The 72,089-nt window shown below is 36.1% G+C and overlaps 1 protein-coding gene across 1 annotated transcript; it reads right to left on the bottom strand.

The window, feature by feature from the left end:
- Positions 1–30,432: 30,432 nt before the first annotated feature.
- Positions 30,433–69,995, bottom strand: mdfic (MyoD family inhibitor domain containing). Its single transcript, XM_088923596.1, has 5 exons — positions 69,701–69,995; positions 69,270–69,427; positions 62,498–62,629; positions 41,130–41,393; positions 30,433–32,940 (listed from the first exon to the last, which is right to left on the bottom strand). The coding sequence occupies exons 2-5, from the start codon at positions 69,364–69,366 to the stop codon at positions 32,693–32,695; spliced, it is 741 nt and encodes a 246-aa protein (XP_088779722.1). The 5' UTR covers positions 69,367–69,427; positions 69,701–69,995; the 3' UTR covers positions 30,433–32,692.
- Positions 69,996–72,089: the final 2,094 nt, after the last annotated feature.

Raw genomic sequence — 72,089 nt, 5'->3', positions numbered from 1 at the left:
GTACAATTCCTTACCTGAGTGGGAGTGTAGAGGGATACAATAGAGAATGTAGAGCAAACTCCAGAATGTAAATTTTAATGAACAACAGAAGGTTAGGAGGAAGGCTAGGTCCTAATCTTGCACACTTCCACTCGCCTAAGTTTATAAATCTCGCACCTACTGTAGGATTTCCCTTCACGTATCTCTCTCGTGCCTCCCATCATGCCATCTAGACCCTTGTAGCAGCTCCCTAGCTCATTCCTCATAATCGTGGGGAAATTTTGGTAGCCTCACGCTCATGGCTAGGCTGCTATTCCCTCAGCTAGGCAAGTCAAGCCAAATACTCTCTAAAAATTTTGGCTGGCTATCACATTCATGAGGACCGAACCAAACTACTGAAATGGAGATTAGGTGGATCTTGGTTTTGTGGCAGGCAATAAAGTGATACAGTAATATTGTGTGTGTTTGTGCAGGACTCCATAGTGTCAATAACACTGTGGCTACCTCTGGTTCTGGCTTTAGCAGTACTGTCTTTGTTTTGAAATTGCAGTGTATAAGACAATTCTCTGTTTTACCATAGTCTGCCATTGATTTTTCAAAGTCTGTGTTTACCATTTTGAGTTGGAATGGACAGCAATTTTAAATTTCAAATGGAGCCATAAAAGTGAAAAATGATAAGCTTCTTCTGTTTCTTTTAAGGGAAAGGGTAATGTAACACAATGCTCAAGTGCACAGCACTGTAGTCTTGTGAACTCAGGTGTGCCATAGATCTTGGTCACTTACCTTGTTTTAATTCTTAATGGAATGGAGCTTTGTCTGATGCCCATATTAATATTTTACCTTTGCAAATATATGATGATCACATTAATATATTTCAGGGCAGCTTCGCTTAATCCATCCCATAAGAGGTGAGCTTCACCAGACTGCCTTCACTCATTCTGTTCATTTGATAATTTTGACTTCTAAATCATTCATCATTAAATCAAACATTTTTCTTTGTTTTTGACCCTAGTGCTGAAGATGAAAGACCTAGCTTCCAGTGTTACTGTATATTATCAAAGAACAGGGGGGAAAAATTATGTGCCAACTTTAAATTTATCCTTAAAACAGACGGTTTTAAGTCCAGAGAAAGAGAAACAACATTTCTGATGATTTTACATAAGTCCTTGTGTTCATAGCCTTTCCAGATCAGTATATTTAAAGATTTGCTTAGACGTTTGTGTTTTAAAGTAAACTAATATGAGGTTATGAATTGGCCTTTATATAAATAAGTCGGTACCTTTTTTTCACAAGGGTTCAAATTCAGACTTAAACAACACCCTTTTATTGTTGAATCTGTTTCAGTGAAAGAGTGGAAATAGTAAACCTAAAGAAATACTTTTCTTCCCTCTTTCCAGAAAAAATACAAGAAAAGACTGATCTTTTTATTTATTTTTTCATATTCACAGTGGTGCTGTAATAAGATCTAGTGGTGCTACTGGAACAGTAAACATTAATATTTTTTCACCTTGCCCATATCCATATGTTTGACTTTTGGAATTCACATATTAAAGATTGTGTGTTTCCAGAACATTATATCAGTGCTTTTGTTATAGATGTTTTGGGGCACTTTTCTCCAAATCTGGGTTCATATGCTTTTTTTTGTGACAAATGAAGGTCAGAAGTGTGAAATAACTATAGTCATTAAGCATTAGAGACATGAGGCATTAAGGCAGAGTTTTTTTGGTTTTAAAGATACAGGATATAAAAAAATAGTTTATATAATATAATAGGTTCAGCGTTATTTCTGTTAAAAAATATTTTTGTCTATAACATTCTTTAGTAGAAACTGTACAGTATATACTGTATACAGTACATTGTATACATTGAGGAGCACTATACTGTCACTCCTAATAACAATGGTAAATTGGAATGTGTCCATTTTAAAGCAATGTCATGCTGGAATGGATACTAAGGAGCGAATCAGGTCTCCTTGTGCCCAGAAACATGGCATCTAGCACCTACATGCAGCTATGGGCCAGCACAGGGAAGAATGAACATCAGACCTTTTACATGTAATATCCCTATTGACTATACTCAATTGTATAAATCCCTGCATTCCCTTCATTGTACAAACAACAATTCCCTCTTATTCTTTTTCAGCTGTGTATATGGAAGAGTTTTTTCTTTAGTCAAGAATTGTATAAAAGAATCTACCCATACAAGAACCAAGTAAAATAAGAGGTTTTATTCTTCTTGTAATCTGTGCAGATTTGAAGATTGAATCTGTACAGATCTTGAAACAAATCTTTTTTTTTTTTGTTTGAGGAGATCATGGCTAGCCTTTTCTAGAAAATAATAGTGTCAACGGCATTGCTGCAATTAAGCTTAATCATCAAATGATCCCTCCTCCCATTCTTCTGTTTGAATTTATACTTTGCCATATAAACAGTTAAGGTAATTTTCTGCTCTCCCATTTGGTGATTAAGTGTAAGACTTTAAATGTGCAAACAAGGCATCATTTTTCCTACAGAACAGTGAGACACAAACCAGAGGGTACGAGTTATGGTAGTATGAAACAAGCTACTCAGCTATATTGCTGAAGCCATTACCCTGGCATCTTTGAAGAAATGGCTGGATGAGATCCTTTTGATCAGTTAACTACTACTGTAACTACCAAATCTAGCTTAGTGGAGCATGGGGAAAAAAATTGTAATGATTTTTTTTATCCAAGAAGATTTTTGAATGAGATTACTGTAAACTATTTGCAAAAATCTTGGATAATGAATGATCAGATACTGTATAGCTTGTTGATTAGATAAATTAAGTCCCTAATGGCCTCTAATGACTCTGGTCATAGTGTCACATATAATTTCCATATTAAATTATTTCATTTTTCTTGAATGAAAATGTTATTATGCTTATGAACATGCTAATTTATTCTGGTTTATGTTATGTTTATTACATTACTGGTAAATTATTGTTTAATAATTTCTCTGACATTTTTTAAATATAATTTTTTTTAAAGTCAATTTTATTACTGTTAGATGTTTAATTGTAATTTTCCCCCTTCTTTATTGATATTGGATCTATATATATGTGTTACTGACACAAAAAGAGAGTACTTCCCCACACAATTGAAAACTAGTGACTGACAGCAGAATAAATGCTGATGGATCAATGAAACAGCTGGGGAAAGACTTGACAGCAAGAACCTCCTGCAGCTGTCAGTCTGAAGCACCATGTTTTTTAGGCCTCTGTTCAGCTTGCCTGCTGCAGCCAGAGAAACCAAGTGTTTGCTGACAGGTCCTCATCTGGGCAAGCTGAATTACTGTGTATGAAATCTAAGAGCCCAGAGCTAAAAATGGTCTAAAACTAAGGGTCCAGTTGTGAGATCAAGAGACCTCAAAAACCCGAGGTCCTTTTTATCTTGGTCCCTGCAAAGAACCACCCTTAATCCTTTAAGGAGAAATAACAACTACTAAATCGCATATACTGTATATATAGTCATTGCTGGGTGTTAACATTTCCAGCTGAAAGGTAATTTTAGTGTTATTCTTTATCGACAGTGCTTTGACTTGTAATTTAAAAATGGAATCCGATTCCTTTTTGAATTACGAGAGAATGAAAAAAGGTTGAGAGAATATTGCCAGGATTTTACAGAGTTAATGTAATTGACACAGGACAAAAATCAGCATCTCTCAGGGGTGTAGAGCAGTCTTATTTTCCTGCATTTGTACAGGTTTCTATATAGACTTCTACTGCAAATTAATCCTGAACTTCTAATTACCATCGGCGGCTTTCAGACGGTGCGGGCGGACAGAAACACCGAGAGCGGTAAGAGGAAAGGAGGGGGGCTCGCGGTGCTTGTAAACAACAGATGGTGTAATCCTGGACATACTCATGTTAAGGAGCGAGTCTGCAACCCGGACATCGAACTGGTAGCCGTAGGACTGCGTCCGTACTATCTGCCGCGGGAGTTTACATGCGCCATCTTTGTTGTTGTTTACATCCCACCTACGGCAAATGCAGAGGTAGCGTGTGACGTCATAAACACAGTCACAGCCAGGCTACAAACAAAGCACCCAAGCGCTTTTATAGCTATTTCAGGGGACTTTAACCACGTATCCATTTCCACCACTCTGCCTACTTTCCACCAGTTTGTTAAGTGCCCGACCAGAGAAAACAAAACACTGGACTTATTATATGCCAATGCTAAGGATGCATATAGTTCCACAGCCCTTCCCCCCCTTGGCAGATCAGATCACAACCTTGTCTTGCTCACACCAATATACACGCCTATTGTCCAGCGCCAACCTGCGACCATGAGGACTGTGAGGAGATGGTCTCTGGAGGCTATGGAGGATCTTCGTGGTGCTTTGGAGGCCACCGACTGGGATGTGCTGTGCGAACCACATGGGGACGACATAGACAGCATGGTGGACTGTGTCACTGACTATATTAACTTCTGCGTAGACAACACCATCCCCACCAAAGACGTACACTGCTTTTCCAATAACAAACCCTGGATTACCAGCGACCTGAAGGCTCTTCTGAATGACAAGAAGAGAGCCTTTAGGAGAGGAGATAAGGAAGAGGTCAAGCGTGTACAGAGGGAGCTAAAGCAGAAGTTAAGAGAGAGCAAGGACGCCTACAGGAGGAGGGTAGAGGATAAGCTGCAAAGGAATAGGGTGAGAGATGTATGGAGCAGTATGAGAGAGATCACTGGCTTCAAACAGGCTGGGGGTGCAACAGAGGGGAACCTGGAGATGGCCAACGAGTTGAACCAGTTCTTTAACAGGTTTGATTCTGGGTCCTCTGTGGCGCAACACCCATCCCCCCACAGCCACACGCTCCCTAACCCTTCACAGCTGCGACTGCCCAATACCTCCTCCATCCCCCCACAAACATGGCCGCCTACAGCCACAACCCCCGACGGCTACTCACCCACCCATCCCCCACAGCTGCCACTCTCCAACACCTCCGCCATTAACACCTGCAGCACTAAAAGCACTATGAGCACCAACCCCCAGGCCAGGCTGACCATCACAACTGACCAGGTGAAGAAGGAGCTGAAGAGGCTGCACGAGGGTAAGGCCGCAGGACCAGATAACATCTGTCCCAGAGTTCTGAGGGCCTGTGCTGATCAGCTGAGCGGAGTGCTCCAGCAACTGTTCAACCTGAGCCTGCGCTTGGAAAGAGTCCCGGTGCTCTGGAAGACATCATGCCTGGTCCCGGTACCAAAGAAAGGGCGCCCCTCTGTCCTCAACGACTACAGACCAGTTGCACTGACTTCTCACATCATGAAGACACTGGAAAGGCTGGTCTTATCCCACCTGAGACCCCTGGTCAGCTCATCACTGGACACCCTACAGTTTGCCTACCAGCCCAGTGTTGGTGTGGAGGATGCGATCATCTACATGCTGCAAAGGGCCTACTCACACCTGGACAGGGCTGGCAACACTGTAAGGATCATGTTTTTCGACTTCTCCAGTGCCTTCAATACCATCCAGCCCTTACTTCTAAGGAGGAAGCTGGAAGAGATGCAAGTCGATGCCTCCACGACCTCGTGGATCACTGACTACCTGACAGGCAGACCACAGTCTGTGAGACTTCAGAACTGTGTGTCTGAACAGGTAGTGAGTAACACAGGGGCACCTCAAGGGACAGTTCTTTCTCCATTCCTCTTCACCCTCTATACTTCGGACTTTAAGTACAACTCAGAGTCATGCCACCTGCAGAAGTTCTCAGATGACTCTGCAATTGTGGGATGTATCAAGGGTGAGCAGGAGGAGGAGTACAGAGGACTGGTCAGCAGCTTTGTGGAGTGGTGTGGGGTAAACCACTTGGAACTGAATGTTACAAAGACAAAGGAACTGGTGGTAGATTTCAGGAGGAAAAAGGTCAAACCTACTCCTGTCTACATCCATGGGAGTGGCGTGGAGATGGTGGACTCGTACAAGTACCTGGGAGTGCACATCGACGATAGACTGGAATGGTCTAAGAACACCGAGGCCATCTATAAGAAGGGACAGAGCCGACTCTACTTCTTGAGGAGGCTCAGGTCCTTCAATGTGTGTAGTAAGATGCTACACATGTTCTATCAGTCGGTGGTAGCGAGTGCCATTTTCTACGCAGTGGTGTGCTGGGGCTCGGGGATTAGAGCAGTAGATTCCAAAAGGCTGAACAAGCTCATCAGGAGAGCAAGCTCTGTCATTGGGTCTGACCTGGACTCCTTGGAGGTAGTGGCTGAGAGGAGAATGATGTCCAAACTAGAGGCCATCATGGACAACTTCTCCCATCCCCTCTATGACAGGCTTGCAGGAATGAAGAGCACGTACAGCAATAGACTGATTCATCCACGGTGCAACAGGGAGCGCTACAGGAGGTCATTCTTGCCGTCTGCCATAAGACTGTACAACGCATCCACCTTGCGTCTTGGCAGAGGCAACATCGACAGTGACCTGTATCTGGATTAAACGCATCTACACATCTACTGCTACATCTGTTCTCTTCTTCTTCTTTTTCTTTTTCTTTTTCCCGTTTACAACCACTTTCTGTGCAATATATGCCAGGGACCTGTGCAATACATTTATATTTATATCTACAGTTACATCTATATTTATATCCATATGTGTGATATGAGTGTGATATGATTTTCTGTGTACTGTTCTGTTCTAGTTTGTTCTTGTGCGTCTGGACTGTGAGTAACTCTTGTATTGTATTGTATGTATTGTACTATTATTATATAATTCGTTACATTGTGGCTGTGTTGTGTGTGTTAAGCTGCTGTTGCACTGCAATTTCCCTCACGGGATCAATAAAGTATCTATCTATCTATCTAATTGGATGATGACAATACTTATGGCACCACAAAGCTGTTTTATGACATCAAGTAAATGGACTTTCTATAGTAAATGCTTTGCAATGTTACACATTATAGGTTCATATCCTGGTGTTGACCTATATTTGAATACATTTGATAGCTTTAACAGGTGCGCTTCTCTTTTGACAGTGCTCACGTGAATTGTACTTGGAATGAAAACCTGTGAGAATTGCCCAAATGTGCCTGTTCCCCTGGAGAAGACCACAGTAGTTTCTGCCCTGAAGTGTTGTTTGCCCATGAATATTATAGATTTCCCCTGGCAGTCTCCAGATTTGTATAATATTTTCTGTTTATAAAAGTATTTTGTTTTATGGTAGGTGTGGGATTTACAGTGTATAGAATTTGGTATCAATTTCTGAAGCACCAGCCTCTTCAAAAGTTCAGTGTAAAACCCTACACCTGTGCCCTCTGGAGGAGATGGAGAAGGCGGCAAACTTCATCCTGATCTTTGACATTCTCTGAAGCTGCTGGACATTTTACTTAATTCTAAGAGCTGTCGCACAGAAAGAGCAAATAGGAGCAAAAAAATTAATATCTTGTAGAAACTGGAAGCCTCTCTCACCAAATTACTTTTTAGTTGATGTTGTGTTTTTCATATCTGGTAATGTTTAGCAAACAGCTCTCAAAACGATTCGAATAATTTTGCAAATATAACCAGAATCTCCTCCAATTTCAATGAATGTTTCAGTGTTTTTATATGAAATGTGTAATATCTTGATTTACTTCCATTAATATAGTTTTCTAAACTTCATTATCCACCTCATCATCCTAAAACAGAACACAGTGATGCCCTAATTTTTTCTCATGAAGAAATTGTGAGGGACCTTGTTTTTTAAGCAATTAGGAGGTTAAGGTTTCTGTTAAAGGCTGGTTTTGGGACCCAGAGGAATCAATCTTTTATACATAGCCTATATATAGACTTTTAGATTTCTGTGTGAAGATGAGAGCTTACACTGAGCACCAGCAGAAGAACAATAGCTCTGTGTCATTTGAAATGTGGTCAGGTAGATTTCTTTTCTAGTGCCTATCGTACAGACTGCTTTCCAATGTCTTTCAAAGTGACGGTTACAGATCTAGAATCAGCAGGGTACACAATTCAAACCTCAGAAAGTAAGTGACATACCGTATGCAGTCATATAATCAACTAGAGAAAGGGCATTTGTTATTTCAGAAAGTTGAAAATGCTGTGTTCAATCATAACACACTTAAGAATACAGGAACTTCTAATAATCATTAAGAATGACATTTTATAGAATTCACCCTTGGGACTACTGAGACACAGAGCTTTTGTAGTGACATTTTCTGATCTCGGTAGAAAGACCATTGTGCATCTTCCTCCAGCTCCTCACTGACATGCAATAGTATTCATCCTGATCATATGTATTTTCAGCCACAGCAAGAAACTGTTTACCATGTAGGGAGACAGAGCAGCTCAATGATGTTTCTGCTATCAAACTTTCCAAAGATAGTATTTACAGCTCATTGCCTGAAATACAGGAAAATAATGAAGCCATTGTAGACTGTCCAAATTCTTTACTTTACAACCTTCTGGAAGAAATGTCTATTCTTAACATGGCATTTGGACTTGAAGTTGAGATTTACTGTACATGCACCATTAAACAAAGTTTTGTTGTTATTTTTATGAAGACATTAATCTTTATTGTCTTCTGCAATGATTGTGGTATAGCTGTGAGACATTTTTAAGTTCAATTTTTAACTTTAATGATTTCATGATTTTGAAGATTGGCGGGCATGGTAGCAGAGTGCAGTTAGCATTGTTGCCTCACAATGCTGAGGCCCTGGGTTCAGTTCTCGACCTGGGGTGCTGCAGGATCTGCATGGAGTTTTCATGTTCTCCCCATGTTCACATAGGTTTCCCCAGGTTCCTGTTTCCCCGCAAAACATTGCAAAAACATACTGGCACGGTATGTTCATTTGCTTCTTGGGAAATTGGCCATGGTGTGAATGTGTTTCTTGTCTGCCCTGCGATGGACTGGTGTCCTGTCCAGGGTGTATCCTGCTTTGCTCCAATTGTTTACTGAGATAGACTCTGGCTTCCCCCATAACCCTGAAATGGATAAAGTGGTTAGAAAATGATTTTAAAGAACATCATTAAAAACCTTGCCTTCCATTTTCAAGCCAAACCCAATTTAGAAAAGCTTTAAAGTCTTGTCCATTACCTTTTCCTTGCATTTTCTAATAGTATGAAACAACACCTTTCTTTACTTATAGAAATGAAGCCATTTTAATACCACAAAGCACTTTTTCCTGCTTAATAAAATCTTTATCCTGTTGTTATTATGGCAAACGTGAGACCATGGTATAATAATAATAGAATAAAAAATGTACAAAAACTTTCTACACTGCTATACCTGTTGAAACTCTCTTTGTCCCTATTTTTAATCCATTCAATGGACTTTGTCTGTTTCAGAATTTTACTTAAAATCCTTTGTATTATCTTTATTTGGGGGGGTGGGTAGATGTTTTGTACCTTATTCACTCAACTGAATCTCAGTTCATGTTAGAAATCTAGCTGTATCTTATAATTCTAACGGGACCGCACACCTCTGAAAATTTTCTGAATTGCAACTGATAGTGTTGGTTGATAAAAGAAGTGTGTTTAAAGTAAAGAGCTCCTGTGTCTTTTGAATGAAGACTGCTGTGGAAAAGAAAACAGTCTCCTATCATACTTTATCTTATTTTATTCAGCAATTTTGTACGTGTACACACTTGGTATAGATTTTCACTCAAGCTATCACTCAGGCTAAAGATCAAGTCAAATCATGTGCTCCCAGGATCATGAAGATATGTGATGCCAGAGATGTGTATATTTGGGATAAACCTTGCAAGGCAACGTCTGAATGATGATACAGATTTTTAACTTTATCTACACATTATTAAATAACAGAAGTTATTTTCAGTTGGAGATTCTCTTGAACGCTGTTATGATGATGGAAATTCATTATTTAAGAAATCGCCTTCCTTGTGCTCAGGATTGTTATGTGTTCTTTGTTCTTGTCATGCATATTGCATAGCTTCTTTGTCATTCAGCTAGGAAAGTGTGTAGTTAAGGCCATTTTTGTAAGCTTGCCGCAATTCTTAATAGCCTTGTCTCTAAAAGTAGTGATGTACTCGGAAAATCTGTTCCTCATTTTTGTACATACTGTATACTGTATGAGAGAAAGAAAGTCAAAATCATTGTGAATTTAGGGTTTTTGTTTGAGACACAGATGTAATATCATTCTCTGAAGTCATGCAGGACAGCAGGAAAAACATAAATTTTTGCTTTATTTGTTAACATCTACTAGCTGTGGGTGATCTATGATCTACTTATGTATAAGTACTGTATTTGACACATTATGCAATGTACTATTCATGTATAATGATATTGTATCAATTTGATTAAGGCCTATTTTATTTTCTGTCAATGTAACTTCATTAAAAGTGTGTGCTGCAAAGAATTGCCAGAATTTATGACATGCAGCATTTCTAAGTAATTTTCTTATGGGTGAGCACTATACAGTATTTTAAAATATTAACATATAAAAGCAGTAAACACAACTTAAGAAAATACATTTCTTTTTCAATATTTCACTCCTGCCTGGGATAGGCATTGACATTGCCAAGGAGCTGGGGTAGTTTTGTAAAGAGAACAATATACAGTACCATGCTTTACAGTAGAGTAAAAACATGCCAAAGGACACATGTCAGTGTGTTAAAAAGGGGTAGAAATGTATTCACTTTGATCAATTTCAGTATTCAGTATACTCAGATCAGAAAATTTCAGAAGATTCTATAAAGCCTGTTCTCATTGTTAGAACACAATATTAGTACAACAGTAAGATATATGAGGAATAATATATAAAGCAGAAAACAATTCAATGTTCCATCAATAAAAATAATGAAATATGTTTGTGATCTAATACATGTGTACTGTATAATTCAATGTGTAGCATATTATAATCTTGTAAAATCATTTAAGTGGATGGAAATTTTGAAGGTCTTAACACAAGCAAGAATTGGAATTCTTGATGTAAATGGAAGTCTGTAGTACTATCAGTAGTACTATACTGTATTTTAAAAGACTTCTTAACTTACAGTACACACGTGTGACAACCACAAAATAATAATATTTTATTAATATTAATATCAGAGTGACTGGGTGCATCTGTGTGCGGTGTGTTTTGTGTGTTCTCCCTGGTTTGGACCAGTTTTTGCTGGGTGCTCTAATGTTTTCATACAGGTTAAAAGACATACTGTACTAGTAGGTTAATTAAGTGCTGGGAGAATGGCCCTGGTGTGAGTGTTTGTCTGTCTATGCCCTGTGAAGAGCTGCTGTCCCATCCAGAAAGTATCTGGCCTTGAGCCTATTGCTTGCCAGGATAGCTCTGGCTGCTCCCCTGCAAAACTAAATTGGATAAAGCAGTTAGAAAATGGATAGATATTAATATCAAGAAAAATATCCTGACATGATGGTCAGACAATTCTAACCTCAGCCACTTCTGCTCACTACATATTAAGTATCAGGATTCTGGTGTACTTGACTATTGTTTTGTCTATAAATTATAGACATACTGTTGCACCTGAAACTTAAGACATTTTTGGATGCAAAACAAATATGAAAGAAATAAATTGCAGAGAGAATGTGCCTACATTCACATATATCATTGAGTCCCGTTTAAAAATGAAAAGGTAATGTTTTAAAGATTAAGCATACTTTATGGACTTGTTTAAGTGCTTCATTGAACTTATTATGAATATTTACAGTAGAAAACACACACAGACATGTTTGGAAGCTTATTAAAAAAAACATGATGCACAGTTTATTCAGTTCCACAAGCAAATTTGGCCAGAGACATTACTGATTTTTTTTTCTTTATTTGATATACTGTATAAGCATGTTAATTTGTTCATATTGGAAAATTTGGAACTCCTGTGCTGTGTTTTCCCATTAAGTAGTAGTAGATTGTTCTAGATGGATCCGGATTTAACAAAACACCCTGCCCCCCTAACTTAAGCATTTGAATTAAACTTTATTTAATAGACAAGACAGTTTTATGAGGGGGAAAGTGATTCTCATACGCACATGCTTGTTGTGTAGCATTCTCTCATGATTTCATGCTTTACTGATGGAAAATTAGACCCTGGCGTATTAGTAAACGAACAGGGAATTGCAGCAGAATCAGGCTGTTATTGCCTCAGGACATTTCACTGACAACAAGAAAAAATATTCCGACAAAGCAATGTCACTGGTTGCTAATGCACTCTAAACAAAATGATAAGAACTCCAAATCCCAAGCGTTGTCAAGGAACTTCAGAAATGTCTTTTTTTTAAATGCTAAACTTTATTCAAAGCACATTTTTAAGATGAAATAATGGATTACTGCTACCAAGTGACATAGTGGGTTATCTAAAAGCTTATTTCCCATTTTTTTTCTGGTCTATATACTGTATACAGTATACGATCAGACTAGTAGATGTTACTTTGTGGCACATTTTCATTTAAAAAAATGTTACCATCTGCATGCTTTATATGTGCATTTTAAGAAACAAATGCACTAACTGTATCTTATTAAGTTAATTTTTTTTGGCATATCGGCTTGAAAAAAACATTGATTTCCGTGATGGCATAATCATTAGCACCAGCAATTGTGACCACAAATCCTAATTTGCACTGCATATGTTTTTTAAGTTTGTTCTTCAGTTTAGAAGACAAGGATGCAGCTGCCAGTTCGTTAAATAACATTTCTTCCTAATGCATCCAAAATTTAAGGATGGGGGCTAAACTAATGATTCATATGACACAATCTGTTCTCATGGGGAATACTTAAGAAAGGCCATCCATAATGGAAATAAGTGTTCAAAATGTACAGTTTTTACTTTTGGTGATTAAACACTTGCATCTCTTTTGTACATCAAATTTAAATGAAGATGATTTAGAGGTGGACCGTTCAGTGACATTATGCTTAGCACTGCTACCTCACAGCTTTTAGTCCCTGAATATAATTCCAGATTAGGGTGCTTTCTGTGAGGAGCTGTCAAGTGTTCACATGGGTTTTCACTGGGTGCTCCAGTTTCTTCCCACTTAATAATGGCATGGCTGGATACAGTAGGTTAATTGGCATGTCTAAATTGTCCATACAATGGATCAGCATGCTTAAGTGTAAGAAAAAAATTGCCACAGAAAATGAGGTTCAGGAGAATAAGAAAAAAAATTTCCCTGAATGAAGAATCAAATTTTTGCAGAATCAAAATGTTTTTTTCTTTAAATACCCAATGAGTGTGACGATAAAGATTCATCAATCTGATTTTAATCAACCAATAAACCAATTAATAAAAATGTGCAAAAGATTTTTGCTATAGACAAAGAACAGTAGTTAACATTTTTAAAATAATTACCCAGTAACAATCAAATATTAAGTAATATCAAAATATATTTGTTAAAGGAGTTTCATTTAAACATACTGTATGAGGTAATAATAATTATCATTTTTAAAATGGAATTTTAACAGTTCTGCTCAAACTACAAAATAAATTATTAATATAAGTACTTTCTTTCTTAAAACATGTACTGATGCTTTGTAAAACAAAAAAAAGATCATTATATGCAATTTAAAAAAAATCTTTAACAGACTGAGGGGAAAAATATGCTACATCCATCAACAGAAGAAATGAAAAAGGAAACAATTACTCATAACAGCCACGTTAAAGAATTTGTTCAATCATGCATTTTCATTGTATAAACACTGTACATAGTAGTACTCATGATAAAGGAAAAAAGGGCAAAAAGAATCGACATTTTGGCATTTCATCAAGGAATTCTTGTCTTAAGATCAAAAAGGAACACAGTCATTCCCTCGACACTGCCAGTGTGTCTCCCTTAAGATCCTCTTTGAACAGCAGAATACTTCAAGATCTTCCACCTTATAGTGTATTCAAGAAATAGCTTCCTCATTTTCTCCCCTCAGCAGCTGTCTTTCTATAAAATGCCCCATGGTGACAGTACAATACATACAGAACACAAAGATGCCGTTACTGCCCTCCAATAAAACAATACGCTAAGAGATGGGGAACATGAAATAAAAGTTGTCTATAATAGTGGTTTTCAGTCCTGGAGAGTTCTGTCTGCCAGTTTGGGTTCCAACTGGGCGTTTAATCACCAGTGCTAATTGCTGCCAGTAATTGATCTGCTTGCTTGTTTAAGCGTTTTTCTGCAATCAGGCCTTTGTTTCAAAAACACCCCAGTACAATGGTTCAGAGGTTGAACAAGACTCAAAATTTGTCTATAATATTGGTTATCAGTCCTGGTCCTGGGTATCTCCTGTGTCTGCTAGTTTTTGCTCCAGTCAAAACAGACTCATTTATCCTGTGTTTTAAAGCCATTTCTACATTTTATTTTAGCTATTTAGCTATTTATATGAAAAGCTGAATGTTTTTTGTAATTGGTATGAGTCCTGCGCTAATTAGTGTGTTTCAGGACTATCCACATGCAGTTGTGCAGGCTCAAATACAACCAATCGGACTTAAGCAGATGGAAAACACTGACTCAGTGGTAGTGTCTGATACAGTGTCATTCCCACCTGTGTCTGCTCTTCATCAGTTGATCGCCCATTTCAAGCTGTTTAGTCAGAAATAAGGAGGAAACTTCTTACTTAGCAAGTTGAGGACAGACTGTATAAAGCTTTTTGTGTTGACATTTCTGGTAATTCTGCATTTTAACTGAGGTATTGAAGCAAAGGACTGAGTGCAGAAAAGCATCACCCCAAGCCAGTAAACAGGTCAGTTGTAGGCACCAACTAGCACTGGAGATTTAAGGGTCTAGTTTGCACAATGCCTTTTCCTTAAGATGTTTAGTGTTGTTGTAGGAGCCATTTAAGCTATTTTACTTTACAAAAAAAAACTTTCTCTAAATGTTCTTTCTCAGCATGAAACAAAGTGTCCATTTGAGTGAGAAGTTGGTTACAGATAAGTGGCTGTCACCTGCTTAACTGTTACCTACAGGTACACCAACATGACAGCTTATCCCATCACTAGCCACAAACACCTTTATTAAAACATGCACTCCAAGGCTTCTCTAGTTGTTGGGACTGTGCTAGTACAGAGAGCCAGAGACATGCTACTGATGTCACATGCATGGAACAGTGTTATACTCTGCATACTGTATGCCTACTAAACATAAACCTTGATTGTCCTTTGGAGCTAGTTTTTGTTTGTTTTTTTCTCTGATTGCCTTTCAGTTTATTCACCTTTTCTTAGCATTAGTTTAGGAACACAAGTGCAATGTACTGTATATTAAAGCATTTCCATTGATTGATTTATTGATCTACGGGAATACAGTATTTAGGAATTAAGTGTGGCTACTGCAGATCTGTTTTTAATTATTTGAGGCTTTCTCCAATATAAACCAACACTGACAATAGTGATGTACAGTCTCCTTAAAATTATTTATTGAAACGAAGATTTTTGTTTGCTGTAACTCGCATGAGCCAAACCACCTCCTTATAATATCATTATTTTATGGCAAACAAAATTTAACATGCACAAAACATTCTTCCAGGACTTATCAACACAACCACTAGTGCTAAAACAATAAATAAACCACTAGTGCTAAAACAATAAATCGGACACGCATTTCACAGAATTTCTGAAGTGCCTAAAGACAAAAGATTTTTGATGCTTCTCAATTCCTATTAATGTAAAAACAAAATACAAACTTAGTTTGCATTTATTTTGTAACATGGATCACCAAATGTTTTATCTACAGACTTACTTTTTAAACTGTAAAATCTGAGAGTGTGTTCTTAAAATTCATACTCCACCAACATCCATGATTTCAGTAACTGCTTCAGGGTGGACCACTGATGCTTGCTCCTGACCGGTTTTAAATTATACAAATAAGTTAAAATATACAACACTGTTGAATTTGAAAGAGTGTAAAATTCAATGTATGCTTTAAAAAATAAACCTTAGCTTTTCATTTACAACAAGGATTTGTAAAATGCACATAAAAGATGTAATTGTAATTACAGTAAGTGTACTGTATCTAGTATAAAACTTTATTTACAGAAGTGATCACAGGCAGTTAATTGTTGGAAACACAAGACTGCATATTAAAAAAACAATCTCAGGTTTAATTGAGATGCAGGAGTGATTAAAGAGGCACCAGCTGAATTCTTTTATTATTTTTTGTTCTGGTAAGTTAATGGTTCTTGACACAGCATTCCATTGTAACGTGTGATTAAGCAGCTCCAACAAACTTTTTCACCGCTACTGAGATATTAGTTTTGGAATTTGCACAAAGGATGTGATTAATGATCCAAAATCTTTACACCATTTTTTTTCTGTGAAGATGTGTTTAAATTGTAATATTGAAACCAACATACCAGCCAGCTAGCTCCAAATACCCTCAGTCATACAGTTCTTCAATCCCAAACATGATTCAGACACGTTGCCATCCTAAACTTCATGCCTCAGGCCATTAGACCAGGTTCAGCTTCCAGTGGAAAGTTGACCTGTACTGTAACTGCCTTATAATCTAAAATATTAAGAGGAAACTAGGTAAAATAATATCCTTCTTTAAACTCTTCACCTGAATCTTCAGTGGATTGACAGATTTGTAAGAATTAAAATCAGATTTTGTTATTGTTTTGCACAACTATCAGGATCCTGGAATGGAACTTGAATTGTTTGTGAGGAGAATGAATCGAACCTGCTTTACTTTACAAGAATTCAGAGTAGCTGTTGTGCTGCTAAGAAGTGTTTTGAATTCAAATAAACTAATCTTCACGTGCAGTGTACCTATACGTAAATGACCAAGATGTCAGATGAATTTGTAGATTAATGCATTAAATTCCTGCACTCCTAAAGAATATCATCCTGGTGTCAGCTAGACAAACTGCACTACACAGGCCTTTCTGCAGGCCCCAGATTTATGCCTTGTGTTATTCCAAAGCAAGTTGTCTTGAGAACAGGTATTGAACGATTTTATCTGACACATTTCAACGTCTAAATCATGAGGTATCATCATACTATGTTTCACTGAAAATCACTTGCAAAGCCTTTGACTTCACTGTTTGTTGCTATTATTCATAACAATTGGTGTGCTGGATTCCAAACAGTGTTTCTTTTCACAAAATGTACTACTGCATTCACAATTTCTAAAGAATTTGACTATAATTCAAAAATAAAATGGTAGCAGTACATCAAAAAGTATTCCTAAAATACATTAGATTTCCAGAATAAAAACAAATCAAATAAGTGATTTGCATTGTTTTGGCCATTTTTCCGGTTTTAATTCTATTTTGAAAGAAATTATTTATCAAAGTGTAAGTCAGGGAGCAAGGGAAGAAGAGAATACCTACATGTCAGCATTCTTCAATACAGTTAGATAATCCCTTATAAAGAAGCAAAGCAACGGCATTTTGTGAGCCTTCTTTCAAGAATGGCAGACAGATCAGACAATCAAATCTTTTAACTTACCTGTTACAGCTGGCTTTACTGTGCAATGGAGGGTAACTGTGAGGATGTCAACCAAAACCTTATTTCAGCTGCTTCATAATGCAAAGTAATTACTGTTGTATTTATAAACACCCTTGACTGATTCTCGGCAATAGAAAAGTGGTCTTTCTCTGTGTGAGTGAGGCCCATTTGAGGGACCAAAGGCTAGTTACTGAACTCCCTGGAGGGAAGACAAGGAACTTCAGGCAAACAAAAAGAGAAAGAGCTATGGGGAACAGGTTCTGTACCTTTATGGCCTGACATTATGTTGTTTAAATAAGACAAAATTCTTCTAATAAGTTAAATAACTCCCTCTTGAGCAATTTCCTGAATGCTGATTTATAGCCAGACAAAACAAATGAAGCCCAGTACAACCATATTACATCATGTTAACAAAACAATGATTGTCTATTGCTGTAATTTGCCTGTTGAATGTAATTACAACCAAAGGTCCAGTAACAATATTGTTAAACTCAAACTATCTAGGAGTAATCAAATTCTGGGCAGAATGCCCAGGTGTATGGTGTTGCTCACTCCAGAAAACAAATGGAAATAGACACTTGTCTATTACTAACTGGCAAAGGAAATATATTCTAATAGCTCTGAATTAAGAATAACTGTGACTAAATTGGCCCAATTACCATGACATAAATTTACTAATACACAATGAATTGAAATGAAAACACTGCAATGAACCCAAATGAAACGTGAAGCAAAATAAAGTTGCTCGAAGAGTCTTTTTGAATCTTTAGTGTTGTTGCATTATAATGGATTATTATTGCTTTTGGAATCAAACATTGTGCTGTATTTAATGGATCTTGTTCCAGAAATTAATCTCTTATAGATGTTTGTTGTTTCAACGAGAATGGTTAATCCATAAGTGAAATGCTGTTTTCCACCACAACATCCTTTTGTTTTTCTTGGTGTGTATGTGAATTGGATTCTGACACTATGTAGAGAAATAAATAAAATAACAGAACATACAAATAACTATTATATGACATTTTAAGACATTTAGTTTTTGACTGATCCTTGTTATTTATTTAAATCATTTCTGTTCACTGGAGACTTAGTACCAGAACTAGCAATGTTTTGTAGTGGAACATCATACTTACATACTGACGTTTGCAGCCACACAAATATGGAATATGCTGTACATTCAAGCCACACAAACATTGTAATGTTATATTCCAAACCGTGAGACACTTAATGTCTAATAGCAGTGTCACAGTCAAAACATCAGTGAAGTGACCAGCTGTAGTTCCAGAATTTTATATGCTGTATGCAGGGTGTAGGGAAGTTAAAGTACATATTAATACAGTACAAACATGATGTAAGTCTGGATTCAGAATAGAAGTAGTAAGGTATTTTGTTAAGTTCCAATAAATAATTGAAAAATAATGATCCTCTATTGTGTCTTTCTGCTTGTCCATTAGTCTCCAAAGTATGACCGATCCACCTACAATGAAAACAGAAGTAAATTAATTTAAGAAAGGGACTGACAAATCCAAGGCATTTAGCTGAATTATTCTAAGTATGCAACTAAACATTATGATTATGATCTTCAAATGAAAAACTGCTGTACATTTATGAATGGAACACATTGCACAAGACACTGTATAAGCTTATTAAGTTGTTACTCATGTGTGCTCTTTTTAAGATAAGTCTTGCTGTTTTACTGTGGCTGTAAGAATGAGTGATTAATCAGTGATCTTAAACAATGTCCGCGTCTTAAGTTTTACCTTTAGCAATTTAAGTACCTTTTAATAAAACAGATGGCAATATGGACTTTAAAATAAAGTATAATAAGTATTCTAAGGCCAAGGTGGCTCCCAAAGCCTTTGAAAGTGTGTTTTAAGACTTGGCCAATATTTGTCACAGTAGCTGTTTATATTTTCATGTGCATTTAAGTTGAAGCATTTGCTTCTTCAATATGATCGAAAATCTGGTGTGCTGCAACAAAGGGTTTCACTAACAATGCTTTCCAGAGAAAGCTGACACTGGTGTTACTGCTATTTACATACTGGTAACACATTGGCAGGAATTTGCATAATGTTTTGTAGCTGTGTGCTCAGGGGAGCTGCATTGTAACATATTGGTGCTTAATGAACTCTGAAAAAATTGATTTTCCACAGAGTAAATTAAGAAATGCATTATAGCTGTTAAACCAATCTTGAGGGAAATCGGAAGCTTCCACTGCTAAACTATGCTTGGTAAGTAATAAATTACATGTTATACTTATTTGGCTTAATTCATGCTAATTTTGCCCAATTAATGTATCACAGTAATTCCAAAGCCTGTCACAGGAGAGCTAATTATTTATTGGATTTTTGTGTTCAACTCCCTGGGAGTCTACCAGCAAACAAACTTGTGATTGTTTTTCGATTTCAGTCCCAGTGACACTCCTGCGTGGGGGTGAACAGCAGCTCTCCCTTCTTCTACACAGCGAGAATGAATCATTGTTTACAAGACCTTGCTGTTGGTGACAACCTGCTCTCCTATCAAAGTTATGTGATACATTTTTTCCATTGTTTCACTACCTTCAGATGTCGTAATTTGGCCCTTTTGGGTTGAGAATTCCCACTGAGGAAGACATTTTCTTTTCTGTAAATGTTTTGTAATTTTCCAATGTAAGCAGGGCAGCAGTCATTATGGCAAATTTGGATGAAGCAACCAACCTGAACAGACAGAAAAAAGACAATTAAAGTTTGAAAAGAGAGATAAACGCTGTGGTGATTTTTGTTTTCAATTAGTCAGCTTGTCACAACACTATTTCTTAAGGATCCTGATTGTGATTCTCAGTGAATGGTTCCTTATCACTTTAGCTTTTATTTGTTTCCTCAAAAAGAAGCATTTTTATGATAATTAAACAATTAAGATACAGTATAAATACTGTGATACTGATCTTTGAAATGAGACCTGATTTATATCAGAAAGGTTATATGAAGGTGTACTTGCAATTCTAAAATCAGAGTTGGAACTTTAAAAAAAATGAAACAGGTGATAAATGGCTTGTTGCCTTATGCTCTTTGTTGCATGAAAGACACAAGTGCATTATTAATTATAGCTATATATAAATCCACAGTTTGTTGCAATAAAATGCATTAAACTTTGATAAATCCGACAGAATTCAGGAAAAAATATAAACTCACACCCTAATGGAACATTGAATGGAATGACAAGGCCTAATTGTTCTTAGAAAATCTGGCAGTGTTCCTGGAAAATGTTACATTCAGGCAAGCTTTTTTAAACAAGTTGGAAGAAATAACATTTCTACTATTTTAACTTAAAGTTCAAAGAATAGCTTCATCAAAGGAACGTTTATTAAAAATAAATCTAGGAAGAAAATATACTGTCAATTTGAGAACTGGATTTTATTTCGAATTTGTAAAATAGATCAGATGAATGGCATGCATATTTAAGGTGGGTGATTGGTTTGTAATAAAGTTAATACGTGTTTTTGCTCAAGCTTGACGTCTTAAGAAAAACCTTGAAATATCTGTGATAATAAAAAGTAGCTAAAATAGCTATTGAAATCAACATATATTGATTAGTCAATTAAGAGCCATACTGTATTAACCAAGGAATTAATTAAAAATTACAGAATACATTTTAAGAATTGCTAAGGGGAAGTGTTTAAAGAGCAGATTGAACAAATGTTGCTCACTAAAACTTACTGACAGTCACTTGACATCTAACATCTATGCAACTAACATTAGATAAACAGTGTCAAGCTGTGCAAATCCCAGGATTCTCCTTCATAACGGTTAGTGAATGAATAAGAAGTAGGGAAAGCAAAACATGACTAGTTACTACTGTTTCAGAATCACACAGTTCATTTTAAATACTGACATTCACATCCACACAAATGTGGAATATAGTTCTGTCCACTTATTTTCCCTTTCAAAGCCAAAATTAATACAAGTCAATTGTCTCTTACTTTTTCTAGTTTGTAGGTAAAAAGAATTCATACCCTAAGGTCCTACGTGTGCCTTTGCACTTCAGTATAAACTGAGTACATTTTGTATTGACGTGTTATAACAGCACATGTTATTATGACATTTACGTAAAATAAAATTCCAGGACTTGTTTCATCTCTAACAAAGTGATAGTACTGCAGATTTTTAATGACAGACATGCCATAATGGGTTTCTAAGTCATTGTTAATAAGTTTGAAGATTTACAGATACGATGGAAACAGAATTTTTAGCTGTGTTTTACTGTTTCAAAGTCCTTGGTAGGCGTACCTAGACATAGCAGTTCGAAGTGTATATTGCCTTCTCAAAGTCACAGTTTGCCAGTACAATGCAACACTTGACAGGTCTTACAGAAATTCATCACGCTAAGCTGAATTATTTCTGCCATGTGTTAATTTATTAACAACCAGTGCATGCTCTAATGTACGAAATTAGCATATACATTTTTAACCTGGAAACAGAATCATGAATATTCGTCAGGCTTGTGATTCTTCTTTTTAATATTTTTGGGGGATTGAGAAATGGGGGATAAGGGTGACAAAAGAAAATGATTTATATTCAAGACAACTTTGATCAGGGTGTCGCATAATGAATGTGTATAATTACAGACTATTGATGCAAAAAGGGGCAAGATGTAACCCAATGAAATGTCTCAATTTGTTTTTAGCACATTTTCCAGGGTCCAGGAGACTCCCTATTTTTATAACCTTAGCCCTTGATTACTGTTAATTCTTTTGTGAAACTTTGATAAATCAGTACTGTACAGTACATAACCAATATCAAAACTAAAATACAATATGAATCTGAGATACTTACGTTATTTGCTCTCTATGTACCAAACACTCACACAAAGTCTTGGACTACAAATAACTAGTACCCTAATCCACTGTGTTTTATCTTAATCCATCAAAGAGATACAGTAGGTCCAGCATTCAGGCTTCCATATACTGTACTTTACCAAGACGTTTCTATATTTACCTTAGGAAGAAGACATATCACCCAGGAATGGTGCAGATCATTCACTATGCTTGCAGGATATCTCCTTTACCATTTATTTTGGTAAAAATAACCAAAATAAATGGTTATTTTTACATCCTGCTAAACACAGAAAAGAATGCAGTTCCAGAAGATCATGAATACAAATAAAGCCTGATCTGGTCTATGGAAAGGCCTTGCCAAGCATCCTTGACACTTTTTCGCTAATTTTCCAGCTCCAGTTCCCGCATGGACAATGGCAATTCAGCTGACCTACAGTATTTAGAGATCAATTTCACAACAATAACAATGATTAGAAGCATTTTGAAGTGCAAGGAGCATTAAAACAAACAGCTGAAGGCTGCTGCAGCATGGATCACAGAGAAGCTAAGCAAATAAAGAACAGCAGATCTCCAAAATATTAAATAATTTTAGAGTGATTATCTACAAGGCTGCACTGCTACCTACTCTCCACATTTGAAGATTCTTGTGGTTGCAGACCTGCTCTGCACTACTTTAAACATGAACAGAAATTAAAGAAAGCAGTCTATAGCAAATGTTTGCAACTTATGTCTTCTAGCATTCTTTACTAGCTATGTTTTTTTTTAATGTGAAATTTAGATCACACCTAAAATTGGTATGTAAGACTAAACTGTTGACAGATTTCACTCAATTACTGGGCTATAGAATAATCTTCACATATTATCCATTTAAGAATTATTGGTGATGATGGGAGTGTGAATTCTCTCCTCTTAAATACACTTTCTTAAAGGTCTAAGAAAGCGGCAATTTAAAATAATGATAATAATAATAGTGAACTGTGCAGTATACTGAAATGAAATTTGGGGTTATAATAATTGTCATGCAGTTGCAAAGGACCCTGTCAAATAAAAAGGCATAGTTGTGATCTAACTCTCCATCTCCTGTATGCTTTAGAAGAAATAAAGGTGTAAAATGCATGTTTAAAAGATGCACCGATTAACTTGGCATATAAAAGAGATGCTATTAAAATGATTGAAATACTCCTGCTTGTATTCGCTGTTGTTCTGGCAATGACAGATCCTGATTGCTTGTTTCAGCTTTGCAGTATCCAAACATAAGGCTCAATATATACTGTACTGCCATCATCTAAAAGGATAATTCTTTACCCTGGCATGCATGGGAAAAATGCAAATTGTCATCATTTTTAAAAAAGATGCCTCACAGTCAAGCTTAGAAGTGCTCACACATGTGTCAGTCTAAGGCAACAGTAAAAACTGACAATGGCTACCTTCTTACTTCTTACAGCTTCTTACAACAAAGCAATTACAGTTTGCATGTGCTGTTTTATATGCTAGTATCTTTTGAAGTCCTGTTTTGTTTAATGGATACCTCAAGATATATAACTCCCTTGAGGATATGATGTGCCTTGATACTGTTTACCGCTTTTTTTTCCAGTAATGGAGAATGTACTGTACCACGAGTGGGGAATAAAAATACAAGTTTGGCACTTTGTGAATATTTTAATAATGAAAAGTTCTAATACGTTTAAAAAAAATTGACAGTGCAAATCAATAGGACACCTGCCAAAAGAAATCAAAACACTTACTTATTTATGAACACTTTTGTGTTGGATCCGCCCTGCTTTTAAGTATTGAACTCAGATGTGTTCTAGCGATTAAATGGCTAGAAAGTATTGGGTGCAAGTCTGGCATCCTTTCTTCTTTCAGGCTACAACAGATACCATAATGGCAGATATACTGTACATTCTGATCCAAATGGTGAAGGAAATCTCAGCTCATGTTTAGTTCTCATTCTCATTATCTTATGATGTAAATATTAGAGTATGTTTAATTTGATTCAGCCTCTACTATGTTTGTTCTCCAAACAAACATAATATCTGAAATTTTACAGTCTAAAGGTTTGACCTTGGGTGGGATCCATAACCTTTGAAAGATAGTGAAAAAATATCAATGTACAACAACAGAATAATAGTCTTTTGTTGATTAAAAAAAGCAAGCTTCAAGTTTCAACTATAAATTGTGTTTCTTTATAACAAACATTTATTCTGTTAGGGATGCTATAAAAGTTTTTTTGCGAGAATAAAAGTAAAAGTTACAGGATTTCGTAAAGCACACAAATTAATCATCTGACTTATTTTGTTCACTCCTCTCACCTTGCACATAATTATAAACTGTAGGTGCTAGAATAGCTGAAAAACATATAATTAGGAACAGAATTGTAACTGTAAAGTTTTTACAGTTTATCAAATGCATTTAGCAAAAACATCATCCAGGAAAGAGATTACAAAGAAAACGAAGAATACAAATCTCTTATTACAGTAACAGGAAGATCACCAATAAACTACTTTTTTGATTCTGGAAAAAGGGAGGGATGAGAGACTAAAATTTGGCAGGAGCAGAGTGACTGAGAAGATGGCAGATAAGAACCAGAGTTTTGAATTATGATGCAAAAGGGAGCCGGCAGAGAGACTGGAGTCAAGGAGTTGCATGAGGGAAACAATGACAGATGGTCAGAAAGATTAAGGTGGGATAATGTAGGCAGGAGAGTATCAAGGCCTACACCAGAAGCTGTGTAGACCAGCTGATAAGGAAGGGGGACATTAGCGCTTTTTAGATGATAAGAATAGGACTATGTGTTGGGAATAGGGCAGAGAGGGATCAAGAGAGACAGCAGAATTTTTAGCAGAGGAGGAGATGGAGAGGGTTGTGGCAGAGCCAAAAAGGCGGGAAAGAGAGGGAGAGGCCCACAGAGGAAGAGGAAGGAGAAGGAAAAAAAGATTCAGAAGGAAATGGCAGATATTGGATGAGGTGACATGAGAGAGGTTTGTCTTCCATTAAGATCTGTTGTTGTTGAAATAAATTGACTTCAGAACTGTACAGCAGGGATAAAACATAAGTTTTGATTTGGAGAAAAGGTTTGTTTTATCACTGCTGCTGTGAAAAAAGACTGAACTAAACGTAAACATACTCTAGACCATAAGAGACCAGACAATCTGAATGAGTCACATTTGAGGTATACTGCCAGTATGTTTGGATTTGTAAACCATTTTTGAAGAAGAACTTTGTGTTTTTTTTAATTTCCAAAGTGAATTAACAACATCAGCCAGACCTGGTTTGCCTGAAGAGTCCGACCTTTCGTCAGACAATTGAATTGTATAAATATACTTTGCACTTTTATACAATTTCTAGGACTTAAAGGTCTAGGGGTTTTTTTATCACATACCCTCTTTACCAGCATTATCTGTATTCTGTCATGAGGAACAATAGATTACCATCATGGCTTGGGATTTCTTTTTGTAATGATGGCACTCGAATCCTCTTGTCCCTTCTTTCTCCTACTTCAAGAGCAGCAGGAATGTGGCAGGCTTCAGACTGCTCCTACAGAGAAAAATCCAAGGTCGGACACATGTTGTCTGCAGGACATCTAACCGATTGGCTGATCCGCCAGAAAATTTGAGGAATGCTTTTCCTGATTGGTTAGTTTATCAGTTGGCAGCCTCAGACCTTGGGCATTAGAGCCTTGTAGAAGTATGGATTTAATAAGTCAAGAGTGAACTCAAGAGTGTTGATACAAATGCCTTCTTTTTAGCTAATAAAAGATTTGGCAGGGCTGTCCTTTTTCACTCTATTTCTGTCCATTCTTCCTGTTTATTCTTTAAAAATAAAACTGATTGATTCATTTTCACTTTAAGAATAATGTATTATTAGACAATGCACTGTTTAAGAAAATATTCTGTCTGAACATACTGTATATTATTTGTCAAACTTGGTGCAACAAATCTCAAGTTATAGTATGTGATATCACTCCTCTAGGTCATTCACTTAAGAGTGTTTAAACTTGCCACTGCCTGAAACTGGGCTTTTGACTGAGACTGAGAAACCTGGTGCTTAGACAGACAAGGAACTGTTCCAGAGATAGAATTATCTGAATGTACCTGTCACAGAGAGACTTGCAGTTATGCTTGATTTCACAAAACTGAATCCTTCCCAGATCACCAAGGTTAACAACTGTTCACTTTAACTGTTACGGATAAAAAACAGAATACACTTATTTAAATAAAAAATTTGTGAGCAACCTTGTCCTGAACTTTGCAACATGTCCAGGATCAGTTAATTTACAGTACCATATTTACGATTCCCTCCAGAAATCCCTAATAATCTAACTCTTCTGTTGAGGCACAGACTATGTTAACACCGGTTCTTCTCCCCTTCAGGGAGATTCAATCACAGGCATGTTTAAATTATGATGAAGTGACAAGTTTTATGATTGATTCCAAAAAAAATAAGTTCCTTAACAGGCCTGGATTCTTAGAAATCCAGGTGAGATATACAAAGCAATTTATGTGTACTATGATTAATGTCTAGCATTTTTCACTATTCAGTTTAAAAATTAGGGGGAAATGATCGGAAACGATTTTGTATTCTCAACAATACAGAACATCTTCAAGCAAAACATTTAACATACAGGATGAACAATCCGTCATCAATCCATGTCAGTACTGTATTTAAATTCAATATTTTATATTTCTTTCCAACACTCATTTTTAAATAAAAACATGTTTACACAACAACACAGGGACAGACCTTCCTTTATCTAAAAACAATAGTTACATAATGCTGCAACCCACACCTAATGTTAGAACAATAAATACACCTAAGATAAAGTACAAAACAGTGTGTTATAAAATAAAATTTTAGGTCAAAAACATTTATTTCTAATTTAAATGCCAGATTTAATATTATATAATAATTCAAAAAGGCATTACAAATATTTCAGTGTGCATACAGTATGGCGTATGAATAATGAATTCAAAAGAGAAGGGTTTTTATTTGAACTGTTTCTTGAAAACTTGAAAAGTCAATGTGTATTTCATTAAGTTTACTGTGTGAAACATGACAGCGTTATGTCACTGTACTGTATATACCAATATATACAAGAATATACAAGAAAGCACTGTGAATAACAAAATTGTCAAACTGTCAGGATAACTTCACGCCAGTCAACTTGCTCATTTAAGTAATTTTAAAAAGAAAAATCAAATCATAGCTTTGTTAGCTACAACACATTCCCGTTATCAATTGACAAATAATGATGGTGACATCTAATTTATAGTTCAAGGACCATGTACAAGCAAATAAACAGGAAATTTTCTACCCACATGTCCTCCTCAATTTGCTTCTACCACGGTCCATTAAATTTTGAAAAAAGTTTAGAAGTGCATCACTTTATTTTGATGTCTTACTCGTAGCAGCCATTTCCCCCTCTAACCTAAACAAGCAAGCACACAAACCTAGACACAGCCATGACATTTGCATCCTACTTGATGTTTAAAAATACTACACACAGATAAAATTCTGTTTCAGGCAGCACGAGCAGGGGAAAAAAAAGCAGAAGCATTAAAGCACCCTGATATAAAGTCTTTTTCTTTCATTTTCAAGTCATTCATTGTCAGTACAAAACTTCAAACCTGAGTGGCAGGAACTTTGAACTTCCTCAGTACTTTAAACTAAGGAACTGATTTCTTTGCTCTTTCCAAGATCTCTCAAAATGCTGCCTGCTGGTTTTTACAACATCATGGTAGCACCTTAAGGTAACAGAGAGATTAAACACGGTAAGGTGAACTTGTAAAGTGGCAAAGGTTTCAGGAAAGGGATTTTAAATATTTAAGTATTACCACTGAAGATAATGAGACATGCTTAAAAACAACAAATCTGAAATAGGGCATGTAGGTAAGATTAAAGACTAGCAAATCATTTACTTTTCTCATGTCATATTCAAAAATCTTTTTGTATGCAACTACAAAATCTTGAAGACAGAACATCTGAGAGAAAGGAAGACTATATTTATGTGCACTATATTTTTTGTTTCATATTTTCAGACCAATTCAATATTTTTATATATTCAGGAGCACAGTCCACTTTGATCCTTTTGTTTAAAGAAACAAAATGCTAAAGAGGTATTTGACTGATAACTTTCTCCAGAAATAAGTAAATAAAAAGCTGAACACATAATAATAATGACACATTATCAGCAGAATAGAAATTTGCATTTGGGATTGATGCAGCAGAAAGCACGATTGTCTCTAAATAAGCTCAAAGCTTGTCTTCATGATATCCAGGACCCACTGGGACTCTCTATTATGATGACATGTACAACCACAAATTATAATAGTGAGACCTTATTCAATTTGAGCATTCAAGATAATAAGTAAGAGCAAGCTACACTGACAACAATATGCTGAGTTCCCAATCAAAGATTTTTTCCAAAATGACCTTCCTTAAAATAGGGGTAATATATGAAGAAAGTATATAATAATGTGACTTATATTTGAAAAAAGTGTACATGCAAATAAATATAAGGAGGAAACATTCTGCTCCCCATGTCATACCCAATTAAAATCTCCAGGTAATGACCCCATTTGCATAGTAAGCTGTACCCACAAGTGGGAATTTTAATGGGGGCACCACCTGAGTACATTAATTGAGTGTGACATTACTCCAACTAGTTTTGTGCTTACCCCACTGAAAGATCTATTCATATTATTTTTTATGTCATGCTGCAAGTCAGATTTCAAGAAGATACCAACAGTCCTTCAAACTTTGATGTGAATGAGAAGAAAGGATATTATTACATTATGCATCACATGCAAAGTATAGGCCCTTAAATTGGTAGTACCTAATGAACCTCTAGAATGCATAGTTGCTCAGCTCTTATGCATGTTACATCTGAATGTTAATTTGCAGAGAATGAATAAAAAAAGCTGGTTTTGCTCCCATTTTCAAACTGGCACTGTAAAACTGTTTGGTCTAAATCAATGCCAAAACTGAATTAGTTCCACTTGATATTTGCTCTGCTGGAATTTTTTTTTTTGTTCTGTGTTTCGTTAACCAACAGTTATTTTCCAATATGATCTGTGCATAACCACTCTGTGAATCATTCAATCACATCTGGTTCAGTAATGTAAATTGTTATTAAGCCATTCAGGGCTGGGGAATCAATAACCATGTGCATATACAGTATACAGTATTTAAGTAAACAGTAACAAAAAGCTTTGAAGCAAATGCACAAAAGGAAAAAACACAGTATTAAAACAAATTTCCTTATTAAATAATAAAGACGAGAATTCAAAAGCTATAATGTGTATATTTCTATAGCTAAGGGCACCAGACGTTCATTTTGTGGACCTGAGTAACATCCGACTGAGAAGTGAAAAAAATGCTCCTCTAATGACTTATTTAATATTGTAAGAGAAATGACCTCAGGTCCAAGCAGCACTAAATTTCTTGAGACTGAAAACAGAAACAATGGAATTTTCTTAATCAGGAAATTACAAGCACTTGTGCTGAAATGAACTGAGGGAAATTGATTAAAAGGATAAAGGTGGGTGACTTTGCAAAAGGTCACAGCACACTTACCTGGAGATGTTTTTTCCCCCCCTTGCGATTAAAAAAGAGTGATAGCCATTGGGAATATTTTCAAATGCCATTAGTGAAATAAGATGGTAATTTCTGAGCAGAATTTATCAAGGCAGAAAATATAAAAGGAATGGAAATGTCTTGCTGGGACTTGCAGGGGGTATGCCAAATAGGACAGTGTTGGGGTTAATTGAAAGGTTAATAGGGGGTTGTTCTTGCCAAAGGTCAGAATACAGCATTACCCAGCAGGGGAGCTGTTTTGGTTCTTGAGAACAGGTAGCATATGTCCTCCTGAGTGATCACGGGTGTCTCTGTGTAGCACTGTCTACGTGAAAGCATTTTAAACGGATCTCGGAGCTAACCTTGGATACACAGGGATCCCTCTCTTTTTTGTATTGCGTTAGAAATTCACACACCTTTACAGTATGTAAAGACAGCCTTGATGACCAATGCTGTACTTACTGCCTTACAAGTTCCTACTTTACAGGAAGCCGTAGCGCAATTAGAGGCTGGCTCTCCAAATCAAGAGTTTCAGTTTTGCACGCACTTAGCTATGATGAGTCACCACCACAAAAGGAATCAGCTCCGATTTTCAAAGACAAGGGCATAACAGGAAGTCAAGCACAAAAGAATGTCTGCATTTAAGCGGCAGTAATAACTGAATGCAAGTTCGACATAAAGACACTGAAGATAGATAAATAAAATGCAAAACGCTGAATATAAGTCTTTATGCATTTTATTTTCAACAGTATTCAGTTTTACAGTTTACACCTGAAAGTTATACACACAGTAAAGTTTGGCATATGCTGGGGGGGGTGGAGTGAGACAAACAAAATAGGAAAAGAAAACGCTGAAGTCTAATAGGGTATAAAACTAAAACTGTACTTTTACAGAAGATAAATAATATGCTATCAATGGAAATAGTACTTTCACATTATCTACATTTAAGTTTGAGAGTTTCTACTATAAATGGTACTTAAATGTTAATTCTACCAGTAGAAAAATAAGACTATATAATGGCTACAAATGACAGAATAGATTAAGTAGAAAATACTTTTAGCATCTATACAGTATGCATTACTAAACATTCTCTGCTTCAGAGACAAATACTTGGAATGTGCTAATATATTATGTAGGAAAACAAAAGAAACTGACAACAGAAGACAATGTAAAGCAGTCATTAAAAATATCAAGCACCATGTTAAATGTCCTCTTAAGATTTTCCTAAAATTTGGTGACATTTTCTGAGTGAGATCACAGAAGTACATTTTTTTGGTCCTTTATATAGTCTTTTCATCAAATACAATAATGGACATGCCTAACAAGGTGGTAATGAAGGTAGGATGTACAGTAATACCATAGTGCTTTAATGATCACTTTTCAGTCCCTAACCCTAAACAGCAGTCAAAGGGGAAAAGTTTAAATCAATATGACCTGAAATAATTATATTTATAAGGAAATAAATCCAAACAACAAAAAAGTGATATTCAGTGAAAAAGTGAAATCCTCTGAATAGAAAGACCAAGTTCCTCTAGTATTTAACTAGAAGTTCTAATAATAGGGCTGCATGTTAGCTGCACTGACAAATGCTGCTGAGTTTACAGAAAACTCCCCAACAGCAAACAAAAACGCAGCGTGGGACAAAAGTGTAAAAAAAACCTCACTTCACTCTGTATAGCAAAGAGTATACAGTACATCATACATCCACAACTTTGTGTAATCCACAAACAGTGATTCAAATCCAATATCAATCCCAGGAAACCAGTATCCCTGCTTTTTGTAAATAGTTGAGCATGATTATTCACATATTTAACACGCGTGAAATGCTCCTAACTGTAAACTACTTAAGAAACCTTTAGAAAAGTTTCATGAACACACCAGACTTAGCATTTTTTCAAACATCCAAGGTTCTGTATGTGTATGTTTATAAAGATAAACAATTGATCAAATTTAAATTGCGTTGAGATGCTGTTACTTAGACAATGTTTGTGGCAACTAAAAAGAAAATGATTAAGATTGTACTATATCAATTACCATCCCTTACACATAAGGGTGAATATTTACGTTTATAGAATTTACACACTCAAAAACATGTTAAAGTTTTAGAAGAAGCATGGAAGAACACACAAAAATTCTAAGAATTTTTTAATAAATTTACTGTATTTTCTATTTTTCTTAGTTTTACAGTTTTCATTCATAAAAAATAATATAAAAACATAAGATAACCTGTTTACCAAACTACAGTAGACAATGTTAAAATAAATCTTCTAAAAACAGTATATTGTACATTTATGATTGTTTTTTTTAAGCCTGGGAATTTAACAACAATAATGTTAGAAATAAGACCCAGGAAACTCAGTGGGTTCTAAAGCACTCAAGACATTAACTGATAGAGTAACACAAAGCCTCTGTGCCACCTGAACATCTTTTGGTCATTTCATTGGAAAACCTTACTGGTATTTAGATGGTCTTTGCAACGAAATACAAAAATCCTGCTCAATCTGTCTATTTTTGTAAAAAAAAAATTACAATACTCTCCAGACCCTTCCATAAAAGAGCCCACCCAAAGAATAATGTGAAAGTGACAATAGAACTACAAAAGATCTTCTTGAGCACATCAGAATAAACCTCAGAGACATGATAGCTGTCCTAAGTTAAAATTACAGTTGACTACAGCTTGAAACATGACTTTTTTTTCTTAAATTTAACCTCAATTCTGCATAGTAGGTAATACTACTCTACAACAATTTTAAAGTACGCTCGTGTCGATTTTACGTTGTTGCGTAATTCCACGTACACAAACGGCTTTTGCGTGCACTCCAGTACAAAGGCCTTTCTGAAATCTGCGTCCATGTCATGAAGTAAGGAAAAGGATGCATGAAGCTTCAGCAGTTAAACTCTCACTGTGTACATCTCTCTGTAACGCTGGTCACCCCAGTTGTCCACCTGCTTTATATAGAACTGAGTGTGTCGATTGCGGCTTATGTGGGGAAGCAGATTCCACAGCACTCCATGCAGATCTCCAGGCAGTCTGACGACTCGCAGCAGGCATCCATGATGCCGCAGTCCATGTCACAGGGGCAGTTACAGTCGTCCCCCAGGTCATCCCCACAGCAGCAGCAGCAGGCCTCCGAGGTGCAGGTACCACACGACGCCTGGGCCACCACAATGTTACAGAGGGCCAGGAACTCGCAGAAGAGGCAGGCCAGGATGCAGTGAACGCAGCAGTCTTTCACAGGGTCCAGGGGTGGGGAGCAAACAGTTGGCCATTTGTTTTAAACAGGGCAGGGGGAAAACAATATGGAAGAAGACAGCATTAATGACAACTGAAAAACGGGTCCAATGAACTTATTTCCTTGTCTTAAAATAAAGAAATATCACAAAGCAGTGTTAGGTCTTTCACTCATCAAATATTTCTCGAATTACTTCGATGCAGGCCATGTGACATTTAAAACTATTGTTTTTTTTAAATGTTAGGAATGCATAGAAATTGAAAATGCAGCAGTCTCTTCAATTCAGTTTGTTATGAGCACCTACAGTACAATGTACTTTACATGAAATGTGATAAAGTAACAGACAGGTTATTTTAACCCAGACACAGAACACCACTAGCTTTCGGGTAAGCAGAAGGTAGCAGGTCTCTTATCTCCCTTTTAAACTAGACTGAAACATTAAGACTTTTTTTTTACTTTCTTATATGCTAGCTTAGTGATTCAACTGACACATTCAACACAGATTTAGGACAGAAGTATGAAGAGAGCTCTGACAGGGAGACAGATGACAAATGCACAATATTTACAGAAGGAAAGGCAGAAAACTTGCATCTCCTGAAATGAATCTTAAGCTTGCAGTGAAAAAGGGACAAAAGAAGGGGAAAACCAGAAGAATCGACATCTGAAAATCATTTCAAAAGAATGAATTACACTTTTGGGACTGATTAGCAAATGTTCTAATAATGGGGACATTATCATGCAAACGCACTAGCTGATCATGTAAAGCTGATTAACAATGTCCCAAATTTCAGCAGCAAATTGCTGCACTACTGCTGATGTTTTTCTCCTTTTTGATTAACATTTAACCTCATTTTAGAAGTTTTACGTGTTTTTTTAGTATAATGACAAATTACTTTATTTCTGTTGTTAGGTAAAACTGAAGATATTTTTCATATCCCTGTTACCATATTTGCATGTGTGTAGTGTGAGCTGGATCATTTGCTTCGTTGTTTTACCCAGAAATGTTTCCTACAAAATACATGCTACCATAATAATTCTGAACATATTACTGTCTGTAATAATGTTGCCTACACAAATATTTTTAATATTTACTGTAAATGTCTATCTATATTACATACAGTATACAGGTACATATCCTTCAATCCTGCATGGACAGTTAGTGAATTTTGGGATTAAGCTAAACTCATAAAATAAATGGCTCATTAAAACGTTTACATCACTTGAAAAGAGAAGCAATCCATAAAGAGAAAGCAAAATATGGTCATTTGATAATTCTTTTATAATTCTCCTAGAAAGCAGAACACAAAATCATACTTGCACTCAGACACACAAAAAGTGGCTGTAGATACTATAACTCACACAAAACATCTACTGTATGAGGAGATTGTAGATAATTATTGATTTGTGAATAAATACAAAAAATGTGTCACATTACATAAGAAAACTGCAAACACTATGAACATCAAAGTTGAGTGCTATGCAATTTAAGAAAAAGTCAAACTTTAGAATAACTTAGAAAGCTGCAGCAACAATCAGAAAACTAAACAAAGTCATGTGGAAAACCCAAAAACTAATATAAAAAGAAGAACATTATGACAAAGTAAGAGGGAACAAATATACACCAAAGAGCAGCATAAAAATCTTAAAATTAAGAAAGTCTGTTTGGTGGGAGGCCAATATGCAACTTCTGCTGCAGCAAATTCCTCCAAAGGTGGATGTGAATGACTGACCGGGTTTTCAATACAGCAACATTCAAAATGTCAAAAACACCATCTCTAATCATCTGGAAATCATCTAGAAGTCATCTAAGAAATAACTTCCCTAGTAATCAATGTAAAACTACTAAGCAATTAGAAAAATATCTAGATAATACAAAATAGTTATGGCAACTCTACAACTGATCTGTTTAAAGGTAGCACTAAATTTGACAGTCTATGACAGATGATGATGACAATCCTCATCATTATCCTTCATTTAATCACGTCACTTACAGGGACGACCAGGCCATGAGGCTTCCAATATCGTTGAACAGAAAACAAAGCTGTGAAAGACCCAATAAACAATGTGTACATAATCCAAGGGCAGGACATTAGAGGATGTGGCAGTTTTAACATGTTCAAGTATCGGGCAGAAAAGATTAAATCAAACATCTGATAACGCACTCGGATATGAAGGAAAATTATTTCAGCTAACTCTGCGGAAACCGACATAACTTGTGTCCAAGGTCAGGTAGTTGATCTTAAAAGGTACTTTTATCAATTTAAACACCTTAAAGTATAAGATGGCACTGAGAACAGGATGTGACAGGACGTGTTTTTCGTATTGAGGATCTGTAATTTAATTTGAACTAGTGAAGAATATGTCTGGTATGAAGAGAGGGTCAATCAAACAAAAAGTTAAAAAAATGCAATGATGAGTGCATTAGGGGGTATGTATAGATAGCACAGAAAAGAGTCTGTCTGAGGCAAATTACTGTTTTTCATATTTTCTATTATCTCCATTATTTGTGAGTCTTTTTGGGGGCAGTAAGTCTCTCATTTGCAAGGTCTTACCTTTAAATGTTCAAACTAAAATAGGCTTAACTGTTTCTCAATATGAGGGGATATTTTATAATTAACTGCTGATTACTTATTCTTTGGATCAGTTTCATATAAGTAGCTTGATTACCATCTTGAAGTTGCACTGAAAACCAGGTTAGTCAGTCATTCGTATTCGCCTGTGAATTTTGTAGGGTCTTAATAATAAGATGAGGCTTGAGCACGCAATCAAGCATTTGAAGGCAAGTGCTAACATTTTTCAAAGAGTACCGCGGTCCTGGTGATGTCAAGATAAAACCTTTCAACCCGAGAAGAATCAAAGCATGCAAGCTGCGAGAAAAAAAAAAGTTCAAAGAAATCAATTTGGAAAAAATTGTACATATATCACTTGGAGTTTTTTTTAGCAGTTAAAGCACTGGTCAACTTTCTGACACAAGTGCTGTGATGTATGAAAATATTTTGAAATTACATATACTTCCTTCAGCAAAACAATCTATCAGCAAGCACTGCAGATCCAGCTATCCCTTTTTATGCCACTGTCCTTATACTGTATATTACTAGTTTTCCCCCCTGAATAGTTTTGCACCAAGATACGGCTCACTGAACCCAACCCCTTTTTAAAGACAAGCAGATACTGTTAGGAGTGTTTAACTCTTGAACATCTATTATTTTCCCTGGAACACAAGCCTCCACAGTTAAATCCTTGTTTCCTTAGGAACAGAAGATTACGTTAGGCTGCTCAAGTATTGTATTGTACTTGTGACGAATGAACTCATCAGCTGTTTTAGTATGCTTAAGTAGGCTGATAAATAGGAAAGAGCTATCTGTCCTGTGAGACATACATCTCCCCAGCTGGTTTATATATGGAAGTTAGCCAATATTTCAGTAAGCTTTCATGTTGCCCTGAGAGGTCATACATGACAGAGGTTTCTGTAACTGTTGTACTGGCTAATGTGTTCACTTACAGATTATTGACCTTGGCCATTTCTCTTTTTAAACTAGCTATACTGGCAGAGTTCAGAACACTCGAAACAAATCTCCAGGCACTCAGCCGTCTCGCAGCAAGAATCAAAGAGGGCAAAATCACAATCGATGTGGCAGTTGAGGTCCTCAGCAGGGGTTTCCTTTAGGCCCACACAGCAACAGGAGCAGCAGGCACAGCAGGCGCTGCAGGCTGCATGTAGGCAGGAGGAGCCGGCCTCCAGGAGGCCAAGGGCGAGCTCGGTACACTGCCAGAAGAGACAGGGCCAAACCAAAGAAACACAGTGCTCTGACACAGACAAGAGACAAGAAGAGGGCCACACTGGTCAACACGGATGGGCACAACAGAGGCAACACAAAACACATGGACAAGAGGACTGCGTTGATCAACAGGCATGGGTGCAGCTGACGTAGCACAGATCAATCAGAAACACCAACACAAAAACAGAAAAACAACCGGACAAGAAGAGGTGAAGCTGCAGAGGTGAAGTTCTTTTTATTATTGCTGAAAAATGCTGCTATTTCAAATTCTGTGTATTTCTTGCTGTGATGTAATCGGTTACTGGTATGAGAAAGAAAGTGTTTACTTTAAGGCTTCCTCTAGTGAAATAAGGTTTTGAGCTTTATGAATTAGTGAAGCGCAAAACAACTGTTGCCTTAAAGCTGTTAGAGATAGCTAAACAAAAGACAAAAAGACAGATGTGCATAATTAATTTTACATAAGATTAGTGCAACAAGTCGCATTCACCATGATTCATATCATTTACAGTATGAAAGACTTTAAGATTCTTTTTGAGCACTATCTAATTATTTGAGGTTAAAAGTATAAAGGCAATTAAGTGAGATTCAATTTGTACAGTAGTTTTCTTGTAAGCTGCATCACACTTGTATAAGATTACTGATATGCAGGACTCACACTCAGTTGGACTTTTAATTTTTTTCTTCATTTATTTTCCCTTCCTTTCTAGCTAGGATTAGGATTTAATAGAAATGTTGAAATTATTACATCTTCATCCATTTCCGTGTTCTATCAAGAAAAACAAGGATAGCAACAGCCCTTGAGCACAAAACCTACGTCTGGGCATGTCATTCAGGTTATTGTATTAGGCTGTTCAGATAAATACAGATCACTGAAATCAATGTTGTTAGCACAAATGCTTTGTAGGACAATGGAAGGATCTACTTCATCTTGACTAATTTGAGCAACACGTCTGTAACAGGAAATTGTTTTAAATAAGGTTTTAAAGAACACTGAAATGTAATCGTTTTCAGCCAGACGAAGGTTAATTGTTCTACCCTACTCCATTGAAAAAACTGCATTTTAGTGACACCATTCATAGTATTTGGATTGTTAAAAGGAAACACAAGGTGAGGAAAGTTAAAAATCCTGTTAATGTACCTTAGGCCACTGGACACCCTTTGACATTTTGAATACTGAATATTTTGAGAGAAAAGAATGATTTTGAACATTCCTAGACATGTTTTTATTTTATGTTTAATTTCTATTTAATGTAAATCTATAATTATTTTAACTCAACACAGTGTACAGTCAATTTCATTTGTTGTTTTATCATTCCAAAAATATTAACTCTTTTACTTGAAATGTTATCCTCCTTATTTAATCGTATTTAAAGCTTGATGATTGGGGACACCACGAAGAAGCCAGATTTCAGACAAATCAGCACCTGTGAAATTGTTTCAGGACCCTAAGTTTGAACTGCTGACAGGGGCAGGGACACATCTACAGGAAGTTCAAACTAACATCAAAACAACACTCCAGGTAACTGGGCACTAAGAGAACTCAGTACTCTTCTAAAACCCAGAGAAATGTCACCACTTTCCCAAATATATTCGATTTCACACACATTTTTTTCTCATATTTGAAGGAAAGGACAATAAATTGAGAATGAAAACAGCCCTTTAGTTCCAAAGCCCTTCAGCAAAATGTGAAAACAGATGGCTATAAATAACTGTGATATAACAGACTTACAGGGATTAATAATATGCCATTATGCCTTATTCATCTAGCTCCAACAATCAAAAATCTTTCAGTACGATTTAACAAGATCTACAAGACTAGATGCACAAAAACTCAATGCAAGACTGTTATTTCAATTTACTTTCCATCTCTGCAAGAAACCTGTGTTCAATCTTTAGTGGACCATGTACTTTGCTTTTTTCTTCCATTCTACTCTTTGTTGTTGCTCTGCAGACAACCATGACCAGTTTCCTGCCTTACCCCCATTCTTTTTTTAGAACCACTGGTTCATTTTCCCACTATTTGGAACAGTCAGCTATGTTTTTCACATCTTGACAGCAGCTGCGACTCCCTGTGACTGCGCACAGGAGAGAGTGAGGAAATGAATCCTCTGACCCGCCCACCTTTCAGCCACTCGTCTTTTTGAACACGAGACTGGCAACACAAGCCCTTGCCAGAGGACTGGGGTCAATCGAAAGAGAGGCACATCCCTCCCGACGGCAGTTGGCAGCTGCCAGGAGGCTGCCTGGGTCTCTCCCTGCCAGTGAGAATCACGGCCACAGTGATATGACCCTGGTTCGAACCTGTGATCACATAGACCCTGCACTTGAGTGAGCGTCTTTACTGGTTGAGCATGTTGATAACCCCACCTTCCTTACAATCCACTAGTGTTTAGCAGGCTTAAAACATTGTAGGTCCATTTGGAAGCTTATCTAGGGCATACAATGTGTCCAACAGCTGTAACATGGGAGGCCCATGGGAAAAGAGAAGGCCTAACATGTTTTCCCTTTAATTATTTCTCAATTCTTGAGCAATGAGCCATTTACTGGAAATACTGGAAATCCATATACTATATGTACAGTATACAGTATGTACTGTAAGAAATACATAGTGTATGTAGAGTATTAGGAACAAGTAATAGGTTTATTCCATGCTGAAAAAAAGAAGAAAGAAAACACAACGTTTCGGCCGTGGAGCCTTCTACACGTTGCACCACAAATCTACAGTAAAAACAAATAGTAAACAGTATTAGAAAATAAATGCGTTACATTACGCCTGAAAAAGTCAGAAGGGTAACTGGAGCAGGTGGAAATCCTAAACATTACATCTGGTTTTTATTTGAAAGTAAAATGTCCCTAATAATGGTTCCATTGATTTTTATCCAACCCATTACTCTGTATTCAAAACTTATTACAGTTCTATCCAAGAACCTTGTTTAATGTTTTACAGTGGAAAAATCAGACAATCCCATTGTAACAAACATACCCATACGCACTAGAGGAAGCAACAAATCATGTAGCCTAAGTTAAAGACAAGACTGCTCAGTGTTCTGCACTCTAATTTGTGAATTACTGATATCTTTGTATTCCTGAACAGATGAATTCTATTTATAGACATAAAGCTTGTTCCTTTTATTGAGCAACCATTTTGTACTTAAAAGGTATATAGATCTTATTAGCTTAATGACCATTAAGTAGAAAATTAACAGATTTGGAATGTCAAATTGTCACGTTCTAATGTAAAAATTAATTTTTGTTCTAAACTTCGATCTTTTTTAACTGAAAACCACAGGTGTTGAGTTGCATTTTCATATGCAGAGCATAAAAAATCAAATTTTCTATGATGCAAAAATGTCAAAGAATTCAAGAATATTTCAAATTAGAAAGACAGGAATACGAGCAATCTTTTAGCCACAAATAGCAGTTCTCCTGGCATTCATTAGCACAAGCCGTTTTTTCATTCTTTATTTGTTAATAGGTTCCATGCAAATAGTGTTTCAATGTTAATTTTAAAAGCTTTTTACCTTGTGATGTATAGTACTTCTATAATCACGAGGATTCTTGACTTTGAACAAAATGCAAGAGCACAATTTTGAAAATATAGGCCAATCTTTTCCCTTACATTACAGTAACCAATGTTAATTAGATTTATTTTACAATATGCAATAGGACCAACAACTCTTGTGTACTCACTGTAGCCATGAAATTAAAACAATGAAAAAGAATAAGCAAAACAATAAAAGAGAAACAATAAAATAGGCTGAACCTTAAATATAGGTGACATGTTTCCAACTATTTCATAAAATGAACATAATGAGAAATTCATTTTAAATGATCAGCCCCTATTAAAAAAAAATGAACGGCATATGCAGCAGTAGTATGAGAATGCTACAGGCACCCTCCACTCTAACCTCATTATAAGGTCACACCTTGGTGACTAACAACAATAATCCCCTTCATTATAACACAGATCTCATTATAACATGCAAAATGCTGTGCTCCCAAGGACAGTTCTAAAAAGAGAGGTAAAGTGAATTAATAATGAAAGAAGCGTTTGCTTTTGTACTGAGGTTTCATCATAATCATTAATATTAAAAAAAAAAACTTTTGAAAGTGTTTTGTGTTTGACTTTCAAAAAGAACTGTTTTCTTTATTTGGGTGTCATTACAGCCTTTTAGACATCTGAAAAATTCTACAGTGCACTGTTATTGGATCATGTATTAATTGGAAAACTGGTATTCGACGATATTTTCATTACCTCATACTACAACGATGACACACTTTTTCTAAAACGAAAAGGGGGAAAGGGCCAAGGTGATGATCAGAAAGTAAAACCTCAGAAGCCGAATTAGACTTGAGAAGCCCCAGTGTCTTGATATGGCCACCGGACTGCTCGGCCACCCCCTTACCTTCAGGTGATGATCCTGGCTTCTGAGAGTTCGCCGAGCTGGCTGCGCTCTTCTTGCTGCCATCGCTGCTCACGGACAAGCTCGACTGCAGCTTCCTGTGCATTTTCTGAGACACGGGAGAGGGGAGTTTTCTGTGCTCGGGCCTGGCGGGCGTGACCCCATTGTGAACCCCACTTCCGTTGCTCAGGCCTGCGTGGCCCTTTAGGGGCCTGCCCACTTCTCCCTCGCTTCTCTCCAGGGCTGAAACACTCGGTTGAGGCTGGGCTGACAAAACAAAACGGTTTATTTTTGAGCCGTGTATTTTCCACTAGCCAAACAAACCCCTTAAAACAATGCCATCGTTATTGACTGCAATCTAACGCCTTTTTCTACTACCATAGATTCCTAGCCAAACCTTAACTAACACTGAGTTTTACACTTTTGAACAGTTTTTTTGTTGCTTTTTAAAGTTTTAACACAGAAAATATGATTTTATACATGCACATATTTTCAGGTATCTAAGGGGCTTTACAACTGTAGTGAGCATCAAAACATGTATGTTTTTAGAAAGATATCATGTCAGGAGTTTGGATATTAAGTGATTTTGGAGTGCTTTTCATGAACTGTCCACTGCACAGTCACTCACTTACTATACTTTGTCACCTATACTATACTATACTATGTCAATACTATATCACCTCACTAATGAGGGAGCTGACTGGGCACAGGTGGTGAGGGGATTTAACCTGTTGAATATCAAGTCTTGTAAGGACGGAAGAAATCTCATCCTGTTGTTTTTTGAAAGAAGCCAGGTGAAAATCAAGAAAAACATAGAACGGATCCAATATTACACACTTATTAAAAGAACAAATGTTAGAGACTGGACTGAACCTCAGCAGCAGATGGACAAAATTTAAAAAAAAATTCAAAACATAGCCCAGCTAAGAAAATACAAAACGTTATGAAAAAAGGTTTCTAACCAATTGAGCTTTCAATCCTAATGCAGTTCTTGGGTATTTTGAGTTTTCTCACATTATATAAATTGTATTACTTATACAATATAAGTCTTTCTGCAGTTTGAATCTTAATATCATGTTGTATTGCCTTTATTATTTTGCAAATTTATATAAAGAGTTTTTTTTTAACATGAGCAGTCACAATATTGAGAACTGTCATAAGTGTTTAGTTCTGTAAGAGGACACACAAAGAAAGCTGTATAATACTCCAGCAAAGCTTCTTTACAGTAAGCAATCACTCAACATTCTCTGTTCCGCTCTTTAACCATTACAGAAAAAGGAAACCAGGCTGTTCATCTCCTGCATCCAACAATGTTCAGGTGAGTTAAAGGGCCTCAACTCTCTGTGTAATGATGCTTTCCTTTCATGATGCCTTATGTCCCCTATTCTACAGTCTTTACATATGTGACAGCTCTGAAACGTCAGCCATGGACCATCTGATAAAATGAAACAGTGGCATTTTCAGAAGTGTAACTTGTGCACATTCAGCTCTTCTGGGAACTCCACGTTATGTTCCATCTGCATTATAAAAGGAACAGTGGAAGGTATAAGTTATGAGTTGTTCTGAATTATTCATTTTTTTGTCTGTATATTCAAGATTCTTTCTTTTTTTTTTACAAACTCTGCATTTTACAGCGCATAATAACACACAATAATAAGCACCTACAAACTTTCTGACAGATCATGTCTTGTGAAAGTATCGTTTTATAAGATACCTGAACTTTTCAAATTAGACAGATACATCGTGCTACATGTTGTGCATACATACCAACAAATGCAATTATTGTTAACAAGAAAGGAAAACCTAGCCCACGCTTTTTAATAACACATCACCCAAGAGGCATCTGATAAGAAAGTAAAACAACGCAATAAAAATAAACGCCGAAGACCTCTCAATCTGTAGAAAGATGCATTTATTTATAAACAAATGTGGATTGTTTTCAGTGAAACCTTTAAAGTAAATATAAAACAAATAAATTCACTACTTGAATAATCTGCTACCTTTCTTTTACAAGTACTACTATATTTAAAGCTGGCTGGTTTCACCATGCTCCCACAAGCCTTTGTATAAAGAACTACCCCCATTCTCAGATTTAAATGCAATTCCACTGCACTTTCAAATGTGCGTCACACTCAGCAGATCTTCCAAGCACAGTATAAGTAACAGAAAATTGGACATTTCTGTAAAATACAGAAGACAAAAAGCTCAATGGACAGGTACTGAACAAAAAACCTACAAACATCAGATTTAGTGAGGGACAATAAACTGAAAGCAACATCTCCTACACAAGTGTGGCTCATGTGTTAAGCAGATGATATCGGAGCATGCTTTGGGTCATGTCTAAAAATGCTGGACAGGCCTGGTTGTCTATAATTATAACACACCATCTGTATCAAGGGCAACAGATTGTGGAAACGCATACTCTAGGATCATGACATCCCTGCATTAATTCAAAGTGCAAGGCCAAAACAGGCCAGTAACTGCAGATCAATTGACTGAAAAATTCAACCTGGGGTGTGATCAGACAGTTTCACCAAAAAAGGTTCCTGAAGAAAACAAGAACAGGATACCATAGTCAGGTTGGAGAGTACAAACTGCTCATCACACCTTGCAATGCACATTTGTTCAGTAGCACAAAGAGCATACTGTAGGTTTAGGACTACAGAGAAGTAGAGAAATGTAATATGGTCAGGTGGATAATCCTTCATCCTGTTCTTGACAGACAGACAAGTGTATGTGTGATGCAAGACTAAAAATCTTTACAGCCCTGAGTGCTCAATTCCAGCAGTGAAGGGTTTTGGTGATTCTGCAATGTAGGACGCATTTTTCCCCACAGGGGAAAGTGGGTGCACTTAATCCCTTAGAAGGCAAAATCAATGCTAATAAGTACTTATTTAGTGATCAATTTCACGCCTTTTACAGCATTTCTGTCTTCCAGAATGACAATACCCCCAACCACAGAGTACATGTGTTTGCCCAATGGTTTGATGATCACGACACTGATGTAATCCCAATTTCATGGCCTTCTCTGTCATTAGACCTCAACCCAATTGAACTTCTATGAGATGTTCTAGTACAGTGGTTATCAAAGTTCTATGGTCTGCGGACCACTTACACCAAGTCACAGATGCGGTGGACCATCTATACCTATGTCCACTTCTTACCCTGTAAAAATCATCAACTATTAATGTACTAAAAATAACTAATACTGAATTAAATTTTATGAAATGTACAAATATTTTTACGAACAAAGCTGCATATTTTGCAAATGTTTTTATTACTTAAAAAGTTAATGTGAAGAATCTGGATCCAAGCTGGACAACTTTAGTCTCATGGCCTGCTCCACATCTCTTTTTTGTTTTCAGTCCAACAAGTGTTGAAAATCCAAGCTCACAAGCCTGGGTTGTTGGGAACGGTAATAGCTTCAGAGCTACTATATGTCACTAAGTCCAGCATACTTGGATTGTACATGGAGCAGAAAACCGATCATTTGTATCTTAAATTAAAGTGATTTTAAGGTTTAAAACTGACTTTTTACCATAATTAAGCCCCAATTGGTTGTTTCACAAGGTAAAGCAGGAGAAAACGTAAGCAGACAACTGTGTATTACAAAGAAAAAAAAACATAATGGCAACGTCGTTGGAGCAGATTAGGACACGACTCCAGAACAGCAAGATAAAAATAAAGGAGACTGGGACAAAAGAGCCAGGTGGGAGAAGTTTGGCGAGCTAATCAGCACGACAGAACAAAAAAGCATGGGTTACGTTATCTGCATCAACTGTGAAAAAGTTTTTCAAAATTGACAGTCACAAGACTTCTTTAGTCTGTTTAAAACAAGGAATCTGGATATGCTGTTTCAATAAATGTTGATCAAATGAATGTTCGAATATTGTTCGGTGTAATTTCTAATAGAACGGGTTCGGACCGGCATCGGGTCAGTACTTATCATTTTAAATCGGGTCGGGTGGGTGCGGGTAAAAAAAAAGCCGACCCGTGCATCACTAACGACAATACACGGCTGCACGGCGGCAAGGACATTGCCGCCAGACTGACTGTCTCGTTTTCAATTTGTGACATCATTTCATTCGTGGTGCATAAAACTAAAACGCTGAAGCGATAGGCGCTGATGGGGAAAATTGAAGAGGAGAGGTGGTCCCCCATAACTCAAGCTTCATCAAAACACAAAGGCAACAGAAGGGTACAGCCAAGGAGAATTAATGGAAACTTTGCCCTTTTGGCAGACCCTCAAGCCAGCCAAGCCTACGACTAGGCTAATGCTCGCCCCATTACTGACATTACTGACCATTACAGTCCCCTTAACGGCTGGTGAAACCCCAATACCTAGAACCAACACACAAGTCCATTCTTCTACTATTTACAGCTTGCAGTTCTTAACAGTGCTCCTAGGGGGAGCCCCTTAGTAGCGGACACTACAATATTCTTTCCTCTGATTTGAACAGCGTAGACCTCCTTTAAGAAAGATGATTATGTCAGCCTGCGGACCACCTGGCACACGATCGCGGACCACACTTTGAGAACCACTGTTCTAGTAAAACACCAGAAACTGAGTTTTCCACCTCCATCAACCAGGTATGAGTTGACTGACTTTCTCATGGAAGCATAGACTCTATGCTAAAGCACAACAGGTCATACTGGCTACATGTGGTGGCCCTACCCCTATTATGTGACTTTATATTGGTGTTTCAATTTTTTTTCCACTACCTATATTAGCAGAGCAACAAAGAGTCTAATGGATTGCACTGCAGAACTGCCGATTTTTCCTACATACACTGAATTTGAGCTTTAGGGATCTATTTTTGCTCTAGTTGGGCTCCTACAGTGCACCGAGATGACAAAGACACTTGTCTATAAAAGCAATTACCCAAAACGCATTTTGTTATAAAACAGTTTATTTTTATACCGAGGTCACAGAATCCACTATAAAAGACAAGCTAAAATAGGCTGGCAGAATGATTACCTTTCCTGTTCTGGTAAGTCAAGCTTTCAATTTTAAAAAAATATAAATAGTTATTATAAAACCACCACATAAATCCCAGAAAACACAAGCAGTATTTCAGATTTCCAATCCATATGACAGTCTCAAACATTGGTTTAAGTACAAGACAAGCTAACAAATGCAAAGAACAGATTACTTTGTACTTGCTTTAACTCTTCTATGCCAACACTTTGAACAGTGAAAACTGTGTTTAAGGATGACAGTTTCCAGTTTCCAACACAAGCTGCTTTTTGTAGGTACCATTATGATGCCAGATTTAAATATTTACGGTCTAGGACATTTTAATTTAGGAATGAAAAAAGTACAAGAAACGCAGGAGGAGAAACTGCAGTGTTAAAGTGTAAGAATTCTACAGTAAAATATGTCAAAGATATATCAAAGTTAACGTTCTTAAAGGATACTTGAATCAAATCACAAACAAGGTGCTTCTACATATAATGTTTCTAGTTTATATCCAGTCACCTACTGTATTTGTAGGTTTCAAGAAGCTGCCATTTTTGGATCATCACATATGGGACCATTTTCTTGTAGCTAGTTTGTGAAAATTGTTTTTTCGGGGTTGTTTTCCTGGGTGTTTCAGGGGATAGAAAAGTGCCCTATAGAACACCTTCACCACTAGCTGCAAATAACACATTCCATCAGTGCAACCATTCTAAAATAAAGATGTGCACTGCTAGGATAACTTCAGACTACCCAAGACTATTATGTAATTTCATTGCTAACTCAATTAAGGCACTACAGTATATGCAGCTTGTGAGTGTAATTTTTAAATACTAAAGAATCTTTTTTATGGTTGTCAATCAATCATAAATATATATATATATTTCTAAAATCTAGAAATTCATTTTCTTTAGAGTAGCATTACTCTACAAATGAAAGAAATGATTTAATGTATTTAAAAGCATCAACACATTTCACAAAAATAAAACACGACACCTGAATAGCCTGAATGTTAAAGGAATTATAAATCATGAAAATTTAAAGACTGTGGTTTACCACAGTGGCTTGTAGCAGCTCCAGTAGTATATCCACATGCACATCAAGATGAAATACTATGCATAAGGAGAGTGGCTTCGATGAACTGCGTTTTTAACAGTTTTTCTTTGAATATATCAGAAATACATTTTTATACATTAAAAGCGTTCAATTATTTCTGAATAAGAAAAAACATTTTCTTCAGATAAATGAGCAAATACAATATGTACTGGGGTTAGGGTGTGAGTGTTGGATGACTGAAAAGATCTTTGTAAGTGGCATCCCAATTTGGTTCCTAGCATGGTATTTTGACAGGCTCAAATATCTTGGGAACGTTTTCAAAAGGCCAGTATTTGATGGATTCATGAAGAACACACAAGTATAATTGCCATTTGTCACAAGCTTTCACTGAATACCCCACACAGGGACAATGCAATTACATCAAGGTAACATGCATTTTCGATACTTGCCATACAGTATGTATATATCAGTATATTTAGTTGGAGCACAACAAGCTATGAATGAATAAAATAGTAAAACACAGATTTACAGTTCTATGAAATATTTCCCCACTACCATAGACCACCTCAAGATAACATCTAAAATTACATTATGAGAACAAAAAAACATGTTAGATATCCCAAGCAAAATGAACCATATATCAGATGTAAAATGTGATATCTATTCAAATTCCTAAAAGCAAGTTTAATTTTACATGCATCAAAATATGAAAAAAACAATATTTAATTTTCTCTTTGGAACTTTAAAGATTAATTTGAGTTTCTGAATGAGCTTCCTTTTTGCCAAAACCCCACATTTACCTCACCAGCTATAACCAGAAACAGAAAGGGGAACTGGTGCTGAATATAAGCAATTGTACATTCTTAAATGTACTTGTTTCTCCAACGTCTTCTTCCTTCTGTTTTTGTGTTTTCAATGCCGCCTTATTCAAATAATAAGTTGCATTGATATATTAAGAAAACAGCAGGCCCAAATACACTGTTAAAGTCTTTATGTTTTCTGTTAAAAAGTACTGTTGAAGTCTTAAGTACAACATCTGGTCTTTCTGGCCTTTTCTGGGCAACAGTAAACTTGTAAGATGGTTAGAAGGAAAATGCTATCAGCAATTATCTAGACATGATACAGCCTCTGCATGATTAAATCATTTTTATTTTTACGTTCGTAAAGTATTGTTTAAAATAGATTTAACAAGTAACAAGTAAAAAACGGTTTCAGTTTATTCTTAATTGTATCAAGTTATACTAAAATTTCACTAAAATGAGCTGCAATGTTTTCACAGTTGAAATGGTAAGTTGACCATGGGGTGTTGGAATGATGACTTTCCTGCTTCGTATTCCTGTGCATCAGTATTGCCCTCCAAATGTGTTGTTAATCAGGACGATAATGAGTTTTGTTATTTCATCACAGCGATTCTGTAGATTGAAGAAGATGAAGACAATGATTACTGTGCAAGATAATTGCATCCATACCTTCATATTTTCATTTGAAATGGACCGTGAAAATGAAACCAGGAAGGGGCACAAAATGTATAGAAAATGTATCATTCACATACTGTACACCACTTAAGAACTGCAGCATTACCCCAGAAGGGAAGCCCAAAATGTCCAATGTAACACTGTAAGGAAGCAGCCTATAGCTCTTGCAGTCAGATGTCTATGCTATGGTCTCACATTGTCATTTGGTGCTATAATTCAGTCAAGTTAAACAGCTCAAGGTTGGTTTCCCTTTTGAAGTTCTAGGAATAAATAACATCAAGGAGAAAATTAGCAGCACTGTATAGTTGGTTACTTCAATTATTGATGTGTGACACTGGTGTATTGTGAAAAACAGGAAAACCTAAATTAGGTTACAAGAAAATAATGAATTGTTTAGGTAAAACCTGTAGCATATCACATGCAATAAACATACCTTTGTGACAATTTTATTAATCAGTTCTGTATCTTAAAGCACAGAACTGACTTTTTTCCGTTTCCTTAAGAGCACCTTCGTCACCGGGCATACTGACATTGAAGAATAATTATTAAAGGCTGCACATGCCTGTAAGCATCTTGGAACTATACAAGCATATAATATGAAAATAAAATTATAAATATTTTACTTATATTACTTTTCTTATTCATATCATAGAATACTAAATAATTCTACAGTTCATCCTTCAGAAAAAATGAACTGTTGAACAACAAAGCAAGACATGAGGCCGCTATGAACATAGAAATATAAATATAATAAGCACAAGTAAAAATCACTTTTTTTAGCACAATTGCACAGTGGTTAGCATCACTGCCTCACTGGGGCCCTGGGTTCAATTCCGGGCCTGGGGTGCTATTAGCACGGAGTTTGTATGTCCCCCCTGCATTTGTGTGGGTTTTCACCAGGTGGTCCAGTTTCTTCCCCATGACCCTGTACTGTATGAAGCTGTCAGAAAACTGATGGATGCAAAATTGCTTTTTTACTGTCCTTTTTTTGTAGCTTTATTGTTCTCAAAGTTAAATTCTGATTCTGTCCCAAAAAGTACACAATTCCACAGGTTAATGCACATTTTAATAAAGCTCTGCAGATGTTTATTGTGTTTCCATTAAAGAGTTCAGCTTCCATTTATGACATTGTTCACAACACTTACCTAATGATCTGCTCTTGGAATCAAAGAACAAAGATTTGATTCCCACCCAACACCAGCCTTTAAAACTAACCTCAATGCAGTGTTTATATAAAGAAAACTCTGTAATTGAAAACATGGACTTTATAGATAGTCTGCAACCGAATTTAGAGAGAGTGCATTAGTGTATATGTCAGCATTTATTGAAACAAGACACAGTTATTTCTGAAATGATCACTATGGTATCGGGCTTGTTGCTCGTTTGTTTGGAACTGTGTTTTTTCAAATAAATTCCTCTTTAATCCTTCCCTGGTTTATCTGTATTGTTTCAATATAAAATTGTGAATATGCAATGACCTACAAGGAGACTATTCTTTGTCCTCTGAACACCCTAAGGTGGTGTTTCTCTCGTTAATAAACAGCAATAGGCTGATTGTACTGTAGGTTTCAATTCAAAGCAAAATCCATACCTCCCTTTATATTACAAACCATATCTTATCATCAGTGTTTATAGTTACAACAACATACTGAAATTATATAATAAACGTATAACCAGAAAGACTTCACCACATCATTTTCCTTTGCTTACATTAACTCATTTAAACCATGACCTTCAAACACCATAACAAAGAATTGTTGTTGAGCTGGGAATAAGCTTGGAGTAACATTGCTATTGGACAGAGTTGAAAATGCACTGCAGCAGCTAAGTGGTTCAACCAGATTTACTAGATTATATGTATACTGATAATACATCCTATGACAAAAGGCAGACAAAGACATCAAGACTGTAGTAAGCATTTCAATATAAAGCTTCATTAAGGAATGTTGAAAAGATATACAACACTGCTAGGACTGAATGTCCTACTGAAAATGTTAATACTACCCAGCATCCTGACGTGAATATTATTACGGCCCCGATAGATTTTTTTCCCCAGCAAAAGTGAGTTCCATCAAAACAGAACCCTTTACATTGTCGTTAATGGAAGACTTAAAAAAAGACCTTTATTTTACATTACATAGCGCAGGCCATCCGTCCAGATCGTCAGAACTCAATTGTCCTGTCTCATAAAAGCCAGCATCACAAAGAAGACATGTTACCTGGCAGAACAGCTATAACTCTATCAGCCTACCTCCAGCCTTCTGATCATAATGTATAATATTTCATTGCAAAGAAATCCAGAGTTTCACATCTTATTTTCCTCCAATTTTTCAAGTAATAAATTTGCAGTCAGTATTACTCAGTTATACATGGCATGGCATACTTTTAATTCTTTATGACAATCATTTAAATTTGTTCCTTTAAATGCAACCTTCTGCAGAGATCTGACACACGAGAGGGCTATTAATATTCCAAGCAACCCTTTCTCTTGATAACAATGACAAAGAATGTGGGGCTGCCGGGATTTACTAATTTCAAATTTGGCAATTTTGCTGCTGATTGAGTGGAAAAAATAACCCCTTTGGACTTCCCAGTTCAGGTTAATTACATTTTACAGTGAAGAAGCAAACTTGAAACGTGAAGCTTGATTTTTATGACCTCAACCTTTCAGCAGTTTTTCAAGTTGCGAGTATCATCAATTATATTCTGATTTTAAAACAGGACATTTACGTGATTAATAAATCTGCCTTTAACCCAAATTATTATAATATACAATGAGCAATTTCCTTTCAAAGAAACAGACACAGTCAAGCTATTCACACGGTTTCATTCTTAAAAATTACTAAAAAAGAGCGCAAATGTAAAATACAAATTTAGATAAATGATTCTTATTTGTTTGTTTCTCAAAATGGTTAAAATGATTAATGCATCATGCGGGATATTTCAGATCAAGATCATATAGAATTTAATATTATATTCCTCATTTACCCATTTTAGCTGCGCAAATGTCAGATATCCAAAGTGAGCTGAAGATCTGTACTTCAGGGTTAATATTTTTTATCACAAAACCCAAACCTGTTAATGTTATCCAGATATCTCATTCCCAGGTGGGGCATTTAAGAACAGCCTGAACCTTAAAGAGTGTGGCAGTTACATTTTTTACAATGAACCAAATCTTAATGCACTGATTAGAAATGCAAAAATAAACTTATAAACTTGGTTGAGAGCTGAAAAGACAATAGAATCCAAAATGTAAGTGCCACCATATTTTAATCTGAGCAAAAAATAAGTGAGCTGCAGATGAAGGATTTGTTTTCCAGTTTTCTTGTTTGTTTTAACAATGGACAAATTCCATGGAATTAACCACCACGACAGCCATGGTAATTTTCAAAATGAATTGAGCTTACATATAACAGGCCATTAATGTAAAGGATTTCTAGGTGCTCATCCCAAAAACTTTAATTAACACTTTACTGTATAAGTTTCCTCCTTTATTTCAGGTAGTTCTTATGTTTAATTCATCATATTCTGAATTTTGATTAGAGAATATATTGTGTATGGGGTGGAGGTTAACAGCCCCTTCCTTTGTTGATCCAAGCAGGATGAATGAATGCATCTGTTCACTGTCACTTCATCATGCAACCCTGTGCTTTCTGGCCACCCTCCAGTGACCAGTGATGTTCACAGAATGACCTGCCAGATAAGCAGGCGACGTGGAAGGGGCAGTGGGGAGCTATATGAACATTTCTGTAAGTGAAAGGTTTTAAACTGCTATTTAAAAATATTGATCTTTTTCGTTCGCCACGCCATTTCCATTTTTGTGGTCCCAGTACTCTAGGTAGTGTGTCGGGTGAGAACAGCTATTGTGTTCGCCTCAGAGGTGACTGCACCTCACTGTTTCAATGCCGGTTCACTGAGTCATTATTTGAAATGTTGTGTGATCCTTATATAAAAGCAGCAGAGCACAGATGCAAACTGGCATCATTTAACCTTGCCAGAAATAACTGCAGAAAAATCCTACACTATTTGCTAATCTGTAGCCCAGACTGGCCCTGCACAGATAGGCTTAGTGGTGCTGAAAACTACACACTACATCCCACTGCAATGGAACGGCACAACAAATCCCCCTTTCAACACTTAGATGAGATGAGAATTGTCACAATATATGCAGTTATTGTAATTTTGGATGTTGAAAGCACCTGCTCAGTTTCAAGAATTCCAAAACACTCTGAAAACAATTGCTACAAAGTTCTAAGACAACTGGAAGCAACTTTTTATCAACACATTTCTTTTGCATGTTAACACTGAGAAAAATTGATAAACATTAAGTTACACACATTTACCAAATAATACACACATCTCTTCCAGTTCTGTCATCACCCTTACAATCAGAACTTCAAATACATTTTAAGAATAACGGCAGAGTTGAAGAGTAACTTCAACTCTTACAGTATACACATTTTCTGCCTTGTTTCATTACGGAATGAAAACTAAAGTCTGGGGTGGCTGTGGTTCAAAAAGATTGGTTTGTATGTTCATGTTCACATCTCTTATTTGAAGCCCTGCTTGCAATCAATGTCTATTTTTTTAATTTTGCTATCAATCAATGATGCACAAATATCTTTAGTTCATCTTCTAAACAAGAGGTTTCTGCAAAAGTTTCCTATACACTGCAGTAGTACAGTTACCATTAATTAGTATTAGGAGGAACAGAGACACTGACTCTATTAATTACATTCAGTGGTACTGTACTTCAAAGTACTGGCACTGCATATTTATTGTCTAATAGAAGATACTTCTTTGCAGTTGATGCAAATACAAATAAGCAAATATGATTATAAAACATTGAAAATATTGAGATACTATGATAGAAATGTAGCATAATATTCATCATATTTAATCATTGTGACAATTATTTTTTAATTTCTAAAATTAGTAGTGGCTCAAATACCTCAGAGAATAGTAATAACATGCCCAGCAATTTTGTATATAAAATAGATCTATAACAAAACGATGAGAAAATAATTACCACAGAGGTAGAATTACAAATGCCATTTTAATCAACCCCTGTACTAGCATTTCACCCTATTTATACAGTTTATGATTCTATGGCCTACTGCTAAGTAATCACTTGAAAATTACTCCTTCTGTTCTTAATGGGCTCTTAGTTTTAACAGATGATTTCAGTGGTACCAGGGGTCTGAAGATTAAAAATAGACATTATGCTCTAGTACGACAAAAATCAGCTTCAGTTGCATGAAAGAATTGTTTGCGTTAAAATTTTAATCAGAACAAACTGAATACTCAAAACAGTCTGAAAAAAGTAATCGATTAAGTTTCTTTTCCAATAGTTTTTGATTATAATGTTCTATTATGAAAATCTTAGAAGCTTCTGATCTGAGAAAGTCTTTATGGAGCCTAAATGTTAACGTAAAAAATAAATCAAATATAATACATTTAATATAAAAATATTTTATCTACATCTAATCTAATCTTTAACTAATATCTAGTATTTTTGTGAAAATACTACATATAAAGTACATTTCCTAAAAGGCTGTCTAACATTTGCTTATTTTCACTTATCAACAGAAATACAAAAATGACAAACTTACATCCCTGATATTAAGCTGAATCCTGTTAATGAAATTACTTGCATTAAATTCATTTATGATGTCCAATAAACAGTTCACATTTACTTATAAAGCTTATCAAAAAATAAATGGATTAAGTCACTGAAACCTGCCAAACTAATTTTTCAAGCCACCACACTCAAGAGATATTGTGCAGAGGGCCTACACACTAGGTGATATACATACAGTACCAGACGCATCATTATTTGTAATATGTATTTGCTTTAGCAGACACCACTATTCAGGGTGAATTACAATGCACACAAAAGTTTACATTAAATGGCTTGTCTTGTCTTAGTATACCATAAAGGACAACCTGACGTCTTTTTTTCTGTGGTCTTAACTGACACACAGACTATATTGCATTTGAAGTATGTCAGATTATGGTGCTTTGATGAGCCCTGAATGCCCAAGCACCTTGTCATTGACACATTCTTGCTAGCAACATTCCCATGTAATGTTTCTGTTCCAATGACTTTCTATGCAGAACTGGTGAACCCAAATCCCTTTTGTGTCCATGAGCACAGCTTTCGCACACTCAAACTCACAAGTGTTGGTTTCTTACTCTTTGTGGGTCGGCACACGTCGGTTCACAAGCAGAAGAGAACAAGGGAGTGCAAAAAGGGGCCGTGACATCTTTTACAGTTGTATCACAACCTCTTACAATATCACTTTCAAAAAGGTTAATCGGTTGACGTTGAATAATGAATAATTAGGGTGAAAATGTGTGTTGCAATTCTAAAGTGGATCGATGTACATATACGAATAATTGTCGTTCTTAAATTGACGGACTGTGCCTGAACAAAATGTCAACACCATAAAGCAGAGGAAGTCCTTAGTGATGAAGCATTAAAAGCAGCACATCTCTCCGCCACTTCAGACTTAATCACCTTGAGTTGTTAAAAGTCTAACATCAATCACAATGGAATAGCCCTATTGTCCTTAATTCCCTTTGGCTTCTAGTTCTTCTCTTCACTTGTGAGGGCACATGGTCACAGCCAAGAGAAGTTCTTACATTGTTACTTAATAAAGTTGAACTTCCTCATTCTCATTTTGCATCTGTCCTACTCTAGGTCTGCTGGTATTCTGCTTCCAAGTCACCCTTTAGTCTGAATCTGGAGAGCCCAGCTGTGAGAAAATGAGGATTCCAGTAAAAACACAAAAAAATCACAAAAGACCTGGTACTCTTTTCTAACTACTATGAAAGGGTACTCAGAACACTCTTGCGCAGACTGTGGAATCATCTGTGCATATTATACTGTAGTTTCCACTTTGGTACTGAGTACAAAACCACAAAAAAATCTACAACTTAAAATTCTTAATTAAGGCTAAGAAGATCACAACTACCCATTACTAATCTACAAAAACGTTAAAACTACCCACAAAAAATGTGCAACTAACATATTGAAACCATTTTGATTCTTCACGGTTCTGCTTATCAGTCCATTAAAGCAATTCCTAAAAGGGAACTGTTGTCATTGAATAGCAACCTTATACTTTAAGACATATCTTCTTTGAAACCACACAGCTAAATAAACAACCTTGAGATTTGAAAATTAAACGTACAATCTCTGTTATACGAGGAGCAGGTTAATTTCTTTTGCAATGTGCAAGAAGACATTACTCGACCTTCAAAATTTCCATGGATAAAAACACCTGTGCTTCAGCATGGTCTTTGCTACACACAAGAGCACTTCACTTAAAAGTATTAACAATTCAATAAATAACATGATGGTCGAATCCCTAAACAGTTATTATATAGTACCAGGGAAGCTTATAGCAAGATCTGCATCTCTGCATTACTGGTATCTATTTGTATTTGCTTTTCACTATCAAGTGGAACATTTCGGTGCATTTCTTAAAAATAAATATAACTGAATGGATTTTAAAACATTTTTTTACTTATACAAGCTGGTCACGAATAAATGGGACAAATAAAGCCATACGAGTGTAAATCTTCTCTTATTTTCACTTTAAATCAGTATATACAGTATATATTTTTTATTTACATTTTGAAAGCGGCTTTAATTGTGTCAACCAATTTCTTTACCACTGACAAAGCTTCCTACAGTGTACATACTGTATTACCCAGGCTTTCCATTTTCTTTTTTTAATCAGTACATATTGTCTTGTTACTTCACCCTCCCCATCAACTGCCATTTGCTCATAACTCTTTTCTCCTTCCTCACTGTTATTTGCTAAAACAAATTAGTCCAAACAAAAAAAAGTCTGAAAAACGGAAGTCTATGGAATAATAGGTTTATAATGTCTTGTTTGTTTTATGTTTAAATTTAAGGAATCATTTTAGGAGTCGATTTCCTTATATTGATATAACTGTTTGTTTTAATCTATTAACAAGAGACAGAACCAAAAACAGAACAGTGTAATTACAAAAACAACAATTTACCAAGAACTAATGTAGAGATATAGAAAAAAATGATAGAGTCACCTAAAAAATGTTGACATGGGTTCTGTTAAACTTCCCCTAAAATCCTGACACACAACTTCCCATTGGCTTCCTCCCCTTCAGTGTTGTTTGTAAATGACCACAGATCACAATGTCCACAAAAATCACAACACCAGGCACAAAGCACAGTTTCATGGGCCATATCCTGTGCAGCTTCCAGAGATTTCTAGAACAACATCTTCCAAATTCTGAATGGCCTCCATGCATCTGTACCACTTCTTATCCAGAGGTTTCAAGTCAATGCAACCATTCTGCAAGTTGAGAACAGTAACAGAGGCATGTTATAATTCAGACAGGAGGTAGGACTCAATCCTTCGGAAAGTTCCAGCCCCCTAGCTCCTCCTCCAAATAGCAGTGGATTCCACTATACCAAAGGGCCAGACCCCTGATGCAGGAAAGCTCAAAGCTGCTGAGGTTCCTAGGGAGTATTATGTCACCAAATAGGCTCAGATGAGCTCTGTTACACAAAATGATAACAATACATACAGTACATTTCTGCATCAAGAATAAATCACAGTACTCGTTATCAAAAATACATAACAATTTTATAAATTTAATAAAAATTATAAAAAGGTTTCTATGTATATTTTCATCCATATAGATATACTGTACAATTATGCTGTGTATGTGTATAAACTTACATAATAAATATGTATATACTGTACATGTACCCTATTTAAGTATATCAAGAATGAAATTAAATATTTAAAAAATGGACAGGCCAACCATAATCAATTTCAAAGTGACAGGTGCTCTATGGTTCTGCCTAAAAATTCAAATGAATTACTAGGGAAGTTACAGTTTACCTTCATGTCACATTTTCTAACTGCATTTCAGGACTGTGAAAATTACTAATATAAAAACAATATCTTGGAAAGTTTATATAAAATTGCCTAATCAGGATTGAACACAATGTACAGAACCTCATAAAAATGATGGTGAAACTGACTTGGAACTTTCTTGCTTAAATACTCTTTCAGGATTTAGATATTAATTTTTTTTGGTAAAGGCAATTTGTCATGTGGTCATATTCAGTGGAAAAAAAAGGAAATGAAACAGCTGCATACTGTACATAATTTCATACTTTGAAAAAAAACACAGAAACCTTAGTATTTTACTACGCAATTTTGTATGTCAACTTCTGCTTTTATCTGTATTTTATCTCCTAAGTCTTCATGAGAAAATGTTTCTGCAGACACACCCTCCATAGGCCATAAGGCTCGCTGAATGACAAGATAAGACCCCGTGTACAGGCTTCAGCTTGGAAACTGGAAAACGTACCATCTTGACATCCCTTCTGTACATCAATACGAAACAGAAACATGAAACTCATGGGCAAGTGCAGTAGTTTTAGAGACTGACGATTATAATAATTTGAAAATCATAATGATGCATCCATCCATTTTCCTATTAATAAAGTGATTCTGTGAAACACTATTTTCAGGTTATATCTTCAATTACAAGTCAATTTGTATGTGCATTCAAATATATTAACCACACACTATAACCTTTTTTGCTTAAAAAACAGTTTAAATCAGATTACTACCTCTTTGAAAAAACTTATAGTATTTTATGGGGTGTATAATATTAGAACTTCATTCTCTTTCAGAATGGTGCACCATCATTTGTGTTATCTGTGATACTGTCACACTTTCTCAGTTAGAAACAGAAATTGATCTTCCCTAAAATCCTAAAGATGTTATTTTATTTTCAAAACTTGATGCAAAGGTATTATTTTCTCTGTAAACAGGTTTAGACTAAAGAAAAATAGAAATGTTTATTTGCTGTTCTTTGATTTTAAATTACTCTTTCTGCCAGAATCAATATCTGTAGTTCAGTAAGGCTTAGTAAATTCAATACTGGCTCGGCTGGTTTGGCAACACTGCTCGTTTAAAAATGTAATTCACAGCACGTCACTGGTAGAAAGAAGATATATAATGAGGCTCAAACTGGAAAAGTTTACAACTTAGAAACAAAGAGCTGTTGTGTGAAATACAAACAATCATCTAAAAACTATGTGGGCGGAAACAATATTTTGCCATTACTAGACACCACAAATTACTTCAGGGAACAGCACATAAGTTTCATTTAGGTACTGAAACCTGAATTTTCTTCATGTTAAATCACTCCTGCCGGTACTTTCCTTAAACTGATTTTATTTCAATAAATCAACTGGATCCTTTACAGCTATCTATAACATTCTCGATCAAGTTCATTAGGAGATGCGTCTGTAAAACAGTCTATGGAAATAAATTTCAGTATTGTAGATAGTATAATAGAAAATGAAATAGCCATAAAAACTAGCAAGAGGTCTTCATGTTATAATTTATACCACGTACAGGTGGTAGGATACATATCTGAGACTTCTATTAAGAACAAGAGAAAATTAAGACTGTGAGTGGTAACAATGCTATATTTAATAGTTACTGCTACAGTATATAAGGGAACAATCAAAAGAGTCTGAAAGTAGAACCTTTCTAACTTGGCTCACCAGTTATGAACTTGTAACTGATCACTCTCAGCTAAACAGAGTGGGAAGTTTTGAAATAAAAACCAAAATCAGCAGAAAGTTTTCAAAAGGGATGACACATTTTTAACCATATATCCCTAATATTAGTGATAGTTTTGCTCCTTCCTAAAGACTGCTCACCAGAAAGATTCCTTTTCCCAACTGCAAAAAATGCGAATACACAGCTTCATTAAGATTAGTGGCCTCCACCTGCTTCATTGTTTTTGGTGATGAAAGCCCACAGCAGCAGAAACCAGTGAATTATTAGCTTTGTATTTGATGATGTGCTCGGCACTGATATGGTTATTTTTCTGAGCAATGTTCCTTTCTTACTTTGCCAGTTATTCGTATTCTAGCAAGTAAAGGTAATTCAACACATTTTCACTTGGCATTAGAGGTGGTGGAAGCACATTATTCAGATGTGAAGACATAAGACCAGAATACAATTCAAAATGATGCCCTAATAGGCATTTCAGGGTGTGTGCTGATAGTTCGATTAAGGCAGAAAGCAGGATAACACAGGAATGGTTGAATGCTGCCCTACTGTGTTTCTGCCTTCCATTTATGAATAATGAAGTGTGTTCTTTTCCTTCATTAGAATCACTTGTCAATTGATAAATTAATAGATCAGTTTAGTGTAACAACTTTTAAATGCAGCAGTTCAGACAGGTATATTTGCATATTCATTCAACATTCATGCTCTCCAGAATGCAAAGTTCACAGAAATGACAAGGGACATTGAGCCAAAGGGGGAAACAGATACTTAAGCAAGGACATATAATAGTCTATGAAAAAAAAACATTTAATAACCAAATAATGCTCAAATTTTGTTGTCTTCCCACGAGTCCAGACATTGACTGATGGTACTGTACACAGACACAATCTGATAATATCAATACATGAGCTTTTCATAAAGTGTATGGAAGAGAAGAGAGGCCTACAAAACAAGACCAGGCAAGTCACTCTGGTACGCTTGGATTTCTTACCCTTCTTAAGTGATCTGTCTGGAATGCATATGGTGGCAGCAAAGATATTGATTTTTTAATTTTGGCAAAGTAATATATGTATATAGAACTTTAGACTGAAAACAAACTTAAAAAAAAATGCAATCATAGATTTTGTGCAGAAACAACCTATTTGAATTTTTATATCATGAGACACATCATACCATTTTTCTGTTAATATAACATGAAGCTTATACCCTTAGGAAGAAGCGAATCTGCAGCCTGAAATAATTTCAGCACCCAGTAAAGACATTTTCAAAACTTCAAAAGCTAAATTAGTGCTGAAACATATTCTGTCTGAATCGGCCATAGAGAACCTTCGTTAAAATTGTTTGAAAAAATTAAAACGTGAAAATTAACAGTTATGAATATATACAGACAAGTTCAACTGTATTGCTTATGTTTATGTAAAGCACAATTTATAGGAATTAAATTGCATTCATAATGATAGTAAATGTCATGTTTTACATGTTGGAGCAAATAGACCTTGGAGTTGGAGTGTCTGAGCACATAACACAATGTGCGGTTAAAGTCGAACACTTCCTCAGAGTGCCTAATGACATGCTAATCTGCATTTTAAAAAATCAGTTTTAATTAAAGTGAACAATTCCAACTGCATCCCTCCAGGTCTTTGGGTTCAAATGGTGAACAGTGAATTTGCTGTTGCTGCCTGTTGCTGCCTGTTGCTGCTTAGGAAATGGGACACCGCGGCAGCAGCCCCCTCTTGAATGCACTGCGTCTGGCCTTACATGAGTCGAGTGAGCAGGGGCCGACAGCTCGGAAAGAGCTGCCCAGAGAGGCCTGGGAGACCTGGAAGGCAGCCTGCTCTGAAATCTGGCACAGTGGAGCCATAGAAGAAGACACCCGACTACCATAAAAGTGAAGAGCCACAGGCCCTGTGACAAAAAAGGTTATTCTTTGTCCTTAATTGTTTTCGTTTTTTAATTGAAGTTGAGCGATTAGTTTTCCCCTTTGCTTACTAGTGTATATTTTATAAATGGACCTGGATAAGGATCTCCTTTAAGCAAATAAATGGTGATTCTCTGTAAGCAAGGCCTGTATTCACAACACATCCACCACATGACAATGGAGTGGAATATAAAGGCACGTCTTGGCTTAAAAATAAATCCTTCCACTAAGGCTCAGGATACATGTTATAATTCACCCAATTTTAAGTGCAATAAGCCATTTTTCACCATTTTAAATTCACTTGTATATACTAACCAGAGCACTGTTGGCTTCTGTAGCGCCAACATTATCACACAATCAAAACTATAGCGCGGACAATTAATTCCAACACTTTTAGGACAGTTTGTAAATGCAATTAGTTGAGTACCAATAAAACCATTCAAATAACACTTGTATAATACTTGTAATTAATAATAAGATAAGTCATACAGGTACATTGGTAATATTTTAACTCTCAATGACACCATTTACAGTCCTTCAAAAAGCTTTTACCGTTTTAGAAACAATGACTGAAATACCCAGTAGATGTTTTGTAAAAAACAAATTCACATCCACCAAAAAATCCTTTCAAGCCATGATTTGCAAGCAGAAATATACAGTATAGAATAGTTTGGCCTAAAAATCAATGCCTTTTATGTTTGATTAAATTTTTTATGATTATGATATAACATGTAGAAAATGCTATAATACACACAAAATTTTCATCAATGTTTAATCTTTTATTATAAGGAAAAGTTTGAATCATGCAGATGCTGGTTGTGATTTAGCACTAAATATTTTAATATTTGAATAAACCACTTATAAATCAGAGATGAAATCTACCAAAAATATTAATCAAAAGTTCAATAAAACTTTAATACAGGGTAAAATCTGATTTTCAAGTGCAGATGTAAATAATACCAAAGTTGAGCAAGATCAAAGTCTTTCAGTGAGACGGTGCATAATTTATATGTTCTGATCTCAAAGGACATGGATTTGGATGTCCTAGTTCTATAACATCAGTGTGTATTAGACAGAAATCCTTGCCGAAATTACAATCCATTTATACAGGATGCATCCATATTTACTGTAACTACATGAAATCAAATAATATTTGTTTTTTGTTAATGCACTCAAAGACAACTTCCTTCTTATCATATTTTACAGGCATTGCAGTGTCTGCTTAACCATTGCTAGCGAGAAGCACACAGTACTTTGACAGCTGTGATTTTAAATAGGCCACTTGATTGAGATGGATTGGCCATCACTGAATTATTGCTTAAGATATCAACACCTTTAGATCAAAAGACTTAGTCGCCACTTACTTCGAATGAGATCACCATTGGTGGAAGTACCCCAAGATACTTGGCCTTGCCCATCTGGAAGCTGGTTTCTGTGAATCAGTGCCTCTGCTGTTTTCCTTTGGTTTCCTGGTTCACAGGGACTGTCAGATGCATCTAAAATAAGATAAATCCATATGCAATTACGACATGCACATTACTGTCTAAAAAATCAGTTTTGAAACGGGACTTGTACTAGAGATAAAAAAAAGTAAGGTAGCGTTTGGAAACATTGACAATAATGGAAAGCATCAGAACAGAATTTACCTTCAAAAGATGTCATATTTCTTGTTAAACTTAAAAAAATATCAAAATGTACTATGTAGGGTAACGAATATTCTTAAGTTTAAGTTCTTATTCTGGACATTACATAGGACTTAACTAAAAATGATCAAGTGGTAATTTTAAATTATTGACTATTGAATAGAAAAGACTGAATAATAATTTCCCAATAATGGTGACACAAACTGAATGTTTTAGTTTTCCTGTACACATCACACTCCCAGTGTGGAATGTCACATTTTTTCCCAATGCTTCTTTTTCAACGTGAAGGGTTCTTAGCCTCTGCTGGCAGGGGGTTTACCTGCTTCCTTAGCCTTCTACTAGGTTTTTCCTCAACCGATGCAAGCATTTTACTTTTTGGAGAATTGTATATACATATGGATTCTTTAAACTGCTTGACTAATGTCACCTTCCTAGCCACTCTAGGTTGTTTTGGCTTTGCTTAGCATATTAATTTTCCACCACATAAGTGTGGCCATACATTAGACTTTTTTAGACTCATATTATAGACTCAGCTTTTTGTGGATTTGGCCTTTGAACCACAGAACTCTTATTATAATGCCATCTTACTAAAATGAACACTCCTTCCACTTCCCACCAACAGTAAACAGACTATGACAAAAATCCCCCTTAATGAAGCTCTGTTTCTGTTTCTGTTTGGCTTGGCCATGCTGCCGCTATTTACAGTAACACCCTAAGAAGTCATCGGTAGCCTAACTTCTACAAAAATGTGTCTCATTCTTCTCCTGCTGCACAAATGATCTGTGCCCTATGAAAACAGAAGGACAATGTCAGGGGAATATGGGGCTGAACACTTACTTATAAGTCTATAAACAACATCAGTAGGCCTATATGGATGCCTTTAAGGTGGCCACATTCTGTCTCATTGAGAATGGTCACAGTAGTCCTGCACTCCTTTTCTCCACAATCAATTAAAATGCTTCAACTAGCCAATAGGCTTGCTTTTCTTCTCTAAACAATATAAGCCTTACATGTACTGTACATGCCATGTAATTCTTTTACAAAAACTTACATAACTATAATAGCTATTTACTGACTTCACATCATGGACTCACAACAACTACACCCTCCCCTACTTTCATGGGTTTGTGTTGCTCTCATTTTACAACTGTTGATGTTGCTTATTTGATTGAGTTGGTACCTAAATGAGACCTACTACCTGTGTCCTGGGTACTATTTAAGATAAGATCACTTTATTGGCCATATACAATTTCTTGTATTAGGAATTTGTCTATTCACCCCAACTTACTCTCCATGAGACACACAGACAGGGAGAGCTTGGGGTCAGAGCGCATGGTCAGCCATTTATACGGCACCCCTGGAGTTAAGGGTTAAGGGCCTTGCTCAGGGGCCCAACTGAGTAGGATTCCTCTGCTGGCCGGAGGATACAGACAGGCAACCTTCCAGCCACAGGAGCAGATCCTTAGCCACAGAGCCACCGCACTGTCCCATTTCTACACCCCTTTCAAAGCTGGCTTCCTAGCTCTTTGCTATGAATTTGTTACTAATCCCATCAATGCATGCCTGAAAGTCTGTTTTGTGTCCTCAGGCATAAAGTGTGCTGCTATCACACCTGTGTCAAAAACAACTGGCCAGGTTCCCCAAGTACCTAACTACAATCTTATTTCCAATTTGCCATTTCTTTTTTTTTTTTAAATGTAAAACAGGTGGTGGCAGATGAATTATAATCTTTTCTTGCAAGTAATGAGCTCTTTGAACCTTTTAAGTTAGGGACAGGAGAGAAACACAGCACATACACAGCTCTTGTTAAGGCAGTTAATGATTTGCTGATGGCTTTTGATTATACATCACTTAATAACCTTCTCTTTCTGGATTTAAGTGGTTTTGATTATATCAATCATGGTATCCTGGTGTATTATACTGGATTACTGTAAATTTTCCTAGGAATCACTGAGGCATCTGTTTGTTGATTTGACGTACAGAAACCAATTCATACAGTACATATGGGCTGTTTTACATCTGACATTTTCCCCACTTATGGAGTTCCACAGGGTTCTGTTCTGGGACCTCTACTTTTTAGTGCCTGATGTTTCTTGGTGAGAGTATTTGCCAACACGGATTTGGGTTTTACTGCTATGCTAATGACATTCGGTTTTATTTGCAGATGAAATCAGATAGAACTTTGTGCACTTTTAAAATTACTCAATATTAAGATGTGGATGCAACAGAACTGTAAACAATAGTTATACTATAATATGACTAAGGTTATGCTCATAGGCTCCTGACATATTTGTGGCCTTCAGTCTTGTTTTTGACAGCACTGAAATCAAACCTTTGATAGAAGTACCCTTGGTATTAATGCTGATCTTGTTCTGTCATTTGAAGCTCATGTTATAAAACTCACAGGGGCAGATTCCCTCCACCTGTATGACACCACTTGGTTACAGTAAGTCCCCTGCACTGCCTGCATGACAACATAACATAAATACCTCTGTTTCATCAGGACTAAACCACTCTCACACCTTACTTTCTGTGGTATCTTCTAAGGTGCTGAACAGGTTTTGTATAGGTGCATAAAATAAAAATACTCTTTATCAGCATGACTCCTTTCCTTTGTCAATTCCACCTGTTGTATACAGTACATGGAAGGCAATGAATGGTCTAGTCCCAGATTATTTTACTGAATAAATAGAATGGAGTTCATAACATTTAATATGCCAGTTCTGGCCTTCTTTACTCAGCTGAAAACTGGGATCCACAATGGGTAATACAAGATTATTGCCCAAATCCTTAAGAGACTGTGACTGTCAATATTTTCAAAACTCATCTAAAGCCCTATCTTTTTACAAAAGCTTTTAATATGTAATTTAGTCTTACTCTTGGGTTCACAAAGTCAATTTGTTGCATTTTTTCTTCCACTTTCATTGTTTTTGTTGTGTATTTTGTGCACTATTTTACAGAGCTTTGAATCTCATGGAAAGCACTCATATTATGATTTATAATATGTTAAAATAATGATCACTGCTGAAACAAAGCTGCATTTTCTTATTATTGGAGATGTCATATACTTCAAGCTAAGGAAATACACTTTTTTTACTTGTCTGTCTAGTGGATAACATTTAATACCAGAATCCTTGGGGTTACACTTGTTTTAACTCTTAACAGTAACACCCTTACCTTAATGGGGTAATAAAATGAAAACCATTTTAAATTGTTTGTATTATGATACTAAGTGTTCAACTCAATGAAGGTACTATTTTTAGCACGCATACCATAGATATTACAATAAGCTGAAACCCAATGTTTTTTAAAATAGTGCATAAGGATGTAAATTAGAATTACAATAACTGTTAAGGCCCCTATCACAAAAATACAAGTTTTGCCAAAAAAGATAAAGTTTTATGCAGAATGCATGCCTAACACTGTGGGAGTATCAGATGCAATATTTAAAGCCAAATATAGAGCTCTCTGCCAAAGCTATAAACTAAAAGGACAGAACTAATCAAAATTCAAATTTTTAAAAGATTGTTTAAAAAAGTAAGTTTGTTTAAAAACAATGATAAATCACAAAACAAACTGCTTGTTAAACATATATTAAAAGTATTCACCTTCCATTAACCTGTGGTTTGCCAAGGGTGGTCTTGTGGATACCCAACAGCATACTCCCATCAAATATCCTGTTTGGAATTCATATTTGGCAGAAGGTTGGAAATTTTTATTTAATCCCTGTTTCTCAGGAGAGATCTTATTTTTAGAAAAGACCTTGGTACTCTCTGTTACACACCCCCTATTCCACTTACCCCCACTTGTAAGAAATTAGTTTTACAACTGATAAAAATAAAACCTATACTAGTACATTATAGGTTCTGTATGTGCCATTATATATTAATGTCCATCTCTTGTTTGAGACAAATAATACCAGTTCAATGCTGGGGCTAATAAATCTGAAATACTCCTATCAATAATGTTCTACAAAACCCACTTTGCACTTTGGGCTCCTGTTTTTTTGTGCCTGCAGGCCCTGAAACATTCTGCATATACTGCATTCTCAGGTTTGAAACACTGAATTTAGCACTGTTCAATGACAGCTTTTCTTCAAAGGCTCAGAGAGGCTTTGTTTGTTTTGCATTTAACTTCCACAGAACTCTTTAATATTAAGATTGTCCTGATATTCTAAAAATCTGGGCTCTTTTGCTGAAAAAAATAAAACTAATCATTGCTATAAGCTATACAAATAAATGCAATACTATGCACATAGGTTAAACAAACATGAACCAAAACAAAAAACTCTGAACTACTGTGCCTATTCAGACAGGAAACCCACATTAATAGTATCCTCTTGAACACAATTAAGCAAATTAATTAACAGAAAAGTAACCTTTGGAAAAATAGCATTTGAGTATCTGCATCATACAACCAATACAGTACATGTCAATATTTCCCATTGTAAAGAACAGTTTCAGACGTCCCATTTGCAAGCTCGAAACATAGCTTTATTAAATTAACAACTTCCTTCACAATTCACTATTTTATTATTGAGCATTAGTATTCAAAAACTGAGCTTGTGCACACCCTTGATCAGAACAGGCTCAGCAAAGCTGATGCTGCAGCTTCAACAGGTAGGGTTCCTGCAGCTTTCTACTTCGGTGCTATGGTTTCTGTGTGAACTCAGACTACTGCTAAAACAGACGTGTGTGTTGTATAGTATATGCAGTATGAGGCGATTACTGCTGAAAATCTAGGGGTCTGTTCTCAAAACATTCAGTTTTTCAAAAGTAATAACCACTCTCAAATGTGAACCTTTGATGATCTTGCAAAAATCCATTTGCCATCAGCTCTAATGATTGCTTACTTTGTCCTGCTTTACTATTTTTGACAGTGCTGTAATGATGCTCCGTGTATATAGAATGGTTAATGGCTCAGTGACTGATTAAAAATGGGGACAAGCTTATTTTGCATAAGATAATCTTAAAGGCAACTAGAAAGTTAATTAAAAACTATAATTGGCTGTGGCTGCTGCTAATAGGCACCAAGGCGTTCCTCCAATTTGTATTTTGAAATAATGAAAACATTATTATGCCTAATGCCTGTTTATGAGTACAGTAGACCAATAAAACTATATTAATATCATTTCTAAGAACCTGCAAAGAAGCACCAAGTGATTCTCAGTTACATTCATGAAGAAAAGCTGTACCAGTATCAGGACTCCTCCTAATTTGGCCTGACAAAAGCATGGTTTATAATCACTTTTAAAACTTCAGAGACCTGCAAAAACATTTTGAATGAAACAAAACAAAATATAAGAAATAAAAAGTGGGCAAAATCAGAACTTTATGAAACAAGCCTTTCAGTATTTTAGAAAATGATAAAAATAAGCGGATACAATCAGGATTCGTATTTATTGAAGACAGATGAGCGAATTCATGTTTGTTGTGGATCAAAAACTTGGTTTCACAACTCATGTCATACAGTATGCCGATGTAAAAGTTTGAATCTGTAAAATATAGACCTGAAACTTGACAGTTCAGATACCTTTGATAAATTAAACACAAAGTTATTGCAAAAGCTAGTGCCAGCTGCTCATTGTAAATATTATCATCAGAAAAAAGAAGAAGAAAATATTTTCTGAGAACAGGAAAGTATAAAAGTGTAGTTGAAACATTTATTGTGGCTTGCAAAAATCATAAAAATCCTTAAAATAAAAGAAAACTTCAATGCATGAATAATGTAGGTTTTAAGCTTTAACTGGAATATTTAAACAATTTTAGAACTAGTTTGCTTGGTAGGTACTGAAAATGACCTAATTTAAAATCAAGAAATGTAAAAGTATCAATTTATAAATCTTTAGTATGCAACAATGAAAACAATGGTTCACACTACTGAAAATTTATATTAATTTCATAAAGTCTTAGTAAATGTACTCGTACTGCAGATGTTTCCAGTTTTCAGATGAATTAAAATATTTAGGTGACAACAAAGTGAACACACGTCTTGAACCGTTCAGTCTTACAATATTAATATTAGTGGAGTATCAGAGCCTTGATGCTAATGGATGCGGTGGGATGACCAGCCTCAGTCCTGTACAAGAATGTGTATTATATTTTCTGACTTGCTGTGCCTCCCAGGCTAAAATGTGGCAAAATTAAAATGCATACGCAGTCCGTTAATCTAATCCCCCCACCACCTCCGTTCCTCATTTGCCACTCAATTCTTACATTTTACTCATGTAAGAATTGAGTGGTACAATATTGGACGTTTTGCTTCTTTTTTTAAAATTACTATGCAGAAATATCACACACACACACACACCTGTCTAATCCCCATATAAACACCCTCTATAGAACACCATTTCAATAAAATCTTTCATAGCATAAACTGCGATCTAATAATGAGAGGGAGCCGAGCAGCCGCGTAGCTGCTGGAAACTGAGGGGGCCGGTAAAAGAAGAAGAGGCGAGTGTCCGCTCAGAGGCGGGGTGCTGAGGTGGTCTTACCCTGTGGTCTGGAAAGAAGCAGGTCTGTCTCCTGAGAAGGTTCCTTCTCCGGCCCTGCAGGCCCAAGAGGAGGAGGCGCGTCTGTCTCCTGGGACATGGGCCAGGTCTCTCTCCTTGAGATCAAGTGAAAAACCTTGCAAGAAAGTCACTCTCCGACCCTACAGCGAAACAGTGTAACAGTTCAGCTTACAGAGCCCTCTTCACTTGTCACATTGTGTACATGGTTAAAAACTTTCCGCTAAAATAGAAAAAACAACAACAACGGCTAACTATGCACATTGCATAACACACTTTAAAAAGTTTGGAAAATATAAAGATGTTTCTCTTGGCAAAATATGAAAATACAACAAACATGAAAATAAAACAATTATCGTACACTGTTTTGTACAAAAAGACCCTTGTTATACCAATAAGACCCACTTCATAGGTACCTTTCACACATGTCAACTGCTCCAAGTTCAAGTTCGCCTTGTCCCCATTTTCACGTTTTTTTTTTCAGCGAAACTTCATTAGCGCCTCCTTCATTAATTTCTTAGCGCAAGAAATCTTTCTTCTGCTTTTCCCCTCCCAGATCCTTTTTTACACACAATCTGGGCTGCTGCTCTCACGAATTTCGCAATATCACCCCCGTCTTCTCCATTCCGTCACTTTTGCTCTTTCACCAAAAAGACTTTTTCGCTCTGAAACATTTTTCATCATTTCCGGATTCCGAAAACAACTAGCTCTGGCTTCCAGCCTCAAGTGAGAGAAAACGGTTCCTGCAGGGTCCTGCAGACCGCTAGATATGCAAATTAACTGGCTGTTAGGAGGATCCTGTCCCCCGAGAAGGAAAAAAAGACACTTGACGAGGTTGGACATCTTTATTAAGAAAAAAAAAGTTTTTTTTTCTGTGCGACGTAACGGGAATGAAAAATAGTAATTTGCAATCTTAGATGATGTTCACGTTAAGAAAAAAAACAAAAAGTTGTTTTATTGAGTTCCTGCTTGTTTTAACAGTTATCAGTACAATTATGAGACAGTTCTGTGTAAGTATCAATATTGTATGCATTTAGGAAAAGTTACAATTTATTCACCAGAGCTTGGGTAAACACTGCCAAACAGTGCTAACAGTTGACCTGTTCCCGACGTTCAGAAAACTTATCTCGTTGAAAGATGTTGAAAACGGCGATTACCACTTAAGTTTTCTGTAGCTGTGTGTGCGCTGTGGAAGCGTTAGAGACGCACAATATACTGTGAAAATCACCACTCACTAAAACTGATCAAAGTCTTGCACTCTAGTCTCACTGATCGGTGATGTCTTAGCGATATCGGAGTAGAACAGCAAACTGGAAGAATCTAAGTTTATCACTCCCGGCTGCTGAAGGTTAAGATGTCACACTTGATATCAAGGATTGTCTTATTCACAACACAATAATGCAAATAATTCGAGTTTTCATAATTCTTTTTGTAGATATTTACTGCAACAGGATGGGATAACAAGATAAAATTTGTTTGTTTTTTTTACCATGACTACATACTGTATAAGTCACTGCCCTTAATAAAAATGGCCATATGAAATGTTAAACTTCAATCACAATGTAGCATAATTCATTTTTAGAATCAACTGTTGCCTGTTGAAAGAGCAGAAGTGGTAAATGAATAGGCTTTGTAAATATTGTATGGAAGGAGCAATATGGTATAAATACAGTATATCAGATAAAGGGAAAATCTATCATCAGCATTTATGACCTTGTGTAAAGCTATGCAGGACCACTTTCCAAGCGTTTATTAATCCTTTATTTAACCAGATAAGACAATTGAGGAAAAACTCTGATTACAGTGATGACCTGGAGAGCATTAGTTTACACAGCAGGGCATTTGTGAGAGACATCTGAGTGAAGTACAGTAACTTGAGAAAGGGTTCAGCAGCAGTATCCCACACACAATTTGAACCCACAACCTGCAGTCTGGTGCACTGAACAGCATTCCACAATACTGCACGTTTCCCTAATTTTGCAATGTTAGTGGAAATCATAAATTTCTCATAAATCATACATTTCTATTATGCAAGCTTCTCTAAATTCTGTTATGAATTGCTTCTATCCACATACATAAAATGCATCCACATACATCGTTTTTTTTTCTCTGCATTGTGTTAAATGACAGTTTTATTAAATGCCTCTGCCTTAATAATTCTCTTACTAAATTCAGCCTTCTTCATACAAAACCCATGAATATCCAAAGCAGAATAGTTCATCACTGGAGGTTTAGAGACGGGCATTACCAGAACGTGGAACACGCTATCCCTACTGTACTGTATGTAGTCAAGCCCTGCTTCTTTCAAAAAGTAGCAATATCCTTGGATAATTTAGTAACTAAAAACCAAATGAGCAACATGGACAGAATAGCATCCTTTTATGTGTGTACTTTCTGATATACATTTTATATACACTATACATCCTTATTTTCAAAGATGTTCTTATCTCTAAACTGTAGAAAATGCACTAAATAGGATATTACATAATGTAATTCACATTTTTTAATACAGACGTCACCCCATATACAATGAGCTGAAATAAATCCTTTTGGTTTTGCTGCAACAAATTCATATTTTTTTCAAGAAAAAAAAAAGTTTTTAGAACATACAGTACATTATCATACTATTGAATGGATGTGACATTGGTAAATTCCTTATGCTGATTACCATTTGTAATCAACAGAAGATCGCAGGCTACACATAAGGTCACAGGTGTGTGTGGACACTGTTGGTGCCAGTACAAACTGTACATTTGTGATGCATGCTTTGCACCAGGTTAAAGATGCTGTCCCATTACTCTTGAA

Source organism: Atractosteus spatula, chromosome 8, assembly GCF_055471065.1.
Source record: "Atractosteus spatula isolate fAtrSpa1 chromosome 8, fAtrSpa1.hap1, whole genome shotgun sequence".
Classification (NCBI taxonomy): domain Eukaryota; kingdom Metazoa; phylum Chordata; class Actinopteri; order Semionotiformes; family Lepisosteidae; genus Atractosteus; species Atractosteus spatula.
This window is presented reverse-complemented; position numbering and strand designations above follow the sequence as displayed.

Bases quoted from the DNA above. Each gene is read 5' to 3' on its own strand.
- mdfic (XM_088923596.1), bottom strand. From the start codon at position 69,366: ATGTCCCAGGAGACAGACGCGCCTCCTCCTCTTGGGCCTGCAGGGCCG. The intron at 62,630-69,269 runs GTAAGACCACCT...ATCTTATTTTAG, and splicing joins GCTTCTTTCCAGACCACAGG to ATGCATCTGACAGTCCCTGT. The intron at 32,941-41,129 runs GTAAGGGGGTGG...ACCCTGTGAAAG, and splicing joins GCCAGGATCATCACCTGAAG to ACTGCTGCGTTCACTGCATC.